The sequence below is a fragment of the Falco peregrinus genome, chromosome 1, assembly GCF_023634155.1.
Source record: "Falco peregrinus isolate bFalPer1 chromosome 1, bFalPer1.pri, whole genome shotgun sequence".
NCBI classification, from domain to species: Eukaryota; Metazoa; Chordata; class Aves; order Falconiformes; family Falconidae; genus Falco; species Falco peregrinus.
Window position 1 is genome coordinate 102,321,967 of NC_073721.1, and position 71,796 is coordinate 102,393,762.

A 71,796-nucleotide genomic window follows, 5' to 3' on the forward strand; every position below is an offset into this window, starting at 1 on the left:
CCCTCATCTCGGTGGCACCAAAGCCTTACCCAGCCTTGGATGTAAATTTAATCTTGTTGGGAGGTAATGGAGTGAGGAACTTGACACACCTTTTCCCTCTCTTTAGATGGGAGCCATATGGCTCCTGACTCTCACAACGTTCCTCAATCTGAAGATGAATGAGCATTAGCATATGTTCTCTGGAGTAATTAGAAATGTGCTCATAAACACAGTCTGACTCACTGAAGGTAGAATGTGTTACCAGGGGACCCACCTCCAGCAGCCGGGCAGGATCTTTGGAGAAAATTAAGGAAATAGGAGCTGAAAAACTATTTGGGGGTTGCCAAGCCTATTCCAAGTGTGACTTACACCACAGCATTTTAACTCTTTTTTTTCATATTCATGCAAGTTGGTTTGATGAGATGCAGGGAACTCTGTCTGTACTTTGTCACTATGAAAAACCTGTGCAGATTGCTTTTGCTGGAGGCAGTGACTGAAAAAGCCAAGCCGGTGCTAAAGAGGCAAGCATCCACCAGCAGTCCCAAATGCAGATAAAAGCGCGGCAGTTGCGTTCAGCATCAGCAAGGAGAGCACTGGGAAAAGGAAAGGAGGCTTTTTGTGTTAACCACATCAGCTTAAAGCTCTCTCAAGTTTGAATTAAAACATTTTAGGGTGTTTGAATTAAGACATTTTATGGTGTGGACAGAAGCAGCTGCTGCAGCTCATCTGAGGTGAGATAACTCACTGAGCCAGAGGAATTCAGTTATGTATCTAAGTCCTAAGAAATTCCAGTTGCTGCACTAAAGCGACATTTGAGGGACGTTTGAGAATTTCCCTGGAAAATATCTGAAGCCTGGATAGCCCTGGAAACAGAAGCAATCTCTAAGGCTGGAAGAAGAGCTTTTATACATCTCTTAAAAGAGCTGAATTTCATAAAGTCCCTCTACCAGTGATATAAAAGATATGATACTTCCTATGGATGTTCAAGGAACCCATCCTGGAAAGCTTTGTGAAAAAGGAAGGCGATTGCTGTTTTCCATCTCTCATGAGAGAAAGAAGTGACTGAGTGTGAAAGCATTCATGGAGGGAGAGCTTTTCAAAGCAAGAAACCTTCAGAGATGCTCCAAAATGAAAAGCCTGGAGCCCTACCACTTATGCTGGTTGTGCCTGACACATTCTTCTCTGTTTCAAAGAAGTCTTCCAAAACTAAAAGCAAACTTAAGGCTGGCTTTGGAGTTCTGCACTGCTTCTTTTTTTCCTGCTGTCCTGTAAGACAGGGTTTCGTGATGCGCTACCATTTTGCCTGGCCCTCAGCACAGAAAGTGAATCTTACTGAAAACCCATGGCTGGGAGAGCGGCTCCTCGAGGGCTGCCTGGGCTCAGGGGAACCCTATGGCCATGAAATACAGCAAAACCTGTCAGTGCTACCAAAGGAGGAAGAATTTGACAATTTATTCTGTGGACATCAGTGATATGGCCACTCTTGGAGCCAGGAATAGCAGTGGAGCTAGAAAGGGCAGTGCCCAGGGAAGGCAGCTCACCTGCTTCGGGAGAGCAATAAAAGCTGATTCTTATCATTTGTGAGAGTCATGGCCACCTTGCCCAGGCATATCCCTTCCCTTTCTCCACCAATTTATTTTAAAATTGTGCTGTGTCTGGCTCCTCGGTGCGATGGTGGTGTGTCCCAACTGTTCAACCTGAAAAGAAGCAGAACCAACCCCTTCCACTGTGCTTTAGCCTTCTGGTTTTGGCAGCAAGCTGCCAGCAGCCTTGAGATCCTCAGGTTCTGGTAACCAAGAAGAAACACCATAAAAAGAAAAAGAAGTCACATTTTATATAAAAGAATAATTTTTAGGAAACTGAACTCTAAAAGGCTAATTGAACACCATTGAAGTTGGTGCGAAAACTAATAATATCAAGGGTAGAAGGATTTCATCTTAGGAAATACAATATTGATAAGTGTACAGGGAATTTTCTAGGTTTCAAGATGAAAATTTCCAGTTAACGAGTATTACCAAACCGATATTCTTTAAGAGATTGAAGGTTTTTCTTGCTTAATGACTGGGAAGTTCTAGATAAGGTGTGTTGGCTTCTCTGAATTAGTGATACATTAACGGGAGAAAAAAGAAAGGAACAAACTCTTAAAACTAGGTTAACATCAGTAAAAAATACTCTCCAAAGTTCAAAAATATCTGTTTGAATTCAGTGTTTGGTCTGATGGTGTCTGCTACTTTCAGTTATTTTCTGTATATTTTGGACAGTAGAAATGGCTTTGGACATTTTTTAAAATGGTTTTTCTAAAGAATTTCCCAACATATCATAGGTCAAAAGGCAAACAGAAAAAAAAAAAAGCAAATTTGATATAAATAATTTATTGCAAATACTTTGCTTAGTGAATGATGAACCAGAATAACAGAACAGATTTAGGTCTGCCTCTCTAGGTCATGATATATTACTGTCTGCAGGTCCTTTCCCATTCTTCACCCATTCACATCTCCATAAAATGTCTTGAAAAGAAAGTGAGTAATAGCCCAAGTCCTAATGTCCAAGCACTGTCAAATGGATGGAGGAAAAAATGCGACAAATGTAAATGTAAATTCCACACTGCTCTGTAATAGTAGGGCATAATTTGCATAAATATTGTTTGCAAAGAGCAATTAGCACTTCATTTACATTCAGTGAAGTAGCAATTTGCACATTTTCAGGAAACAATTTCTTTACCCATATGTGCAAATTTTGTGCACTGCAATTGACACGCTAATAAAAAGATGTTAATAGACCAATTTTTTTTTACTTTATATCACAGTGTACTGAAATATTGATTCACTCTCCTGAAATATTGATTTGGTGGGCTATTTGTAAAACCAGAAAAATGCAGATTTGAATTTTTAAAACTTGCTTTTTTTAAAAAAAAAATCAGAATTAATTTCAGATGTCTGCAGTCTTCATGCTCTTTAAGTGGTATTTTAATGGGTATTTCTGCCAGAGAAATATAATAAACATTATTAAAAAACATTAGCAAATTCAGTTTCCTAATCTGCAATAAGAATGAGTATATTTGCATATCACAGTATAAAAATAATACAGTCCATTTTCTGGTGTCAATATAGCACTCAATTCTCCATTAAATGCTAATAAAGATATTTCATATTTATATAGCATTTTTTTAAGAATGCAGAAACTTCCTAATTAAGAGACAAATTTTACAATTTTTGGGACTACAGAGCATTTTCTTAAACAAATTGGTCTTACAGATGAGCTGGTCAGGGGAAGAACAGCTCCAGGAGATCAGCCAGCTACTGACAATGGACATTTCTGACCTTTGCAGCAGGAGAAATTCACGTTAAGTGATTTGTTCAGACCTCCTTCAGCACCGTCACTAGAAGTTCTGTTTGTTGTGTTTCCTTCGCTCTTTTGTCATTTCTACCATGTCACGTGCGTTTCGGGAGAGGCAGGGGTCGGGAATCCCACGGGAATTGGGTGCATTGCGGTTGGTAGCTATTGAAGGAGTGGAGAGAAATCTTTTGGGTAAGGCTATGGATTTTTGGGGTGTTGCATTTTTCCATTCTCAGTCTGAGTTTCCTAGAAAGGGTCATTTTTGGAGATTGTTCAGTTGCCCATTCTGAAGAGGGGCAGGCTTTAGGACATAGCAGCAGAGAAGGATGCAGACAGACACAAATTCCTCTGCCAAGCAGGCTGGGCACAGCCTGGCTCTGCAAGCCATGTAACAACGTGTCCTGGCTAGCAGAACTTGCATCTCTTAGCAGGAGACTCTCAAATGCATGTCTTAGCTAAATTTGCTCTAGTGATGGCAAGCTTAGAGTACAGACAGAGTCAAATGGGTCTGTCTGTCACTGTCTGTGTAGAGACAGCATTAGTGGGACATCCAAAGATCACAAAGCACTTCTGAAAATCTTGCTCATACTGTGCATTTTAGTAAAAGGCATTATGTATCAGTTGTTGATCAATCACAAGGAAAATGAATACCAAATATGACAAGAAACAGCAAAACCCCCACCAAATTCCCCTTTTACATGCTTATTAAAGTAATTGTTACAATAACGAGCTCGTATTCCCTGTCTTTTCATCTCTGCCACAGGATAAGGTATCACTATGGTTGCACCCAGGAGTGTGACATTCAGATCTATTTTGATATCTCATTATTGCTGTTGTTGTCTTTTTACTTTGCAAATCACAGACCTGTATTTCATCTCCTATGTCAAGTATTCGAAGCTCTGCTTTGATCAATGCAGAATGCATGTACCCCTGACACAAGGCGGGACCTCTGTTTGAACATACAAAGTAGTTAATTTTGAGCTCACATGCGGATCTCTGATTTGCTAATCATTATTTTACTCTCCCTTTATTTACTCTTTTTTCTTTTTTTTTTTTGGTTTGTTTATTTGTTTTTTTCCCTAGCATCCTACAGAATATTTGAGGCCCTTGGCAATAACTGATGCATAATATGGCTGCATCTCAGCTACGCAGCGACTTCTGGGGACCTCAGGATTTACCCAGGCTGTGAGTGTTATCTTCCCTGAACAGCCCTTTAAATACAAAGTCCATTATGTCATTTTATAATTGATCCTTGTACATTACAAACAAATAGCCTAATGAGAAGGGGAATAAATAGTTGAACTTTTAATGTTTCTAAAGCCTCAGCAGGACTGTCTTGTGCAAACCTCATAATGTTACAAGAGAGGCTAATGCTAAAAAAGCAATAATGACCTGGGACATTTTGGAGTCCTCTGATCTTCAGAAAGCCCATGGGTTTATTGTTTTAAAAACCAAACAGATCTATCCTATTTTCTGTTGATTACCAATAATCACTAAATCTAGTGACAGCAATTGATGCTTACCCAGCATAAGCCAGGGCCAGCCCGTGTGGGTTAGCTGGCAGGTACTTCTGGCTTGGATTGAAATAGGGAAACGGGGCTCTGCAAAACCACCTGGTTTATATGGATTAATCTGCTGAGTTGAAAACTGCACCAAGCCAGGAATATGGTGATCTGAGGCTCTTTTTTTTTTCTTTTTTTCTTTTCCCCCATTTCTTTCTCAGTAGCCTCGAAAGATGATGTACCAGGTCAGACCTCCTGCTGGCTATAATTAGGTTAGTAGCAGAGCCTTCAGCTGAGGAGCTGAGCTGGGGAACATTTGTCTCCATCTCACGTATAAGCAATGTGACTAATGAGGCCACAATACACTCTGGAGCTATTTGAGGGCCATGGTCATCTTATTTCCCTCTATATCTGTGTCTTCTCTTTTACTGGGGCTGGCACTCAGACTTCACAGCTGCTTGCCCAATGTGCAATTTGGTGGTGGAACTTTACTCAGACTGACGGTCTTCAGGATGCTGAATGCAGACTGTGACATGACTGTGTGGTGGAGAAGCCACAAGACCCTTGTCCTTTACCCTTAATCTATGGCTCAAGAATCAGTTTAAGTCCACTTCCTCCCATTACAGCTGCCTTGTCCCACCCGCAGGCAGCAGCAAAGACCCGTCTTAAGGTTTTGGATTCTTTTTTGCTCACTGCGTCATCAGAGGTAAACAGTCACCATCAAGTTCCTCCTGTCTCCAGGAATTAAGGATGTGCCTCTCTGTCCTGATTTATTCACTTTTGAGACAGAGTTTAATTTTGCAAACCATCTCTCTCCTCAGTCTTTGCATTTATTTTTGGCAGGAGCGGTTGCCTGCGGCATGAGCACTGAAGACTAGCTCCGTGTTAGTAGTTGTCAGGGAAAATGAAGAGGCTATTTCTCACATCAGGCTTTCACCCTGCATGACAAATGCTAGTTTGAGCAGATTAAAAATCAATGCATGGTGCAATATGTCACACATAAAACAACTACATGTTATTAATTGGCATGCTACCCATTACCTGCTCTTCGTACATGTCTATGTGAGTGGAACAGAAACTGGTGAAGACAGGTGAGTCAGAACCTCCTTTGGTATAAAGTAGTGCAGCAGCATTGGAACTAATTGAGATATGCTGATTTGTAGCACCCAGTTACTTGGACAAGGATTTGAGATAATTTTGGGGTTTTTTTTCCTGAAATGTAATTTATCACACATTTAATTAGAATGAACAACAGACATACTCTGTGACACGTCTTCCCCTGCAACCTAAACCCTTTTTAATCACAATAGCTCATTTAAAAGCATCATGCGGTATACAGAGGGATTTTTTTCTTCCTGCTTTTCAGCTGTCTTTGTGGTGGATCCGTGATTACTGACCTTGAGAATTTCCCAGGAAAATGACTCGTGTTAAGATAGAAATTAAAAATGTTTTTACAAAGAAAACCAAAACCAGCAAAGGCTGAAGTTCGTTTTCAAAGTCATATTAGGGCTGGGAAATGTTTGAGTGATCTTCAAGAAAAGACCACTGAGTACCATTTTCAAAAGGCCCAGAGTCAGAGCTGTGAGCGCTGAGCACCCCCTGCGCCAGGCTCTGAGTGCCAGACTCACTTCTGCAAAGTGTCAGTCACCAGTAAAGGCCTGAGAATAAACCAGTTTGGAGGTCTTCCCCAAAACTGCTACTAGATTTCTGCATGTAATAACAATCATGCCTGTTAAACACACCTTCCTGCAAGAGGTAGAAACAGAGAAGGGGATGGGGACAGCACAAGGAACTTTGCTGCCGTGTGGCTGGCGAGGCCACCCCCTTGCCCGCTGGTTCTGCCCTGTGCCTCTCATGCTATGGAGATGGCAGCGGCATTAGAAAGAGGAACAGAACAGCCATTTTATCAAGGGAAATAGTGCATCCCAGTCGTTGTCCAGGTGGAAAAAAAGCAGCTGAAATAGAGCAGAACACCGCAACAAACTGCAATATGCACACAAGGGACTTTTGGATGCTGAATGTCTGTAAGTACAGAAAGTACAAGCTCTGAAGTGTAGAGTTTTGAGCAGATCCAGCACTGCTCAGATGCACGGGAACTCAGTGACTGCTTGACTTCTGGATCTGGTGATATTGCAGTCTTTGGCAGTACACAGGTTAAGCTGCAGAGGTATGATATTGATGTAATATGTAATGACCCCATTTAATCTAAAGTGGGGCAGGGTTACATTTATCCTCAGGCTGAGTTTTGATTGCTCAGACTCCGTGGATTCCTAATTTGCTGATCTGTTTTCTGTCATCTTTTTTCCTCCCTTTCATTCCTTTTATTCTTGTAAGAAGTCTCCAACCCTCCCATGCTTATCTAACATCTCTTTGGTGCCAAAAGAAAATATATGTCCACTCCTGAAGCTTGTTTTTTCAATGCACTCTTCACCTGCGCAGAAACTGGGATCAGAGCCTTGCTAGTGTTTGTCCTACCTTTGTCATTACCTCTGTCCTCCTTAAAAGAGGACAGGGGAGGCAGGTGAGCAAATAATGTGCCACTTTGGGACCATGTTCCTGTTAGCTCTGATAGCTCTCACAGGCTGTAGGGTGCTGTGTGAAGTCTGACACTCAGACCTTAGGGTTAATGATGCTCTGAAAAGATCAAGCATCCTTTTCTTTTTTATAGTGGTTTTTTTTTTGTTTGTTTGTTTTGTTGGGTTTTTTTTTAATTTTTTTTCTTTTTTTTTTCCATAGACTTGCCTTATTCAGTTCAGAATGTGAATAGGTTTGAATGCATTTGTTTTCCTTTGGGTATCAAAATTCAGAGGTTATTCTAACTGGACACATTAATGACATTCAATTGCCTCCTGATAACTGCTCCATTGATGTCTGTCGGCATGGCACCTTCTATGCCCATAACCTCCTCGTAGACAAGGCAGCTTTCCTAGCGGAATGGAGATACTTAAAAAAAGATGCTTGCACACACACACACACACACACACAGACACACAAAAAGCAGCAAAATGTCAAGATGTTCCCAGATGAAATGCCCTGAGAGATTCATGATGCAGTGGTAGCTGTGAAGAAATGCAGATGTGACAGGTAGCTGACAGCTACGTACGTTGTCTATAATCCTTCTGAACTAGTGGCAGACACCTTTTTAAAGACAGCGATTAACACGAAAAACCTCTCCCAAAAAGCGATATTTGCAGAAACTATCATATGACGATATGTGGGATGCTTGGATTCTTTCTATTCATTTTATAGGATAAATACCATAGGTCAAGACTTGTAGAATAATAATAATGAATTAATATAATAATAAAAGAGAACAGAGGGTCTGAATAAAACAGACTCCAGAGCCTGGGGCAAATTGCATTTGCTAAACCATTTGGTAAAATGGGCTGAGGCAGCCATTTGAGCTCAAGTAAATCAGGGAAAAGTTGCCTTCGAGTGACTGAAGGGCTGGCTCAAAAGCAGCCATTTGGACAGGTTTTCTCTGCCTAGAATACAGACATATTGCTCCCTGGGCACCCTTCTGCAGAGACACCACTGTCACCCTGTGCCTCCTCTCCAGAGATAAACAGTGTATTACTGGTATCAAGATGGTAGACACCTTCTGGACATATAGCTGTTATTTTTCATGGACCACAGAAATTATATATCCAAGGTAAAATAAACATATAAATAAATAAAGTTGCTCACAAAAATGTTTTTGCCTGAATAATTAATTCCTCAGCAAATTTTCCCATAGTAAAACATGTCCTAATGAGCTATCAGGAGGAGAGGAAATTCATCACTTACCTCACAAATATCAACTTGAGAGCACTGCTCATGTCAGGTGGCATAATTAATGACGAGAGGGATCATGGAGTAGCACAGCCAAAACCACAGTCCCCATCAGTCATTCCACATCAGTCCAAGTCATACAGTGTTACTCGATCTACAGAGGATTAGCCAGGCAGCTAGAAGGAGATATGGGGCTGAAGGGAATACAGGCAAATATGGTACATCTGATCTTGATTTATCCAGGTTGGTTTTCTGCTTATCACTGTGGTGCTTATCACTGCACAGTTGATTGTGCAGCTTGTTCTAATTTTGTGGCTTTTTTTTTTTTCTCAGAAATAGAATTTACAGACTTTAGACTTCACCCTCCCTGATGCTGAGGAAGCCATCTTCAACCCCTTGCCCCAACACATGGTCCCCTTAGGGTTTCTTCTTTGCAGGAGATGGGAGTTCAGTCCCTGTGCAGAGAGCCTGGGGGGGTGCCCTGGAGCAGGCAAGCTCCCTCTGAGCTGCGGGCAGGAGGCCTGGAATGTTGTATTCAAGATGTTGATCATGGTGGGGCTGCAGTAGGAAAACATCTGAACTGTCCTCCTGGTGCTGGCACCACCGGAGCTGGGGCAATGGGCAGCCTCCTCTCATCACACATCCATCTCCTCGCTCTGCTGGGCATTGCAAGCACTACCCCACTGGCTTCCTCCACAGTGCAAATGGGACCAAGGACGAACCACACATCTGCTCCAGTGGTAACCCCCTCCTAAAGATGTCCACAGGAGCCAAGACACTGCAGGATGCTCTGGAGGAACAACTCTCCCTACTCAGATGGGAAAGCTGAAACAGTAAGCCAGCTGTCAGCTGGTGTAATGAGAAGCTGAAACAGCCATGGTGGGTTAGACCAAAGGGTCATCTCACTGGGGATCCTATCTCCAAGGAGAGCCAGCAGCAAATGCTTGGCTTTGGGAAGAATGGAGGATTCTGGCAAATGCAGGGTGACCATTCTGTGGCTCTACCTTCCCAGCAACTTGCTGTTCAGGGACATCCTGAGCTGAAGGTTACTGCCCCAGCTCTGTGTTTAGCAGCCCTTGATGTGCTTTTTTCCGATTAATTTATCTAATCTCTTTTTGAACTGGCATTCATTTCTGGCCTCTGCGGCGTCCTGTGATAAGTGGCGCAGAATAATTATGTGCTAAGTGAAATATGTGCATCTTTTCCTCTTTCTTAAAATTTTGCCTGACCTGTATATTTCATGTCCTCCATTCTCTGTGATATGACAAAGAATGAATTGTCACCTTGCCCTTCTCCCCCAGTTTCACCATCGTAAGGAAACTAAGCCTATTTATGCCTTCTTTCTGAAACACCATTGAATTTACTCCACTAAAACAGCTGTATATTTCAGAGACCAAGTTCCAGCCTAGTGTAAATTTTTGTGGGGTATTTTTTTTGGAATAGAAGAATATGACAAATTCAGGCAGCTGCCAGATGAGTGATGGTTGACAGGTCTGTTTTCTACCTCTTTGCTCACTCTGGCGTGTGGTTGCTCCATCTGACCAAACTGTGCTTCAGTAGCTGTCAGCCTCCTAAGTGCAGCTGTTTTACATGTCTGTTATCTTTGCAAATGCCTAACTGTATTTTTTGAAACTCTCTGATAAATGCTCGCTTGAGTTTGTTCATCAGCACAGACAACATTATATGCTCTACAAGTGACCCTCACATTTCACCTCTGCAATGACCCTCCCGCAACAGAGCCCTGTGCTTGCTGGTGGTAAGATCTGAGCATTGGGCTTGCCCAAGGCAAAATGCCCTTGGCATCTGCTGGCCCCTTCTGTGGGCTCCAGTGTAAGCAGTAACCGAGCTTTTATGTTGGGGCAGACCTCCCAAGTTAACTTCAGAAAAAATTATCTGGCAAATCTGATGTGTCATGTTTCAAAGAAAAGTGTTTTCCAGCTCAGTCCAGGTCTGATTTCCTTCCTGATAAAGGACAAAACCCTTTGGGAACGCAGCACTTCTTGGAAGGAAGGTTAAGATCCATAGACTTCCCTCTTTACTACCAGACTGAAATATCAGCAACATCTTTTCTGTTAGGAGTGCACGTCTATCCCCACAGGGTCAGGTCAGCACTCTATAATCTTGCAAAATAGAAATACAGTTTTTGATGATCAGAGTCACGTAAGGATCAGACAAATGGCCTGACACATTTCATATATGCTGACAAAAGTTTTTATTCAAGAAGCAGGACATACTATACTTTCCCTGTACTGATAGAGCAAGATTTCAAGATAGTATACATTACAAATGATTTACAATGAAGCTGAATTAATGTCTTCTTTGAGAATTCCCCCCTCCCAGCACCTGCCTCAGGACTGTATCTGTAATGTCTAAAAAGCACAGAAAAATAATTTTGTTGCCCAATGGAAACACAAGCCTGAAATCCCATGTGCATTGTATTTGGGGTTCCAGCTCCAAATCTGCTCCTCTAAATGCTGCCTGGGAAGTGGTGCAGTGCCTAAAATGAGCCCTGGGATTAAGAAGTGATCTGAGACCTGCAGTTGATCTCACACTGGCTAGGAAACTGGATTAGAAAATTACCTCAAACTGGAGATGAATTACAATGTCTTGTGTTGGAAAGAGGATTCATGTTTGATAGAAAAATGAAACTGGGATTGAAAGCCAACCCTAACCTGAGATCAGTTTAATTTGGATTTTTCTGCAGGGGGGAGCTGAGCACAAGTCACATTCCTCTCTGTGATGCTTTTTGCTTTCTTGCATCCTGGCCATGCAGTTTTGGGTTTTACAGCTGAGGGGATGTTCTGATGTCTTTTCAAGAGTAGTGCAGGGCAGGGGGCTGATCCCTGCAGTGCAGAGTGGGGTGGATGCTCACCCCATGGAATCTAGTGAGCGGCAACCAAGCCTGCCACGCATGTACCATCACTGTGCTGGTCCATTCTCAGCTTGATGTCCAGCTGGTCCTTAGGGTTATTTTCTTTCACACTTACTCTTTCTGACAGCCAGAGGAAAATACAGGTGGTCCCAACCCTGGGCAGCCCCTAACTGACATCAAAGTTTAATGAAAGTTATTCCACCTCCGGTGATTCCTTGCTGCCACTTGCAATATCTTGCTGTGGGGGTAACCAGCTGGGCTAGGAACAAAACCACTTGGTCTGCAGGTCCCCAGGTGGCTGTGCACCCTGTTTCTTATTGCCACCATGTCAAGTTAGGGCCAAAAGTTGCTGGGATCCAGCAGCCAGGATGAAGCCTTTTTTTTTTTTTTTTTTTTTTTCCAGTGGAGATGTGAGTGTCATGGGTGACATCAGTGTCCCCTGTCATTAGGGAGACTGAGAGCCGGTGGTACCCAGCCCTGCTGAGGAGGCACGGACTGATTTAAACCCCTGAGCGCCAGACTGTATCAGCGGCCAGATTTTCCCAAGGAGGGGTCCTCTACAACGTTTTTCCTCTCCACAACCGCCGCAAGCTCTGGAGCCATCAGTACGGGCAGCTCCGGCCGTGGCAGAGGCAGCAGCTGTGTCCGGAGGAGGCATTGCATTGCATTGCACTGCGCATCCTCCCTCCCCACCCCCTACTGCTGCAGGCTTCCTCCCTTCATCCCTTCACGCTCCCCCTCCTCCTGGCCCGCACCCCTCCCACCCCGCATCCCTCCCTCCAGCATCCCTCCCTCCTGCCTCCCTCCCTCCCGCATCCTTCCCTCCTGCCTCCTTCCCTCCTGCTTCCCTCCCTCCTGCCTCCCTCCCTCCTCCATCCCTCCCTCCTCCATCCCTCCCTTCAGCATCCCTCCCTCTGCCTGCGCAGAGCCGCGGACATGGTGCTCAGCAATTTCCTCTTCGCTCAGTGCATCTGCTACTTCCTGGCCTTCCTCTTCAGCTTCATCGTGGTGGTGCCACTCTCCGAGAATGGCAACGACTTCCACGGCCGGTGCCTGCTCTTCACTGAAGGCATGTGGCTCAACGCCAACCTGACGGTGGAGAGGCAGCGCTTCACCGTGCAGGAGTGGGGGCCTGAGGCCGCCTGCCGCTTCAGCATCTTCACCGGGCTCCTCTCCCTGCTGCTGGCCACAGTGCAGGCCTGGAGGACCCTCTTCTTCCTCTGCAAAGGGCATGAGGAGTAAGTATCCCTGGGGATGGCAGGGGGTGCCCATCCCTCCTGCAGGATGGGACAAGTGGGAGCAGCCTGGGGCTGAAGCACTGGGCTTTGCATCCTCCAGATGATCCTTCTCCCTACAGGGGTTTGGGGTGAGGTGGTATATTGCCTGCGTCTGTCTGCATGCACACCACACACACCCCACCTGTGTCCAGGGCCCTCTCCAGAGGATGCTCCCTTGCAGGGGGTTGGGGTGGGGGGCCAGGCTCACTGCAATGCACCCACTGCCCTTTGGCAGGCTGGGAGCAGCACCTGGCAGCTCAGCTGCAGTGGGCATGGAGGGTGCTGGGGGCCATGGGGCGATGCTGGAGGCTGGTGCTCGCAGGTTCCTCCTCCCCATGGTCCCACTACATGTCCCTGTGAAGGGGGACCTTCCACAGTTGTGCAAAACCAGATGTGTGTGTGTGTGTGTGAAAAACCTTGAAACAATATGGTTGTGTGCGGGATGGGGGTGGGTGGGGTGAAGAAGGGAACAGTTGGTGCCCCCCCTCTATTTTTATCCTGCTTTTGTGGTGGACATGGCAACTATTGCAGAGAGCAACTATTGCTTGGTTACAACAGGGGAGCAATGCTGGGCGCTCCCTGCAGCAGCCGCAGGGCTGCACTGGCAGTGGGTCACTGTGCTCAGACAAACCAAGGGGCATCAGACCCCAGCAGGTACGGTGAGAGGCTCGGTGGTCCAGGCAGCAGCCTGGGGGTGCTGTGCTCTGTGCTTTCCTCTCTGGTGGCCTGTCCTGCCACCCTGGGTAGGACCCCTGGCGCAGGTAACCCAGCCTGTGGGTGCTACAGGGCCAGGGCCCCCCAAACATCCAGCTGCATGGAGGCGGGAAGGCAGGAGCAGGCACTGGGGGCTGGCTAGACTAGGAAAGTCATTTTCCCGTGGATGAGGGACCATGCCAAGGGCAAATCACTCATGTCTGGGTCTATTTGGACTAGAGGTTTTTGAGTCGATGGCTGTTACTCACATCTGGGCTTATACAACACCCTGATGTTGGTGATACTGGGGGCTGGGTAGCAGTGTTTTCTCTCTCTGGCTCTTTGCAACCAGTCTCAAGCTGCCTATTGCTAAAACATGCTATAGTAAGTATAAACTAGAAACTCATTTCCATATTAAAACTTACAAGTTCTAAATATAACCACGTGCTTCTTAATACATTTGAATTCAGCTTCCTCAGGTGATCAGATACCTATAAAGGAATAGCTGAGTCTAGATGCTTTTTTTCAGTTTTGCAGTTCAGAACTAGTTAATTTTTGGAAGAAACCAGCAATAAAAATCCTGTAATAGCAAAATTTGGATTGGATATTTGGCCACCCTCCAAAAGTGGCCATTTAGTTCAAAACAGTTAGGCAGGCCCCTGAAAATTCTCCCTTTCGGAGCGTTTTCAGGGTCCTTTGGGCTGTTAGCAGCTGTATAGCGCCGTTCACAGCCGGCGTGGCTTAGCCCCAGCCAGTAACTCAGTATCACGCAGCTGCTGGCTCACTCACCCAGAGGGATGGGAAGGGAATTGGAAAGGGATGTAAAACTTGAGGGCTGAGATAAGAACAATTTAATAATTGAAACAAAATAAACCCAAAAGAACAATAATAATAAACCTCATAACGAAGGGAGAGAGGAGAGGAAAGAGAAGGGAGAAAAGAAAATGGGTGATGCACAGTACAACTGCTGACTCCCTGCTGACCAATGCCCAGCCAGTCCCCCAGAGAGACCAGAAGACCCTGGCCACGCCCCCAGTTTATATACCAAGCAGGACATCCCATGGTATGGGATATCCCTTTGGCTAGTTCAGGTCAGCTGTCCTGGCTGATACAGGATATGGTCCCAGCTGTATCCCTCCCAATTCCCTGTGCCCCTCCTGAAAAGTCCTTGACTTCATACAAACATCACCCAGTAACAACTAAAACCATCTATGTGCTATCAGCATTGTTCTCACACCAGATCCAAAGCATAGCACTACAACAGCTACTAAGAAGAAAATTAACTCCATCCCAGCTGAAACCAGGACGACAATTTTTCCAGGCAAGAAGGATGATGGGGACCAAAGATGGAGCAAGAGGGCATGATGAGATAACCGTGAAGCATCACAGGAGGGTAAAACAGGACAAGAGGGAAGCTGCTTGGAAACAGTAGCTTCCTAGTAAGAAGGAAGGTCTGATCTTTACCAGATCTTTCAGAAGCAGGCAGGACACACACCATTCTGGTTTTAGACAGCCATTTGTTAATGCTGAAAGGTAGAGGTACAATTCAGATACTTCACTACAAGGATTGCAAAGCCACTTCTACTCCGAGCTCGTACCAGCTCCTTCTGCTTTATGGGTGACCTTGGCACCTGGTGGAGGTGAGCTGATCTAGTCCTCCAAGTCCAGTGAAGCCAAAGGGCAAGAGTAGGATCCATCTTAATGTTGATCTACAAGTTAGGCATCCTGGCATCCAGCTCCCAGTATGGTCTGTAAGAGTGTTTCTGGAAGGTGGTTTATTTCACTTGTTTTCTGTCAGTGTTGGGATGGGATGGCTGTCACTTTGGAGGGAGCCTAGACAGCCCCGCTGAAGCCACAACAACTCAGGAACAAACATCTTAAGCCCACTGGTAATGACTTCCTCCTGATAACTGCTCCATTGATGTCTGTCGGCATGGCACCTTCTATGCCCATAACCTCCTCATAGGCAGAAGTCACATATATCTCACCATGTATAACCTGTAGAAATTAGGACTGTCCAGCCCAGAACCTTCCCAGGATTCAAACATGGACTCAGAAAGCCTCTTGGCTTTTCATTTAATGAACTACCAGGGAAAAGAAATGACTTTTTGTTCTCTGGGATGTGTAGACTCCTCTATCCCCAGCATAATGAGAGTGGCACTGATAGAAAATTCATCATATTCACCCTTATCACCTAACCTGAACGGGATGATCTGCCTCCTGGAGTTGCCAGTCTTTCTCCAACCTAGAGTATGTCTAGGTTTCAGATAATGGGACTTTCCAGGAGCCACCTAGAGCAGCTTCAACTAAAGGAAGGCTTGATCAGATGAATGCGGGAAGGATGAGAAAGTTTTCATTAGCTAGAATTAAGGGGGGGAGTTAAACAGTAAGGTTGGAAAATGAGTGGACAATTCTGTGGCCTTATGGGACTGCTGCAAGCATCCCACCCCATACCATGCCAAACACAGACTGTGCCTGGGGCTGGGCCTGGCTGGCACAATTAACAGGGCTGAGGTAAATTGGTGTTCAGTTGGCAGAGATAACATACTGACACCAGAGCCAGAGAAGTCCCAGGAGAAGCTGGCCTGCTCTGCAAATGGCCCATACAACGGAGATCTGTGTCCTGTGATGGCAGTTCTTTTTGTTACATTGCTTAAAATGATTATAGCTATCAGTACTGTGTTTTTATTTTTAGTTTCTCTGTCCTAGGCAATTTTTGTCCCAATTATCACTTCAGTCATAAAATAAGTTTTAAATCCAGTTACTATATAATTTGAGCTAATGACATTTATTTTAACAATGGTGATTTTCATCATTACAGCTAATGAAAGCCATGCTGTGTATGAACAATCACCACTTAATATTTATATTTAAAGCCCCATCCTTTTATGGTGAAAAAAAGTATCAAAATCAAAAGCGCTTACAAATGAAGGTAATGTGACTCAAAGTCATAATCCATAGTTTTTCAGTGTATTAGGTGTTCTTAATTAAAGCAGATGTGTTTCAAATGGAAACTGATCTTTGTGCCCAGTGTATGCTGCTTAGAGAGACTGCTGATGTTGTCTTTCAGCTGTTTATGAGTTACATTTTTCTTCCCTTTTATTGCAGCTCTTTCTTTTACGCCTTCCTGAATCTGCTGATCAGCGCCTTTGTGGTGTTTATCACATTTATTGCTAGCACTATAGTGAGCGTAGGATTTAACATGTGGTGTGATGCAATTACCGAAAAAGGAAGCATGCCAAATAGGTTAGTATTGAAGAATTCATTTTCTTCCTTTTTTCTTTAATTTTTCATGTATGCACAAATGGATAGTGGTATTGCAAACTGTAACTATTGCACACAAGGTGAGCAAGGGGGAGAAGGCATCTGTAATGTGGAAATCCAGATTTTTTCATCTGGAACAAAAAAAGCAAATCAAACTTTTTTTTGCATTTAGTAGCCCACAAAGAAAAATGTGTTCCCACAGTGTTTCAAGGTCTCTTTAATAAAGAGTCAAAGATCATACACAAGAAAAATCTGTTAGTTTTAAAATTTTTATTTCCAAAGGAGACCTAGATTTGGGAATGTTCTGAGTATGGTCTTTTGAGCAGGGCAGGGGTCTGGGGGTCAGGGCTTCTGGCTTGCTGCCCTGGCTCTGCCACTGACCCACTGTGTGACAACGGGCAAGTCACTTATCTTGCCTGTGCCATAACACACCATCATCCAGCACTGGTGTAAAGATTCTGGCCTCGCAGCGGTGCTGTGGATACCCTAAGAGCCACAGAATGGAAAGTACTTTGTAAGTGCAAAGTACAGATGGCTGGTACTTTCTCACAGCACACAAAATGTACAGCTCCTGAAATGGTCTACTGTATCCCATGATGCTTATGCTCCTTATAGGAAACATAGGTTGAGGTAGATCTTTTCTTATCAAGAAAGAACAGTGAAGAGCGAGGAAAAGGTGACATTTTATGTCATATGATATTGAATAATCGTACTACTTAAAGCATACATTTATGTTGCACATTGTCATATGTTGTAAAATGCCATAGTAAATGTTCTGTTTAGGGCTGCAACGATTAATCGAATTATTTGAATATTCGGTTAAAAATTCAATTATAAAAAACATCTAATCGAATATTCGGATAAGAACCCAAGATGACCGACACCACTGAAAAGGAGAGAGAAGAGGCTGCAGAAATCAACCAAGAGATAGAAAGACAACCTCAAAATCCTGGGATTTTTTTCACACCAGTAAAAGTCCAAGTTATTTGTAAAATCTGTAGGCAGCCTCTATCTTACCATCAGAGTATCGTCTCCTTGCTGGAGCATCCGAAACAAAAACACCCACAAAATCCCTTCTTCTGAGGCTTTTCCTGATGAAGTCAAAAGGTAATGGAGGCTCATACACTTTGTTTCATTGAGGGGTGAAGCAACCAACCTGGTGTGATGCCAGATGTATATATGTGGGAGGCTTGGTGGTAGTGGGAGAAGAGGGTTTTAAGGTTTTAAGTATACTGTTTTCATAGTAACTGTTAAAATTCCACTTACGGAACATTGGTGTTATCACTTACATAAATTATACATATATTTTTTAAAAGAAAGCAATTACATGCCTCTTTTAGCCTAGTTTTAGAGAAGATTGGCAAGCCACCTGGTTACTGCAATAACCTAAATATCTTTTGATAGAATATGCCATTGTGACTGAAACACACTTAAGATGCTGCTTCATTTTATATTTGGTTTGCGTCTTTGGGATTTCTGGAATAATTTTCTTTTTTCCCCTCCAAATGCCTTCCTTGGGTAGCTGTGAAGAATTACAGGATATAGATCTTGAACTGAACTTAGAAAACTCTGCTTTCTACGACCAGTTTGCTATTGCACAGGTAGGTCAGCCTAGACTGTGGTTCTATTCCATGTCATTTGCCATTTGCTCATTGATCTGGGATTGCTGGAGCTGAACTACTATTCCTCTGAAATCAATGGGAATGTTTCCATTGACTTTAGTAAGCGCTGAATCAGGATGATAGTGATGGGTACATTTGCATTTTAAATTCAAAATAGACGGTTTTGAATGTGGACATGTGCAAACCTGACGCTGCCACTGATCCTATTACTCGTGATGGAAAATTTATTTTTTTCCAAAAGATGACCTCTGCAGAAGTTGCAATACTCTGGTGTCCTTGAGCTCTTCATTGCTGTTCAGAATAATGTCTGACCTGCATCAGACCATGGGGCTATTAGCTTTGCCTTCCCTGAGTTTGCCTGAGGTCGCCTGAGGTGTATAAATATCAGACCATGGAAAATAATTAAAGATTACTGTCATTTAGATAGGGCTGTTTTCTGATGAATCTTTGAGAATGAGACCTCTAAGGCTGTCAGACCTTTCTGTTAAATATGCTAGCTCTAAGTCAATGAACACTGGTACCTGAGCACTGGTGCATGTTGAGCATGTAAAAGTTCTGCACTGAGGGTAGCCCCATCCATGCAGAGTTGCACCCATACTCATATGCTTCTTATGGTGTCCTGCATGGGGCGAGGCATTAGCTTGCCTGGGGCACTCCTTGAAAGTAACTGTGCATCTTGGACACAAGCTTTTATATGCCATAAAAGTGACCCCTTTATATGATGCTAGCCCAAGGCCAAGCTGTATTTTGTAGCGGATTTTGCCATTAGCTCCTAATCTGCCAGCTAGTGGGAGGGTAGCAGAAGTAAACCCATTATCAGTCTATGGCTTTGAATTCATGGCAGCTAAACGTCTGTGTCCACCTTGTGATCTCAGGGTGGACAGCTGATAATCTATATGCAAGAGAAGGCATTTCTCTAACAGGGAGCCATGCCTAAAGAGTCAAGGTCAATGCACATAACACTTCAGCTGGAGGAGAATTAACATATCACAGCATAGATGGATCAAGCCAAGCTGTTGGATACACCAATGCAAGACCCTCAGGATGTCCCTGGGCAGAGCTAGCCTGCAAGGTACAGCCACTAAGCTCTGCAAACATCCAAGCAGGAAGAGCCTGGGAGCATAACAGCCCCAGGGGAAAACCATTTGACTTCAAAAGCTGAACTTGGCAGTGTCAAAGTGAATCCTGATGGTGACTGTTTGAAGAAAGGACCAAACAGGGAACAAAATCCTGCAACATTGTCTTCTGATACCCAGGGTGAAGTAAGCAGAGTTGGCTGAAGGTACAAGAATGAGTCTGTCTATGGAAGGCAAATCAGTTTCTTTGAAACAGTAGAACGAAAACCCCGAGAATAGACTGGACTTACTGGCCAAAGCAAACATGTCCTTGTAAGTGCAATAATTTCTTACAGTAGGCTTTACTCAGAAGCAGTCTCTACCCGTTTTCCTCCGTTTGGATGCTTCCAACACATCAGAATGGGTCTGGGAGTTTCCCTGAATTTGGCTAAATGCAAGTAGATTTTTTTCATGTCAAATAGAAGACCACAGCAGTAGCAGATACCTGAATGCTTTTAAGATAATATTTAATTTATGAAGTGCTTAAGAAATGAATTCAAAGCTTCCAATCGTCTAGATATAGTCATATAAAGCCAAATTAATATCTCCTTCTATTGAAGGTTTGTAGAATAACTGAAATATTCTTTACTTGGTGAACTGAGATAATTGTAGGTATGGGCAGAAATACTGGAGAGAATTTCCAAAGTGTATAAGCTATATAGGAACATAAACTCCTTTCAGAAAATAGTGGTCGTTGCTTATCTAAATTGGCTATTAATGTGCACAGCTGTATTGCTGTCTGGAAGTGTTTAAATTGTTGTATTTTTTTAATTGAAAATTCAGTATGTCAAAACCGAAATACAGGGATTCAATTAATCTTTCTTTGCTAAAGGCATCATAGAATTAAAACAGAATTTCTGCCAGAAAGCCTTACTACAAATGAACCTCCTCTATGGCAGGGAGGCCAACATTCAAGTACTGGAACCAATCAAAGTGTAATTATTTCTACAGAGTCAGGCGAGAGAGACTAGTTTAGTGATGGGACTTACTGCAGATCTGATGCTTGAAGCCCCAGTCTCTCCTGCCAGGTATATAGGTGTCACCAGGCACCTGAGTGTGTTGTAGTGGGTTTCTCTTGCTCTCTGAGTTCATGCTAATGTGAACCAGTTAGCCCAGAATGTAAGGGTGCAATATAGAAGATTTTCTCAACAATATTTTGAATGGAAATACTTTAAAATTAACACTTCTGCAGGGCTAGTGGAAGGCCTGAAGGACCTGGGAAGAAAGTTTTAAAAAATATCTTTAAAAAAACTGCAACTCCAAAGTAACAAAAATAATATAATCCCAGGAATTTTGGGCTGGCCAGAATGTCAGAAACGGGAAGTTCAATGGATGCACCTAGATTACACAGATTTATTTTTTTCATTATTTTACTTCATACATTTTTGCTTCGGTTTTTCTAGTACATGAAAGAATTTTTTCCTTTTAAGCTACAAATAACTTGACAGAGTTGAAGAAACATGGGGCCAGGACCTCAATGGATGTAACTTGGTGTGACTCCATGGGTTTTGGTCCAGAAGAGATTTTGATATTCACCTGGACAGTTGACTTTGGATTTATAATATGGTACTGACCTCTTTATCATTTCTTTTTTTGTCTAGTTTGGTCTCTGGGCTGCCTGGCTGACTTGGCTGGGAATTACCATTCTGGCTTTCCTGAAGGTTTATCAGAACTACAGACAGGAGGACCTGCTAGATAGCCTGATCCATGAGAAGGAGCTGTTGCTAGGAAGATCCTCTTCACGAGCCTCTTTGCAAGATGAGAAAAGTGGTATGATCTAAAGTGTAAGCAAATTGTCAGGGCAGGATCTAGATTTTATTATTCAGTAGTGTGAGCTGAGGTTGAGTCAGGGTATTGAGTGTGTGAGGTTGTTTCTTTCCTTATAACAGATGTCCTTGCCAATCACCCACCTCCTCTGTGAGAAATTGCTGGCGGAAATACTTGCATTAGGATACAGAGAATGGATGGCCCCATGCTCCATTGGCACAGCAAACACTTTGTCCTGTGCAGGCACGATCTGTAACCTGCTCTTGCTAGCAGAGCTGCGGGCTACCCCTGGCTTTCAGGGTAGGGACCTTTTTGGAGGGCTGAGCTAGCAAGACCAGGCTACAGAGTCCAGGCTATTTCTTAAAAATATTCTACAACAACAGTTGTAACTGAGGCTGTGTCCAGTCCCTCTTCTCCCCCTCTCGTCTCTTTTGCCTGTAAAGCTGCACCTATTCTCACTTTATTCTGGGTAATTGCAGCGCTGGTCCAGGTACAGACTCCCACTGTCTCTGCTTTTGCTATGTATGGACACAGTGCTGACAAACCTGTTGCTCCTGCTCTGATTTTGAGTTCATTTAGAACATAGAGACCCATGTTCCAGACTTGATATTTAATGGTGATTAGTGTTAATGAATTTCACGAAGCCACTGTATTAGTACCGTATCTGTCAAAAACTGTGTATCATTTCAAAGGATGGTGGAGAATTTCCGTGGTTTTGTTTCTTCTTAGATTGTGGCATGACCAACATTTTTTATGACTCCTGAAGTGCAGTGTAGCTAGCAATTGCTGAAGCTTGCATACTAAAAAATGACGCTGAATAGATAGTGATAATGATTGTGCATTTATAAATGTAACTTGGTCCCTAACATTGTATGCTATTCTGAGTATTAGAATTTACTTGTGATATTGATTTCATATAAGGTATGCAAAATTACTGTGAACATTTGCATTGTAGCTATTTGTACATATTTATAAACATAGCAGGGAGCTTGAACAGCTGAGTTGTTTTATAGGTAGATCAGTGCTGAATGGGTCTGTTCTCCCCACTTACGGGCAGGAGTTCCAGGGCTGATGAGTTTTGCTGTGAAAAGGGAGAACTGTTATCTACACAAAGCTCACGAGTTGACTTCGTTGTTGCTTTCAATTTTGCTTGGCCAGCGCTTCAACAAATAAGGTGGATAGTTGAGTCAAGAAGTAGATCTGGTAATTAAGAAGATTCACTCAGATGAGTGTGGGTTTGCATGGCGGAGAAGTGGAGTTGTACTAGTATTAGGCAGTTATCCCCAGTTACACATTACACAGGAGATCCTGATTCAGCAGAAAACTTAAGCAAGCAGTTAAGTTTAGGCTGAGGAAGATTTTTTGTGAGTACACTGGCACTGCCTGGGGCAGCTGTGTTGGAGTTGAGACAGCAATTATTGCAACACGAGTGCAAACAGAGCTGTGTTACCTGGTAAATAGGAAGGAGGGGAGAGAAGACAGCAGGCTTCTATCCCATCAGAGCTCCAGCCTGGGACTAGCACAACCATGCAGATTTACTGTTTTCTTCTGGAGAATATCTGATGTTTAAAGTTAAGTACCAGCTTAAGCATTTGGTTAAAACAGAATTTAAAGTCGTAACAAATCCCTTTTAGGGCACAAAATCTAATATTACATTCCCTAGCCAAATTGCTCTCATAGGTTTAGGGTAAAATCCCTCTGTGGGCTTTAAGCAGTGAACCAGCCCTGGGAACATCACTTCCAGCCCCAGCTGGCCACAGCTGTCTGCAGAGAGATCGTGTTTTTCAGCAACATTTCTGCCCACAAGGGAATGCAATACCTTTGCAAGTTTTGCAGCGGTGGCTTTTTTGTAGTTGATAATCGACATCAGAGGAGCAGTTCCTGAAAAGGGAACTGGAGACCAGGTTAGTTAATACCAGTTTAAAATTCAGAGATAGGACTGTTGTAGCGCTTTTGTTTTTATTCATTTGGTCTAATAAGAGATGCACTCTTGCAGGTACCTAAGTCCTTTGCAGGCATGACCTTCCCCTTCTTGCCCTGAAGAAGAGCTTGGGTCCTGAAAGTCAGCCTGTTTCCTATGTTTGCCTAACTGTTTCTCCAGCTGTAAAAGATACTACTTCTCCTTCCAGTCTCACTTTGAATTTGAGATTCAGCAGTGATATCTCTTCCCACAAATTACTTCAGTGCATGCCTTACTCCTCACATGGACCCATGCTGTTGCTTTGTATAATATATTTTATGTATGTGCCAAGTCAGGCTTAGGCTGAAGTAACATGTAGGTTGGGACCATTGTTCCTGGTCTTGCCTAGGGTTTCGAAGAACCAGAAGGTAGCAAATATCTCTTCCTCATCCCTGCTCGGAGACACCAGGGCTCAAGCCTTCTCTCTGGTTCTGAGAAGGAAGAAGATACTGCCCATCAGTGAGGCTGTCCAGAGCTCATGCTCTCTTTTACCTCTCTTTTCTCGTGTCTCAGGGTCTTTTCCTCCTTTCCACTTCCATGAAGAGCAGCAAACACTGGTCCTGGGGTTTCTATTCTTGTAGAAAAAGTGCTAACTTTCGTGGCTAGTATTTTCACTAGCATTTGTCACCCAAACACTATCTTCACTGTTCTGTAGATCAATAGACAAAAAGTGGGATCTTTAAAGCACCTGGGGCAGCCAGGATCCCATCTTGAAGTCAATAGGAACAAAATACATCACTTCAGCCTTTGGAAAGTCCAGCCCAACACAAGTACACATACAGACTGACCTGCTAACTTTGGCATCGAGGTTTAGCTTCTCTAATTCACTTACCTGGGTGAATTCTTCTAACCCCAGTTGCATCACAGCATCCATGGATGCAAGCATTTTGGCTGTTGGAGTTGGCATTTGAACTGAAAACAGGCTGAGGCTCTTCTCTGAGTCCTACATGCATCTCAGTCTGTTTTCCCCAGCTTTCCTCACTTGACCAGGTGGGGTGAGGCTGGCACCCAACTTGCAAGCACCAGTGATGCTTAAAAGCAAGGCTAGTTTTGAAGGAAGCTCCTGAACAGGTGAGAAGGCAGAGCACATGGTGAGAAGCTCTCTGGCTTTTTGAGGGGAGGAGGGGTCTTGTGCATGCCCAGTTACTGGACCCACCTTTTTCGTTTGCATATAGCTTTCTGCAACCTCTTCTCCTAAAGCTTGGACACTCAGGCCAACCTGGTGATGCGAGACAGAAAATGTGTTAGAATAGTGGTGTTATTTGTACACACAGACATACATACCTACCTATGCTCTCTCTCACACACGTCTCTCTTCTGTATTTTCTGACTTCTGCTTTTAGTCATCCACTGCCAGCCAGCACAGAGTGTCTTCAGTAGGAGTTTCTCTGAGTCAAATGTTGCATTTCTGTGATATTTCAATGCCTTCTTCAATTTGCCATCTCCAAAAGCAGGCCTCTGGGAACACTCTCGCAAGAACTGTATTCAAAGAACTAGAACCTTGTGTAGCATTTCTACTTGTATTGATTTATTTTCACACAGTGGCAGGGGAAAAAGCTTGGTGGCCTTCGCCCATGCAAACCCTCCTGCTGCTGCCCATCGCAAAGCTGTGAGCCACTCTGGTGGAGAACATAGGATGCAGTTGTTTACTTGCTGTGTTCCCTGCGATGCTAAAACCACAACCAAAAGGCTTTTGTTTTGGCCTGTAAAAATTCCTGGTAATGCAGGGACAGCCTTACTTGGTTGGATGCAACTGGATGATGCTTTCCGAGGCACTGGGTTGTTGTCACACAATTACTCTGCTATATCAAATATATGTTCCCCACGTCCTGGCTACCATCTGTGGTTAATTTCCCTGCCAATTCCCTGTCAGCAGTCCACACTGGGTTAGAAAAATCTAAGCTAACAAGTATCACCTGAGCTTTTAGAGCAATGCTGTTGGTTATTATTTTTATAAAGGAGAAACAATTGAAGCCATTGTTTGGAATATAATTTCCTCATGAAGGCACAAATGCTTATATCTTCTTATCCCAGTAATTTGTGAGGTTTCTTTCACCTGGGAACTTACAGTATTGCAAAAATAAGAGCGTGATGATTTCCTTTAAAACCTGAAGGACACGTATGCTATGGCAGTGTTTCTATGGTCCCTTAGAAAACTGGTTGCTATAATAACCAGTGACAGATGCTCGAGTATACAGACCTTGTCATGAAAGCATTTAGTATCAGGCAGGTGGGGTATGTGTGTCTATACAACGTACACAGATATATGCCAGAAATAATTCCACTGCTCTTTGATATGGATGAATGGTCTTCTCTTAGCAGGTGGTTTGGCCTGGAGTAGTTATTAATTTGCCTTAACTTTCTACACTGCCTTTTTCTTACTTAGTATTAGGATCTGTGCGAGGATACAGAGGTTATGATAGCCAGAAGTGGATGTGGATGTGATGTGAGTGGAGTAGGAAAGCACCGGCCAGTGCAAAGCCTCCAAAGGGCAGAGATGGGTTTCTGATGCAGGTTTGCAGATGTTCTAACTCCTCCCATATCGGTGGGTAATGTCCTGATGTTGGCTTGTACTAGTCCTGTTACGAACAGGGAGCCACACTTCCCTCCAAGGCCTTTCCTCACTGATGTGGAACACTGCTGATTTAACCTATGTAGTATTCAGGATGGAAGCAGAGCTGCAGAGAAGAGGACCACATGCTTTGTAGTTATGTTACATGAGCAAGGAGTACTTTTCCTCTGATTCAGGAATTCTGCACCATGGACTCCTAAATGACCAATGAACCTGGAATGAACATAGTCTTATTAAATCCTGTAAAAACAGTATTGCAGGCAAAAAGCAGAACATATTTCGATAGGACTATCAATCCTTCAGTTGCCAAACCATACTCTTCTGCAACACAGTACAATATTCTGGCTCAAAACAACCATCATGTCCTTTTGTATGAAGCCATTTATTTGCTGTTAGAAAAGATGCAGTGACAAAGAGGAAAAAAAGATGTGTTTATAACAGTTACTTAGTAGTGGAAGTTTAGATGGGAGAATTAATTTTAAAACATTGTCTTAACGGTTGAAGAAATTCAAGCAGATCTTAGGTGTAGCAAGTTAGTGTGTAGTTCTTGAGGGACAGAAGGGCTAAGCTGATTTATGGTGTCTGAGAATCCAACCAAACTAACCTTCTATATTTAAAGTAACCTGAACACTTACCTTAAGAAAACATGTGCACATGCTCTGTTTCTTCTACACCCCCACTGTGAACAGTGGGTTAGAAAGCCCCAGGCTGTGTTATTCTCTGAAATGGAGGGCTAGACTAGACAAACTGTTTCCTAGTTTGAGGGCTTTGGGTTTTCTTAGTGCAATGGCTATTGCATGTGAAATGCATGACTGGTTGAGAGAGGACACTTAGGATTCTCCTGGACACCTGAAGGTTCTCATCAGTGAGATAAGAAGCCACGTTTCACCTTTATTTGTCCTCCAGAATCTTTTAGTCTTTGTTGCATAATTGGTCCGATCTCAATTTTTAGCACCTCATGCAGCTTAGCCCTTAGGTTGATGGTTCGTCCATCTCCTGAGAAATGGGGGATGTGCACAGGAGTGTCTTTAGGCAGATCTGGGTGCAGAATGCAGGGTCCCTTTGCTAGGGAAGTGTGAGCCACAGGCTGTTGTATAGGCTTTTTGAGGAAAACTGGGTTTCTGCACAACTTTAAATCACAGATCGATCTATGTGATGGGTGTCAGAAAATACAATATCAAATGTGCAAATTCAGAATGAATGTCAGCTGCAAAATATTTGTTACAAGAAAGTACATAGAAACTTGGTGTTTGGGTGTATATGGCTTTTATCATCTCCCTTCTCCAAAGCCCCCATTTCAAACATATTGCATGTAAAATCACTTTTACTATTTAAATAATAAATGTAACAAAAATCCAGATGATCATTCATACTGGCAAGACTTAAGAGTATTTTGTGACAAACCAGTCTAGATTTTGACAAAATTTTTGTCTTTACTTCTTAATCAATGGCCTGGGTGTGAACATCCTTGAGCTAATGGGAATCCTGTCTGTATCCAGAGCCTGAACTTATGTCCCAGACCATTTCCTTTGCTGATGGAAATAGCCCATTTTTATCTCATTGGTATGTTTGCTTTGGAGACCACAAATGCCGCGTCCTTATGCTTAGGCAATCTGGGAAGAAAGGCAGGTTTTTGCCTGGCTAGTTTCCACACCTGCATGCAGGGAGAAAATGCTCATATAACTTCATGAGCACTGAAATTGTTTCAAAACTGTTTCTGTCCATGATCCTAATGCCTTGAAGTGCATGTTTCTGTCCTTGTCCTCCATAAGAAAGAGGAAAACTAACCTAAGCTGTATTTTAGTATTCAGAGATGCACACTTTAAAATTTTTTATATATTTTTTTTTTGAGATGACAAAATTACACTCAATTGATGAAGCTAACAACTGCACTTTGATGTACTCCTGATGTAGAAGGGAAAAACACAACTGCACTCTATCAAAAAAACTTAACATTTGTTTCTGAGAGGTCAGGCAGCAATGTTCCTAATGTATAGCAAGTACTGCATATTTCAGTGCAGGCACATAAATGTCTTTCCATTCTGTTGTTGGAATGAGTATTTAATAGCAATGCTTTCTCTTTAGTTTTTTTTGTCTATGCCAAAGAGTGTATTGAACTGCTATTGCAAGCATAGATGAATCTATTCATCCGAGTCCTTAAACTTTTCTACCTCTCATAGCTACTATAACTGCCTGAACTGTTACTGCACACAACAGTGGAAAGGACTGAATCCATGTGAGAGTCTAAATCCTATTCGCATGGATAACTAAAGGATTTAGGATTTAATGCTTACTGGTTTCCTGCCAGCTCCTCGTTAAAAAGTGGGCACAGGCACCCAAGAAGGGCTGTGTGAATAGCCCTCTTGATTGGTCAAATAATGATTTTATTTTGGTTTGGTTTTCTTAATACTTTTTTTTTTCTCTCCAAAGACATGGAAGGTTATATGTTATGTGAAAAGTTGCATTTCATAGGGGTGGCAGAACGCGGTGAACTACTTAAAATGCCTGTAGTGGTCCTTCTGCAGCCCTCTCCACTGGCAGCTAACTGCAAGGCACAGGTTTGATCTCCCCCTCTGCCTTTGGAGACACAAGCCTCCATCTACATGGCAAGTGTTGTTACCATGGAGTTATCCTGGATCCCTTTCAAATCCTCTTGTTGGAGCTCTTCTACTTGGCTCCAAATTCCTAAATAACAATGTTTTAGCCTGGCGGCTCTGGTGTTTATCAAAGAGATGAAGTACTTGGCAGCAAGAGCTGCTCACTGAAATAGCTGGGATTATTTGTAGATGCTGGAAACCCAGTCTGAGAACTTTTTGTTCCCCTTTTCCACTTGACTATGTTGTAAAGAGAGGGTTGAGACCAGCCCAGAGGTGGGAATGAAGATCCATTGTTACTGTTGACGTCTTGGGTGATTTGTCACAGAATTGAGTAGACAGTCCTGTGACAAAACTACTCTTTTTTTTTTCTCTCTCTCCAAAGAAAAAAAAAAAGAAAAAAGAAAAAAAGAAAAGAAAAAAAAAAGACAAAACTACCTCCTTACTTTCCCCTTTGTGCCCCAGAGCTGAGCAAGTTTGACTCCGGTTTGTATACAGTTTCTGAAGGGTATTACGAATGTGAGAAACATTGCAGCTCCTATGGCAAAATTTACCTTTTGTCAAAAAATAAGAAAGAATGACATAGATTTTCCCTGTTCTCACTTGGGCTGTCTGGGGTACGACGTCAAAGCCTTCCCTTTACATCATCCAGGCCTGATTCCAGTGACATGTTGCTCTAGGAGGTTCCCAAGGCTGGTGCCAGCAGTCCCTTAAGGGACCTGGTGAAGTTAGATGAGTACTAGGTTAAATCATAGATTTTAAGGCAAGGAAATGTTTGAAAATCTTCTTGTCATGGTATCCCACATAAGAGAGTCCAGAGCTCTTCACAGCCTCACTACTGCAGCAGCAGGAATTAGTTTTCCCTGTTAACACCGTGTGGTCTCATGGTTTGTGTCTGCAGTACAGCCCATCTTCCCGCAGCACGTTGGGTCTTGATTGCGTCCGTTAACCTGTTCCATTGTCTCTGCTGCTGATACAGTTTTAACATTGTTAAACCGCTGTTCAACATTTGACTTCAAAAGGTGCTAACAGTGTCCTTATTAAACCATAGTTTTCTGGAGTTGCAAGCAGTCCTTTTGCTAAATGATGCTAAGAAAATGCTAAACAGCATCCTTCCAGGGGGATGACTGCTGCATCAGGCCAGTGCAGATGGATGGTATCAGAGCAATTCTGGTCAAATACTCTCGGAATAAAACTAGTGCTGGTTTTCAGCCCAAGCCACACAATTGAGAAATCAATATATTGTGATCTGAAGTACACTCCTAAGAGGTTTTTGAAGGTTTATAAACAAAACAACAACAAAAAAACCCCCAACAGTTTCACTGACATCTCCTTTCCTTGGGTCCTTTCATCTCCAAAAACATTCCTCAAACTTCACAGAGGGTTTTATTGCCATTGAGCTGATCAGGCCTCATTTCTCACATCTCTTCCTGCTGGGGACAAAGGCTGCTGAGGGAGACAGGGGGGTGCTGTAAATCAGAACAGAAATAGGTGGTGAGGAGAACTGCGAGTGCATTTCCTAGGAGGGATTTCGGCTTTCAGGCTGCGATGTGAGGGATCCAGCATGGCAGTGCCCATGCTGGCAGTGCTGACACCATTTTCACCCTTTGCTTGGCCCGCTCAGCCACCACCTGCTCATCTGGCTTCATGCACAGCAAAGCATCTCCTTGAAGTATGTGCTGCCCTAAACTCAGCTTCTGGAGAGGGCCACCTGTGTCAGCCGTGCAGATATCCGTGTAAAGGTGCTGGCATGGCCACCAGGTTTGGAGGGGCTGCTTTGGAAACCTCTTCTTTCCAGGTTGGCAGATCCAGATACCCTACAGCTGGCCCTTTGCTTTGTGCAGCTCGTGGCTCATGTGGGGAAGGAAGGATTGTTCCCAAATCTCTGTCGACTTGCCATTTTTGAAAGTAGCTCGTAAACACCCATAGTTTTAAAAGGTCTGGGGGGGTTTATGTGGTACCACCTGCAAAGATCTGAAGCAGATTTGCATACAAGTCAGAGCAGAGCCTGAAAGCATTTCAGCCTCTCTAAAATATATGTCCTGTGACTTACGTGTTCACGAGCTACTGTCTTTTCTTACAGCCTCGTAGGAAAAGCTTTATAAGAGTCTCGATTAACTCCTGTGTCATGCTGCTAAAGAGGTCCCCGCATAATGGTATTTGGGGGCAAAACTGAACACTTAAATAATTTGTTTAACCACTGAAAGCAGTAGAGGGGCAGATCCTTTGCTGGTGTATATAGCTTAGCTTTATGAGCCATGCTGGAATCATGCCAGTCCACACAAGCTTAGGGTAGAGCCTGGTCTGTTCTGGATATTATTTCTTTTGATTTGTACGGTCTTTTGCAGTGTAATGACTACTGATTTGGAACTTTATTTGCATGCATTTGACAGAAACAGGATTGAGTGAAGTTTATTATTGTTTTGATACAGTCTCAAAAAGGAAGCTTTTTACTAGCATTTTAATATAGCCCTTTGTAAACACCTAGAAATAAAAATTCTGAGTCCAATCCTTCTGCTAATGGAGTGACTGACAAAGTTTTCTTTGGCTTTAGTAGGAGCTGGACTGGGTTCAGTATAAACGATACACTATAGTGTTACTGATAATGTGTTTTATATATTGATGCTTTTTGCTGGACAGTGCATTGGCTTTTTATGATTTGGTGACATATACAAATAAATTATTTGGAAAGTCAATATTCTGTGACTGGTTTTTGAAGGTGAATTTAAATCATTACAATGTAAGAAAAAATTTGTTCTCAAGGTCAGTGGTAACACCTTAGTTTGTGAACTCATTCCCCAGCATCTCCACGCCACAACCTGTATAGTCAAGGACATGGCCAACACTCCTAAGCTGCCTGAGCCCTTTTGGTATCATCTTCCAGCAGTGAACCCTAATGCCATAGGAGGCTAGGAGAAGATGCTCCCATGCCAGCCTGCAGCTGAAAGGCAGCTTGTTACCAAATGTAAAAGGGAACCACAGTCTGCATGGGCAGGCTCATTTTCTAAATGCCGGCTGGTTAATTTTCTTCATGTAACGTCAGCCTTTCTTTTCAGAGGTGGGCCTAAAGGCTCCCAACAGCTATCCTGGAGTAAGGAATTAATAAGAAACAAGTCCATGCTATTATCTTAGAGGTTCCCGAGTTACTCCTTGAGGGCAGTTGGTAATACCCTTTTCCTAAGCACACTCTGCCAGCTCTTCTGCTTGCTTCAAAGTGGAAAAAGGCAGAAATAACTAAAATTGCTGCTAAGGGCTTCTGCTACTCCATTAACTTGTTTGCAGACGTGGCAGGGCTGGAGACATGAAGTAGGGAATGGGGCTAGAAGCAGTCTTTGGGGCTGCTTTTTACTAGTGCTAATGCTGAGTGCATTAAAAGGTTAATGTAAAAAAAATCTAATGTCATCTCACTGTGTCCTTTACTATCTCCTCTAATCGTATGGGTATGGATGTGCCTGCTAGTGCAATCAGGTGCCTTTGATGTGGTGAGCCTGCCTGAAGAGGTGTTGGCAGCTGCCCTCTGTTCACGCTGCAGGAATGTACTGAACACTGACAAAACAACACTTACCCCGTACTGTTGTGGTCTGCTGATTTCTGTTGTGCATTACTTTCATACTCATTGCATAAGTGATATTAGGCAGCACTTCTACCCTTAGGCCCTGTCACTAGCCCATCTGCATGCACAGGCCTCCTTTGACTCTCTTCTGGCCCTTTGACTCCTGTCAGCACTGCTCCTGGGAAGCCCACCTCCTCACTGTCTGCTTCAAGAACTGCTGCAAGAGTCCTGTCCTCCACCACTCCCTCTTTTAGCCCTTTAAAGCTAATATATTACATTTCCAAGCTGGATTAAATAATTGCTTGGAACTGGTTGGCTGCAGGATTCTTGATTTCTAAAGCAATTCCCCAAACTGACACCAGTTTTCAGGTGAGCATCTCTAGCATTTGTAAGAAATCCTGTACTCCCTCTCCTCTTTTACCTCTTTATGGGCAATTCTCAGGAGTTGTACTGAAGGGAAATATTACCCAGCACAGTCAGCAAGGGAATTATCACCCAACATGACTGATTTTCCCTGACTTTAGGACTCCTGTTAGCTCTTCCAAACTCACAGAGGTGTTGCAGCTAGAGAAACGGCATTAAACAAGAACAAGGAGAAATCCCACCCAGCTCTCAGCAGTAAGGGTAGATCTGTGATGGATAAAGAATGGAATGAAGAGGCAGAGTGGGAAAAAAGTGTGTGTGTGTGTAAGCGGGATGGATGAATGGGGAAAGAGCTTGAGTGAGAAGGCTCTAGAACAGGTAAGTCCCCAGGAGCTGGGACTTTTTCACCTATTCACAGCCTTGTTACTGACCTGCTTCATTCACTCACACAGGTGCACTGTCTTTCTCAGCTTCAGTTTCTTCACCTGCACAATGCCACCACTCTCCCAGGAATGGAGTTTAGCTTTTATTTATGGCAAAGGTTCTGGCTTTGTAGCAAATTTGTTTTGGATTTCTGCAGCCTGCCCCATGTCTGACTGACCACAGTAAACAATCCTGACCTGGGAGGCCTTGCAAGGCCATGGGGAGACCTCAATAGACAACTCAAGTGCTGCTTTTGCCCATGTCCCAAACTGTCCCAAACAGAGCCTAGGCAGAAGCCAAGAATAACTGTTCCTCTGCCTCATGTCCCTGGCAGCCCAGACGCGATAGCCGTTCCCACTCACACTGATAAAGCTGGGCCCCAGCAAGGAGAACATGGCCATTTTCCATTTAAAGCAGACCCAGTGGAAAGGGGGTCCCATGCCCACCTACTGGGGAGCCGTGCAGGATGGTGAGCACACATATGGATTTCACACTGCCTCTGCATCTTCCCTCACAGTCCTAAGAGGAGTTCCTGTTTTACCTTAAACCTTTGACTTGCTTTAAAGTTACTGAAACCAGGCTGCTAACCTATAGATTGTTTCAACTCTATTGTTCTTGCTCTTGAGATTGCTCTGTTCTTGTCAGCTTGGGTTTTGCTTTCTTGTTGCAAAGTGCCATGACATGCAGTGAGGGAACTGTCCCTTCAAAAAAGGCTCCTGTTTTGAAGGGACTAGTTGCTACATGCTGGGAAGACGTGTCAGTCCAGAGCCAAAAAAGAAATGGCACTGATTTGCCCAAGATTTTCAACAAGAACATCAAAAAGATCACAAATATTAATCTGTGTTTGCAAAAATGTAAACAAGTTGCAATGTCCCCCTTGGCCCATGCAGGTACCAATCTAAACCTTTTCATCAGAGATTCACCAGCATATGGGGTTTAAACCTTTCTTATTTATTACCTAAACAGCAGGGCTGAGATGGGGGAGGGGGAAGGGAAGCAGTCGTGAAACTTACCCTCTGAGCTGGGGTACCCAAGTGGTTTGCACAGAGCCCCTGAGCTAAACAATCCTCCTGCAGCAGCCTCTGCTTCCCAGACCAGTGGTGTGTCAAATACAATTGCTGTGGCCTTTGACATCTTAAGAGGGGCATGAGAATAGCCACTGAAGTTACTTCTTTCTATCTTGGACTGCAATTTTTTTTGAGTTGTTTTCAATCAAGTTGCTGCCCACTGTCCTCTTGTGAGAAGGCTGCATGCTGTGTTTGTGTTTATGTCCGCCAAGTCCTTGGTCTGTTTGGAAAAAGGTTGTTGGGGCAGAGGTATGGAGGTATGACCTTTTTTTTTTTTTTTTTTTTTTTTCCAAATATCTTAAAAATAAAGCACCATTTTTCTTTTGGTGGATTGCAATGTCAGGGGAATTCAAGGCCTTGCAGGCATCTCTTCCATCTTCTCTTCAGCGTTTTCTTTCCTCCCCCCCCTTTTTCTTTTCTTTTCTTTTCTTTTCTTCAGCTGTTATGGGTTCTGATGTCAATTTTATCATACCAAATAAATCCAAACACACATCAAGTGCTGCCTGGCAAGAATCTAAGGCCTAAAAAGCTGGTTGTGCTGGTTTTATATAGGAAGAAAACACAGCTGAAGCTCATAAACTTGCACTCAGTTGTTCTCCTCCCAGACTCTCAAAGCACCATTCCACATGGATTGCATGATCTCCATTAAAGGGATTCCCTTCAGGGAGGTACATGCTATGGTGGGACAATGGAGAGAAAAAGGAGCTTTGCCTCCCACAGCTTGATGAACAGTCCATATTACCACTACATAAGGCCTTGAACACCCAAGCATAAAGGCGTAACCTCTGACTGAATACAACTATCATGAATCTTGTAAGCTCAGCTTGTGAGGTTTATGGACTGAATCAAACCCAGAGGATTAAACTGCTAATTTGGTAATTACCCTGGGATTCAATGCTGCTATTTATCATGTTAGGCAAATAAACTATGTACTGTTTAATTGAGTTTTCCTGTTCTTCTTCACACCTGGGAATCAAGTGAAACATCAAGAAACAGCTTTTGCCTATGGAGCAATAAAATGTATGATGGGAAACAAGAAAGCCACTTGCGGGGATTTTAGTAACAATAGTTTCAGGTGTATAAATATAGCAGCTCGCCAAGCCTTTGGCCACCAGAGCAGTGTTTGTTCAACAGCTCAGCTTTATTTTAAATTTTGTAGAACAGGTCTTAGGAGACTTGAGGAGAAAGATGGTTTGGTATTTAGAGCCTTGACTTGAGACTCAGGAGACTTTTATTCAGAGCTTGCTGCTGTCTGCATAGGTCAATGTATTTCTTGACTTCAGCTCTTTGTATCAGCAGTTTGTAAGCTCTTTGAGGTACAAAATTCAGATACTTGTTTGCTGTTCAGGATGATGGAGCATGAGTTTGGTGGGACCTCAAGGCACTAACATTATTGCCCACTAATGTGAAAAAAAGAAAAAAGAAAGGAGAACAAGTGGCTGCTGGACAGTGCACAACAGGGGTGGTTTTCTTGCTCTTCGAGGTGGATGCTCACATGTTCCATGTGTGTGGCTGGAGTAGACTGGGAGCTCTGCACAGCCATGTGCTGGTCAGCAGTGCTCTGAGATGTCTGACAGGCTGGAGGATATTGCTACTGCCTCATAAACCAGCTCCAGCATTTCTGAGCAATATGTCTTATCTGAAGAAAGAAGATAACAATCCGGGATTTAAATTCCTCCAGGACTTTGACATCTTGCTTCATGCTGATGTAGTAGAGACTCACAGCAAGGATCAGCACTGCACAGAATGAGAGCCACAGGAGCACAGGCAATCCAGATGATGACCTGTCATCTACTGAACGGTGATGAGGAGAAAAAAGAAAGCAGCATTATTTTAGTATCATCTTAAACACTTCCTAAATTTGACCCCCCGCTGATGCCTTTGTCCCACTTTTCTGGGAACAGCGGGGTACACAAGGCTCTGGTTGTGCGTACTTCTGTAGGCATCAGTTCAGTGATAGTGAGTCACACCTCCTGATGGAGGGTGTTGAGTATAAAAGATCTCATCTAATGGAGCATTTAAAGAGTTTAATTATATACAATAAGAACAGGATTACCATAGCTAATGCGTGATCTGAAGTTTCCCTCCAGCAATTATTTTTTATACCTTTATGCTAAATGTTAAGTTAAATACTAGGAGAATATTAAGCTACCTCATCTAATTATTTAATGCTTACAAATGTTCCATAAAAGAGAGGAGATCTAGATTTCTGTCCTTTTCCCTGCTAGTGCAGCTTGTTTGAGGCTCCTGTTAATTACAGTAAGAACCAAAACATGGCTCTATTAACGGAGAGGCATATTGAGAAAGCTCTGGTAGTTTTAACCTCTCTCTAAGTGCTAGGTGTGCTAATTACACTGGAACATCCTCTGCACTGGGTCTTAAGGAGGAGGGCACTGTAAACAGTTTTCTTGCCTTTAAAATATAGTTCACGTATGTTTAAAGTGCCATAGGTCAGGCACACAGTACACGCGTGGAGATCAATGGGCTACATTTAGTTTGCCGACGTCCGTGCCCCAGCCCTTGCATGCATGTATCCCACCATGGGTACTGGGGATCCAGTCTGATTCAGATCTGGCTGCTCTGTTTGACTGCATGGCCATTGCACAGTCAGTATTATTTTACAAAGCACTTTGCGTATTAAACATGCAGTATAAAGCCAAATTCATGCCTGAATAAAAATCCGTAGTGTGCAGCTATTTTCCTGCCATACGCACATAATCAATAAGGAGATAAAAATGTGGTGTGCATTATTATGGGTAAAGGGCCAACATTAGCTGTAACATATTTAAATTAGCTTCTACTATGAGCCCTGGAATACACAGCAGTCAATTAAACTGTCATACAGATGTACAGGGAGGAAGGTAAAAGTCATAAAACCAAGCAAGAAACACATAATAATGTATCAAAAAGTGTATGGGGAGAAGGTAAAATGTTAATAGGCAGTCATTTTATAGCTAACCAGAAACGAAATCAATGTCCCATAATAGATCCGAGTGAATTATTTGCAGCAAATAATTTATTCATTTGAATTTAGCCCTTCTTTCTGTTTGCAAATTATCCATGAGCAGACTTCAATTTTTATAAACTTGTTTATTTGGCATTATTCTAGGAATGGTTTATATGAAGGTATTTAGCCAGGGAATTATTCACCATTTTCTGCTTTTGCAGAGATTTGTGACTTGGAAGTTGGTATTTCCCTTGCGTGATCTCTCACACCACATGATGCAGTTCTCACCTGGGTGATGACTTGCCATTCAAAGCCTGGGGCCTGCCTGATGAGCATACCTGCTAATGGTGAGACTTTGGCGGGGGAGCTAAACTGCTTTCCACATCAGCCCTTTTCTATCAAGTACTTATAACCTTTTTCAGTCTTGCCAAAGTTACTTTCCATGTGAAATTTGTGGGTGATCTCAGATGAAAATGTGGCTTTTCCTTGTATCCTGTCAATTACAGAATATGTTCAGTCCAGGAACAGAATAAGAGATAATGTGGAAGAATAATCCCACCCACAAAAGAGTGATGAGCTATTGCTCACAGTAGCTTCAGCACATCACTATAATTATGTGCTTAAAGGTAAACTTGCTTTTTTCTAGATTACAAATAGAAAATTAATGCTTAAATCTGTTAGTTGCATTGCTTGTTGGAACAGCACGCTCAGCCCTAGCCATATGCCCAGTCTAAGCAAAAGGCAGCTCATCTGAGAAAAGCACTGGGTTGGGATGCAGGACATTATGGTTCAGTTCCTGTCTTGGACACACATTTCCACTGTCACCTGGGGGATATTCGGGCTTTCCTTTTCCAGCTGGCTCTTTCCTGCCTATACGACCTTGTTCCTGCCTGTAGTACCTCGTTCCTAGCACAATAACTGCCTTAGCTGATGTTGCCATTGGCATGAGCCTACAAACCTCTTCCTGGGCAACAGCAACAGCCAGGGGATATGGGGACCTTTGCTTGGGAGGCCCTTTGGCTGCCCAATGCTATGGCTCTGCGTGTGTGTATACATACATGTATGTATATATGTATTGCTCTTCCCTTATTGCACTGCATGCAGCAGGGGCTGGATGTGGGCCAGGGCCTCTAGAAATGATCACCATCATAAGGACATCCAGATACACATATTTGCTTGAGGTTCTGTCAGGCTGCCTGGCCTCAAACATCCTTGCAAACAAAAAAGGAAAAAACAGACTATTTTTATTATTTCTATCCTGCTGCCAGCATATAAATGAATTGTCTGTTCCCCACACATGAAAGTCAGCAGGCAGAACTATTGTTTCGCTTGGGGTGCTTTCCCTGCATATCATAGTGAAAAACCTGTACCTATTTTATTGCCATAAAATATATTAATTATATTTAAATTAAAAATAGCTTCAGGGATTTCATTTTTGCTTCCACTATTTGTTTTACTAGATGTCTTGCTTAAAATACTGCACAGACCTCATCAACACCTTGCGCTTCATATGCTGAGAAGAAAAAGCAACAGTGTATGAAATGTTTGGTGTACAGAGGCTGTATTTGCACAGTGTATCCCTGCAGCCACAAAGCAAACTCAGGTTAGTGCCACGGATGGCTCACGGTTATAATGTGGATCTTCAACTTACCCACTACGTAGTCACAGCAGGCAATGGCTAGAAAACAGAATGAACATTTTCTTAGAAGTGTGGAAAGGTCTTTTTGCAGCAGATGAATAAGAAAGGAAGCACCAAGCAGTGTCTCTGAAATTGTTGCCTTGTAAATGCTGGACCACTTCTTACACTGCTTTTGGCTGTACAGATTTATGTCAGATGATGATCTACCCACTCTGTGCAAACATGCAGGTGTAGGTGCACTTCAGGAAAGTGAGAAAAACTGTTGTATGGGGGGGTCAGAGACAGAGATTACTGCTGTTGCAGGGAGGTGAGGAGTCAGCTCTTACAGAAAAGCCCTCTCTATTCCACAGCATTTCTAGAAAGACCAACAGACTGAGAGAAGTATGAAAGTTAAGAAAGCAAAACCCACTGTCAGATGCAACTTTCATCCAACGATATCCTGGAACTGCCTCTGCTTGGCAGCTGGGGCCCAGACACAACCCAGGACAAAAAGTCCAGAGAATGGAAAACTTTGAGTGATGCACCCAGCCTTCCCCTTACCCACCTTTATGTTAATGACATTGTGTGGGTGAAGAGCAAATCATCTAAATCATAGGCTGTTTGCAACACAGAATACGAATTACAGGGTGGGATATTTCTCATGTCTTCTCATGTCCTCATGGAAAAGAGCCAGAGTCTTCTCTGTCCTTGCAGCTCCCTGGAGCTCAAGCATGGCAGTGCTGAACCGAGAGCCAGCGGGTGATGAACCTGGTCCCCCCCGGCTGGACTGGCTGCGGGACGGCCCGTGCAGGATTAAGTCTGGGACACGGACTCTGTCAGGGAGCTGAAGGAGGTATTCACTCTTATCAAAAGCTTGCTCTTGAGCAGCTAGATGAGCTTTGACGAGTTTAGAGCTGACTCACTGAGTCTTGCCAGGAGTTCAGTTTTGATGGGAAAGCCCAGGCCATGTCAACAACCTTATCAAGAAACAGTTTTTCCCTTCTGCATTAGGAGGCACCACAAATAATGTATTGCAAAACCTCTGAGAGGTCTGTTTACAGACACATCAGCAGACACCAAGCCTTGTTTTCAGCTGAGTAGCAGCCCAAACAGGTGGCTGACCCAGAAATTTTACCATTCTGTCACCTGCATTTTTACTGACAGACATATCAAAACAATACAATTGTAGTTCCCTACCACTAAATACATTTTTTCTTAGCAGGGTCAGTTTGTGAAAATCAGAATGAAACAACAGTTCTTTCTTGGTTACAGGTTTTATATAGCATGTGCAGAACTGCAAACTGGACCCTTCTGCTAGACTTGTGCTTAAGGTCACTCCCACCTGACCTACCTGCAAACGTATTTTGGCTCAGGAGTGAAAGACCAGAGGCTGCATTAGCTGTACCATTCCTTGGGTGCCCTGTTAGCAGAAATGGTTATGTCCTGGCTGCTTTTAACCCCAGCGGGCCAGCTGGGCTCAGACCTTCACTATTGTATCCAGTGGCATGCATGCTGCTTGGAAGCATGAAAGGGCTGGCTCTCTCCCCGCCATTACATCCTAGTTACCCGGAATGACATAAGTGTGTTTAAATTTGGTCTGAGATCCTTTTCTCTTCTGGGGTGGACCTGAGGTTCAGCCAAACCCATGGTCTACAATGATCCCTGACTGAGGAGTTCGCTGTGAGGACAGCCCTGAGGCTGTTCTAACGGATGCAGGAGCCCGTCTCCTCCCAGGGCAGGCAAGCAAATGGACCAGATGCAACCCTGCAGTGCACAGAGCAAAACTTGTATGTCCTCCCCTCTGTGCTGAGCTCAAAATCCCAAATAACGCTGTCAGAGGGGGCAGCTGATGTGGACAGACAGGGTGCATGTTAGAAGCTAGAAAGGTCATAACAAAAGGCTTAATAGCTTGAGCGTACCATGTTCAGTGACTTCTGGCTCACGAAATCGAACCCTTCTCTCTGCTTTCCGCTTTTCCCCCACGGCTTGGTCCACAGGTGGCCTTTTTCTCAGTATTGAAGGAGGATAGCTACTGTCATCTGTCTAAAGAGTTAATCACAAAACACAAAACACAGGGCCGTTCAAACTGGAGTAATGCATCTGGGTGAAGCTTTGAGCTTTTGAGGTTATGTTACCATGTCCCTCAAAGGACATGGTGTGAAACACATCTGTTCGGACATTTATAGTCAGACCGTTGTAATATTTATAGCAAGACAATATGGATATTCCTTCATTGTCATAGATCTTTGGTACTCTAAAGCTGTCTTCTTAGGAAAAAGGCTGGTTAAAGTAACAGACAGCAAAGTGTTCAGAAAGGATTTCTCTGAATTGCAGTGAACAGTTACTGAAGGTGGCTGCTCATCAGCCCTGGGGTAAACAGGCATAAATGTGATATGAAATATATGAACCATATCATTGGGAGCACCTTTGAAGTGCTCTTCTAAGCTAAGCAGCCCCATTCTGAATGCGGTGTTGCCATTTTGACAACCGAGGCTATGCAGCAGTATGGGGTTTGGACATTATCCTGATGGGTACAAAAAGGCAATTTGTTTGCACTTCTATATTGCAATTATGTTGTTCTCCTGGTTTTTGCTTGGAAGCCACATGCACTCTCTGGTAACAGAATCAGATTGCTGTGGATTCTGCTAAATGGTAAGAAACATAGCTGCAATAATAAAAAATGGTAAGTCCCTCTCCTGCATAGGAATGCTCCCACAGTCAACTCCCCAAAGTGAATCCAAGGCATCTCAGTTCAGAAGCCCCCACTGCCCTCTGGAAGTGGAAAGCAGGTGGCAAATCTACTTTTCAAAGACCTCAGTGGGTGGCAGAGATTCTCCACATTTTATGTTTACTTTAAGATTGAAATAATCTCTACCTTTTTCTCCCCCTTCCCCCTGTTCCTTAGCAAGGTAAGGGATATTGTTTCACAGATGGTTTTTCTCCTTCTGGTCACTGTCCTCACTCTTTTTTTTTTTCCTTTCTGTGTCATTTCCCCACTCAGTGATAGCATGCTTCTTCCTACATGTTATTCTTCCTGCTTTAATCTTCCTGCTCCTCAGTGCCTGCTATTTTTGCCCATTTGTAGACTCAGATACACTTGCTGCACACTTTTCTCTTCCAATGCTTTCCCTGCACTCACCATTTCATTCCCCTCCCCCCCCCCCCCCCCTCCCCACTCCTGGGGCTGCAGAAGCAGGATTAAGTCCCATTAGCTACAGTCTGGGAGTGTCAGACCTCAGAGCACAGAGGAGATGTGGGTTTCCCTACACGTCACACTGGATAATCTCAGAAAGGCACATGAACATAGCCAGCAGGAACTGCCATGGAGTGAAGAACATCTTCAGCTTTGACATGTTCCCCTGAGGGATTTATAAACCAGATTTTGGCTTAACTAGTCACTGGTAAGGATGCTTTCTCTGATCTTGGGATAATACAAGAACCCATACCACCTCTGTCTCCTGACCAGGGACAGTGTGTGTTGGAGCTTTGTGTGCTTTATTCAGCAGCTCAGAAGCTGTAAGACCCATCTGGGGTATGGGAGATGTGGATCCAACTTCTTTTTAAGTCCAAAGGAATATGAACCCACATCTCTTATCCACATGCCCTCATCATCAAGGCTATGGTGCACACATAGGAGCAGGGAATCTCAGTCTCTGCCACTGAAGCTGTCTTGTTTGGCCTTGAATAATTAAATATTCATTGAGCTAAAGAAAGAAAGAATGAAAGAAAGACTTTACAGCCTGGTGTTTGGGTGCTCCCTTGGGGGTGGGAGAAGTCTGCTCTTGTCCTTGCTCCAATGAATACTTAATATGAAATACTTAAATATTCATTGGAGCAGTCACTGGGAACAGGACCTCTCATCTACCAGGTGACTGCCCTAATCACTGTGCTACAGCCACACACACACACACACACACACACACACACACACTCTCTTACTTTCTGGCATAATGAATATTTAACTAGTCTGTGTAAAATGAAACAGGTTTGGGGAGGGACAGCCCAGTTCAGGCTACTGGTGGTTATAGCTTTAGTTAGGAGAGCTCCTCCCATGTCACAACCAAAGAAACTGAACTTCAAATATTTAAAGAGATTTATAACTCCTAGTGTGGCTTTGGTCCGTATGAACTTTTCCAAACACTTAACAGCAACATCACACCAGAAAAGAAAAACATTAAACAACTATCTGGTTGGGTAACACCTAGCCAAGGGAGACCTTAAAAGGGAAGTGGTATTTACAATATTTACTAGACTTTAATAACTTAAGGAAATCAAGCAGAGTGCCAGATGATGCATGCTGCCCTCAGACAGAAACCTGGTGTTAACATACTGTGACAAGAGGTGGAAACCTACCAAAGTGCTAGCTGGGAAATTATATACCCTTAAAAACAACCCATTTGTGAAAAGCTCTGGGCGTTAGACACAAGGACTCTATCACCCATGAAGAGATTACTTACCGGCAACTCCTCTGCACTAGGATCAGAAGGTGGGGCTGGACATGTTTGGGACATGTACTCTGGATGCCAACATGAAGCCTCCCACACAAAGCTTCGGTTGGAAAGCCACTCGCTTGACAAAATGAGAAGGACTAGGGGAAAGCGTCTGGAGATCCCTCTGCAGCAAGGACCAGGCAGGCAGTGCCACTGAGCAGATGGGAGCAGCAGCAAATGATAGAGGAGTGGAAGGAAGAATTTCCACCCTTCATACCAGTGTTGGCTTGGGAAGGATGACGTGACTTGAAATGTACTCCGTAACCAAAAATAGCACATAGTGCTAATACTGAATGTGCAGCTGGAAAGCAGGGCTTTCCTGACAACTGGAAAGGGCCTGAATGGAGCAAATCACAGATAAACACCTATATATTTACGTGTGTAACGTGAACTCGAGGCTGTTCTTTTAATAATGATTGCTGCATTTCTGTGATCACATGGATCTCCCTTCCAGAAGCCATTCCCAATCTCAAAAATCCTTCCAGTGGGATTGCTTTTAATCCTTCCCCCATTCAAAATATGTGGGTAAAGCCATCAGGAAATGATATAGATGTAGTGGGATCACATACATCTCCCTCCAGTACAGTTATGGCCTCACTTTATATGTTTTACAAATTAGATCCATTATTATAGTAATAAAGTGGGGTTTTAACATTAGACATTTCTACAGATATTATAATAAGATTATTGATAGGAAGAGAGATGATTTACTGTTCAAGAGGCTTTAACAGCCCCTTGTCAAATGCTGAAGGCTGGTCATCATCAAATATACCATTTCCAGTCAGAAACACCTGCCATGACAGCTGAAATATTGTGCTTTACTGTCTCTACGAGCACAAGCTTGAGGTTTTTTTGTTGTTTTTTTCCTGGAGCTATTTATTTGCTGTGACATGTCTAAAGCACTCCAGTTCTGTGTTATTTTCCAGGTGGTTGGATGGATTCTCTCATGGCATGCTCAGACTGGCCCCCGTTTTGCACCTACCCAGTGGAGCGAGGGTTGCAAGATGCTTACATTGGCACTAGGAACCAGGGGGCACAGCAGCTTTGTGGGCTTCACTGTTTTGGTCTTTCTTTCAGGGGTTTGGGTATTGGGTGAGTAGATGGGATGGATTGGGATTGTCCCCCAGATCCAGATCCAGAAACCCCAGAGAAAACTGGGCCAACACATCAGAGGAGGCATCCATCGCTGATGTGGGGGTCAGCAATGCCTTGAGCCTAGCTGCCCTCCTCCAGCTCAGCCCCTGCAGGGGTCTGCAGTGCTTACAGGGGCTGTGGTCCTCAAGCCCTTCCCTTTCCAGCAGTGAAAGCACTGTCAACATGGAGAAGAACAGATTTTTCTGGCCTGGGGATCTTCACTGAGTGCACCATATCTAAACACCAGTAACCTTACCTTCTCTTTCCTGTACATGGAGGTGATGGAGGGCTTTTCCTCATGCTGCAACCAGCTCACAGCTGCAGGGCTTGTGAAATGCTCTCAAAATCCCCTCTCTGGTGTGTCCTGCAAGTGTTGCACAGCAGTTATTTTGGGATATCTAAGCTGAGCTTTTGGTGGCGAAGAGTAATTCTTCAAAATTTTGTTCACAGTAGATCCTAGACAGGAAGGTGACAAAGTCTTCCAAACCATGGTCCCTAGCTTCTCCTCTGGTTCCTTCTTCCTCCTGCTGTGATAATAACTTGCTACTAATTAATGTAGGAGTGAATTTATGTGCCTACATTGGCCAGCTACACTGATCAAGGTGGGAAGAGGGAAGTCAATCTCTACACTTCATCTAGCTTTGACTTTCTCGTGTGAATTGTGTCATTTATTTCTACTAGTGTCATCCAGCAAGGCACATAAGAAGCTTGTGCAGCCCCTTATTCCTGCCAAGAACAACATCGAGCTCGTGAGCTTTTAGACATGAGTGAAAAAACTTGTTCCTATGTTTTTACTGAATCTTGTTGTATTGAAAAAAAACCTCACATTTTTCTAAACAATTAGGCAGAAACCTTTTGCTATTTTCTTTAAAAAAAAAAACACTGCAAAAATGTCAAAGGGTTTTGATGTTTTCAAGAAGTGGACATATGGAGATAACATTTATCATTTTTGATACCAGAAACCATTTCTTTTCAATTCTAGATTCCGCTTAAATGTAAACAATTTTTTATGTTCATTTGATTAAAAAATAATTGGGCTGTTTATAAATGTTTTCATGAAAGATTGCTATCCAAATGCTAGGAATGCTAATTTCATTGTCACTTTTATCCCACAATGTGTTAATTATATTGATAGTAATGGTTGTAAATGCTTGAATAATTAGTAGTTACCTGGGCACTCAAGTTTCAGTAGATAAAGATGTCAGTAGTTCAAATCTCATAACATGGACAGATCCATTCCTACTAAGTGCTTTTGATTGCAGTTTAACAACCTAAAATTGGATATACATTAGGAATAAAACACAGTTTAATGCATGAAGTGAAAGATTCCAGGAAAATAACTTCACTAACCTCTGAAATCACTGGTAATAAATAATAGTTACAATAGCGGGATAATTTCTGCTTTGGAAGCTGGAAGAATTTCCTTTAACATTGCCCTTCTTTTTAAGGTAATTTTTCATCTAAGCTTTGATCTCATTTCATGCAACATATGTCAGAAGCAAAGCTGGACAAAGAATTCATAAATGAATTATTTAGCTGATGAGTGTTACCTCTATTTCTTCAGCTAATTGTTCACAAATGGATAGTGACTTTTGTGAATGAATTCATTATTCAGATTTATTCAGTGGATAATTGCTGGGAGTAATTCTTTGTAGATTGCTTGGAAGCATTTCGCTATGAACTTCTAATAGTAAAAATCTAGCCAGGCTTTCAATACAAGACAGACTGAAAATAACTGTAACTACTGACGGAGTCCTTAACCACGAACAATATACTGCAGTCTTAATGAGCAATGCCAGCATTTTCAGGAAGAACTCAGCTACTTCCCATGGTACATCTCAACGATCTGTGTAGCGCTGACTTTGAATGGTGCGCATTGTATATGCAAATAGTTTTTACAAGAAAAGGCTTTCTTAAGTGTTTGCTCAGCAGAAGAACAAAACAAGCCTGAACAAAACATGATTGACTTCTCAGTGAATAAATACGAACAGTCCACACAAAGGAACTAACTGCACAGCCAGTATTTTCCTGCAATACCCCAATGGAAGATGTCTAGGAAATAAACATAACATGATAAAACAATTTTACACACAGAGGATAGCTGTGTAACCATATGAACTCTTTTTCCATTTCCTTCTGTGGGAATAAATATTTCAGACAAGCAAAGTACTTTGTAAATGATGCCTTTGTGGGAATTCGCCTGGCCTGGTTCAATTATTCTGAAACCTAGCAATTTTCTCCTATCATTGAATCTGGTTTTATTGCAAATAGGGTCATAGAAATAGTCACTCATTGCGATAATGGACTTCGTTTATCTTAACTATTAACACTTCCAGTAGGTTTACACACACGTATATATTCAATATTTATGGATATGCACAGTGCATATATATTAATAATGAAGTAACTTTATCTCCAACAATCTGAAAACAAAATCACGTAATACCATACAGTGCGGGGTGCAGTGGTAACTGGAAGCAGCATATCAGGATAACAGAACAGAAAAGGAATAAATAAATTAGAAGGGAGTCTTCCATATCTTCTTCAACTTCCAGAGTGTCAATTGAGCCTTTGTTCAATATTCCACCTTTCACAATTCTGTGTGCTCTTGATTAATAATTTAGAGGTGCACCTTTTGGCAGCAAAGTAAGTTTTGCATTTGCCAAGAGTGATTTTCCACCAGTCAGGGAATACATCAGGAAATAAAAAGGCAAATTGCCCCACAGTGTATAATTAGCAGTGTGCTTTCTTCCTTTTTCTGCCTCTGGAGAAACAGATTTACTGCTGAAAGGTGTAGGACACCCATGAGGTGCTGTATGGCACCGTTTCTGCTCCTCAGACCTTCTAGGAAGAAAAACACTTTATAAATCCCAACACTAAGACAAAACTCATCCCTTTGGACTCTGTGTTTCCACGTGTATTCCATGGCCAGAAGGGTCATGATTGATGTCTTGTCTGGTGGCCACTCCAAAATGGGGTGTTTTTGTGGAGTTGGGGAAAAAGGATCAACAACGAACATAATGGAGACAGAGCAATGAATGGGAAGATGGCCTGATAACACTTGGCATGTGCAACCAGCTAGGCTGAAAGCAATCAGTTTTCCTTCCCGTATAGTCATTAATTCCTGTAACACCCAGGGATCTGTGTACTCCAGAGTGTTTGTTCCCACGGAAGGGCAGTGCGGTCAGCGCAACGTGCAACCGACAGTCCCTGTGGTGCTCTGTGGAGGACCCACAAGGTTATACCCCCAGTGAGACCTTTTCTTCACCCTTTAGATATTACCACCCTGCACTGGAAGTTTTCATGATCGCACAGATCTATGAGCTCCCCTTTGATACCAGCAGGCAGACCTGGGGCCACCCATTCACCCAGGAACTGCGGGCCTGGATCTTTAGCCCTTTGCTAAGAATAGATTAAGCATCTGGTCAAGTACAACAGGATTCATTTCTGAAGGCAGAGCCCTGGCTCTGTTAATGGATGAAGCAGGTCCTTCTGTGTGATGATTGTCTTCCTGGGGCCAATGCACTGGTTTCAAATCCACAGTGGGCAGGGGTTGGTGCTGGTTTTGAACGGAACTCTTTTCTAAGGCAAAGACACAAGCACTAAGCAGAATGTGTCATCGGGTTTTGTGCTATGGTGAGAACATCCCCACTGCAAGGCACGGCGGTTTCTGCTCTGTTGGGACTGGTTAGAAATGATTTAACTTTGTTGAAGAACCTGTTCTCAATTCATCCCTGGCATGAATCCATTGACTTACAAAAGGCATGGATCTGTCCCCATTTCTTAAAATTGCCTCTCTTATTCATGCGTCTTTCCGGGTAGACATTACAAATAACCGCAGAATACTTGCGACGATCTATAGTAAACAGAGAGAGGATTTCTGGCTGCTGAAATAAACTTTCTAAATAATTACAGAATGATTCCACATCCATTTCATAATTAGACTCCTGAGATTGCAGCCAAGCTATTATTTGTGATTCAACATGCATTTTTATTTTGGAAATGTCCCATAAGCCACTAGGTTTGTTCCACCTGAGGTTTTCTAATTTGTTATGTTCATCCTGCCACTGGGATCTTAAATGTAAAGCATGTATTGATCGAAGAAGAGTTACCAAGTAACCAAATGCTAATATCTGCAGTTGGCTCACTGATTCCACCTCAGCCAGCCCTTTTCATGTGGGTCGTAGGAGATGGACAGGGATGGAGTGGGTGAGGTCATTCTGAATCAGCTTTTACCACAGACTTTCTGTATTTGAGGAACAAAGAGGAGTGGAACTGGAATCCCCGCTTAAAGCATCTGGGCTGCTGTTGATGGCAGGGCTGTCACCAGCCATGACATGAATGAGAAGGATGAACCCACTGCCAGCAGGAGGATGGCTGAGCTGGTGTAAAACAGAAAGGGAAGCAAAAAAAAACATGAAAAGAAAACCCCTTAGAAATAGTGAAAGTGCAATTATCTTTAGGGGTTCTGTCTTAGCAGTAATCGCTTTGTGCTCTCTGTTGTGTTGATCGGGGCTTTCTGTAACAATTCCCCATTTTCCAGGGTGAGTTTTTGCCTGATGAGAATTCAGGATGACTGCAGGCTATAGCCTGAAAAGGGGATTAGCTGTCTTGTCTAAATCCCAGATATCAAAAAGCTCCTGTTGAATTCCATGAGCCTCTGTCCTTAATGGATTTTAGAAACCTGGTAGCCATTACTGCCAAGCTGGTCCTGAGAAGGGCAGCAAGTGGGACTGGCAACAATGGGAAGGAAAGAAGCCAAGGGAATCGTAAAGCACCTAGATGCAGGAATTGCTACATAAGATGATTTGAAGGCACTGATGTAAATGCTCTTGAGCTCTGTTTGCAGTGTCACCTTGGAAAGGGATTAGATTAGATTAATGACATGAAAGAAGAACAGAGAAATGGAGAAAAGAGCAGATCGAAGCATAGGGAAAGCCCAAATGAGTACAATATGCGTGAATTGGAAAGAGTTTGGATGATGGAGAATATAAAATGCAAGTGGCAAATCCCTCTGTCATTGGCAGCCACTTTATATTGAAGTTAAGTCTATTAATGGTGATATTTGTTTTGGATTTAATTCCTTGTAATTAGTATGTAAGTCTCTTTCCTCCACCTCTCCAAGCCCTGGAGGCTAGTGTTCTCAGAATAAAACAAGTAGGTTTAACAAAGAGTAATTGGTACAATTTCCAAAACTGGCCAAGTGCTTCTGGAGCCTATATTCAATTTCATCTCAATTTAAGCTGAGGCGAGGAAACTAAGCAAGGGAAAATTCAGGCAGCACTTCAAAGGACGCTTGTGGACATGAGGATATACAGATAAGTCAGGTTGAAAGCCAGTTATGTTTTGCACAGCAAGCTGGAGATGGAAGTTGTGTTTTTGTTCCAGAGCAGAACATCCTTTGGCGTGCCTGCAGGAGCGTTTCAGGGTCCTGCTCACACCAAGATGAGCAGAACTGGCTTTTACTGGAGGGTGTGGAACTGGGGTCCAGCTCTGATCCCTGGCAGGTTTGGATCAGATCCTTAAAACGTGATGCCTTTAGGAGGCAGCTTCTAACAAGCTGCCTTGTAACAGTTACAGCCCTCTCCTCTGCCCTTCTGTCTCCTTCATTCTTAGTGGAAATTTGGTCCAGGACGAGGAAACCTGATTAATATATGTTGGTCAGAATCATCTCTGCTTCATCAAATGCACTTTTTCTGATGCGAAGGGTTTTCATCAGCATGTTTTTCATCATCTCAAATGTATGAGCCTTTCAATCAGTCTCCTCAATGAAACAATGGGAATTACATTGCCTTTTCTTTTAAAGCTAGACAAATGCAAAGGTAAGGGATAATCTTCACAGGACAGCAATGGAAATGGTGAATTAATGGCATCTGAAGGGAGAACTGAAACTGAGCTCTTGGTCTATCATACGATTCTGGCTACATGGCTGATTTCTGACAGAGGCAAAACTTCTGGGTACAGAAAGCTGGTTCAGTATCTTGCATTCTCTCTTTTATGCATTACGCCCACTCCAGCAAGTGGGAAAAATTTCTGGGAGAAATATTGAGTCTGTAGTGTTCTTATGCTCTTTACCTCATGTTAGTATTTCTCCCTGTGTATGGGGGAGCTTGAAAATATCAGAACCCTTCTGCAGCATACTGGGCCAAAAGGCTCTTTCCAGCTCTAAAATGAAGGTGATGGAAGGGTGATGCCACCACTCCTTCCTGGAAGACCTCTTCTGCTTCTGTGACTCCCTTGAAGCTGTAGAAACACCTTTGCCTGACACTTCTGGCTTTAGCAAGATTTTTCACTTGCTGCATGGATAGTGCCAGAGCAGGGAAATAGTGTCAGCTTCTTCCATGGACATATCTGACAGTCCAAATCAAAAAATTATCAGCAAGGGATGCTATAAGACTTCTTTACAGAAAAGTTGCCTTCTGTTTGACTGACATATTTTCTTTACAAGTCTTTTTTTTTTTTTTTTTTTTTTGTACAACATTTCTAGAAGAAAGTAAAAGGACACCTGGTTGTTCCCTACGCCACAATCAAGGATGCCACTGATTCCAGTGAAGAGTTCTGCATGTGCAACCCAGGCAGGATTTCGCCTCTGCTACTCACATCTATGTGACCTATACATTTCCATTAAATGAACAAAACTTATCTCTGTTAGGGCACTTTGGGTCAAGCTGCCTTTCTACTTACACCCCTGAAAGAATATTGCAGTGAATGGAAATTTGTTAGTGCATGTGCAATGGCATTTGCTCTTTGGTTAAATGAAGTTAGATGAAACACAAAGACTGGGGCAAAGTACAGTTGATCCTAAAACACAAGTATCAAATTTTTTGTCTGACAAGAGCAATAATTTCTATTTTTCTCTGGTTAAAGTAATGTTACCGTGAGGGGCGCAGCTTGACTGTAAGGTTGGCACTCTGCTCTCTTGAGCTATGGCTTTGCTGGCTTCTGCCAAAAGGACAAGCAATTTCATCTGTCATTCCCACTGCCTAGTCTGCTATCACTAGCTTATTACAGCTGGTGACTTTTCATCATTTTGGCACCCCTGATGCAATGAAAGACACCATAATCTGAATAATACACTCTGCTTGCAGTACACAATTAACGAAAATATCTGCCTGCTTCACACTTTCTTTCATTAAATGGATTTTCCTCACATTCACCCGTTTCGGCAAAGTGACACCTGGTTCCCATTTCTAAGCCCAGTAGCCAGCCTGCTCCTCACCTGCTCCTCCAGCCTCGGCTCCTTCGGGCTGTGCTGGGTGACTTTACATGACATTTGTCATGGTGGCAGCAAATGCTGCAGATCTGGCTGCAGCCTGCTACCAGAGAGTGACAGGTGATCCAGGTGTTGGGTGCCTCTCCTGTTTTAGATAGGCAGGTGTCTCAAGAAAGACGTGCTTTCTTGAAGCCTTCTAATTTTCCTTGGTGCAAAACATGTCCCTTGGCTAAAGCACATACAAAAAGCACATCTGGGAATAGAGGAGAGGATTTCCTCAAACTAAACCAGAGGAAGGTGGCTCCACCACTCTTTCATGCTTTTCAGGAGGATCTGGTGTGAACCAGCATCAGTGTTGGAGAAGAAGATGAAGAAAGTGCCAGGCTAATCAAGGCTGGTGGGCTTATGTGGCCATGAAACTATGTTCTGTGCTCCCTGTCGCTGCTTCAGAATCCTTTGCCTTTACTGAATAGGAATCAAATACCTGTAAGGCAGTAAAATGGCACCGCTTCCTTTTTTTCTGGGGATGCACAACATAAATAAGCAATATAGAAGATGAAAAGGAATTTGGAGAATTTGGAGCAGGTGGCACTGGTAGTTGTCACCTTCACTTGTCAGTTCAGAGTTGGATTTTGGGGCAGCATGTAGTGGTGGAAATAGGCTGGCCTGGGCAAGGAGAAGCTAGCGCTCAGTGTACCAAGCAGCTTTCAGACCTTCAAGCCATCTGCTTACACAGGAGTTTTTTACTAAACCAATGCTGGAGATGTCTTGGGGGTGAATCCCCCCGAAACCTGGCTCTGCCCAACAGTCCATACAGTAGTAGCTCTTCCCCTTGGCATGTGCAAGCAAACCCCTACTATCTGAAATCTTCGCTTTACTTGGTCCCCAAGAAGTAAAGTAGCTGCTCCAGGAAGCTTATATAGAACTTTGTACATTCAGATACTTGTCAAAACCTTTTATTGCAGAATATTCCTGTCTGAATAATGACCCATTCATTCTAGGTGCTTTACATGAGCAAAATGGAGGTTAATTTATGGCTTTGGGAATGGCATTAGGAAGGGAACATAGAGCTTTCCTGATACACACAGCATTATGCAGATCAGATGTCCTTTCTGGAGGTAAAGTGGGTTGTTTGGGACCTGAAATGTTGTCTGCCTTGTTCTCAACATTGATGGCAAAATAGGCTTTAGAGGAACAGGTTGTCCTATTGCTCTTATACTGATTCAATTCGAAAATGACTGCTAAAAGATTTCATTGCAGCTCCCAATAATGGTTATTCTTGGTCATAAGTAATATGCTCATTGTCATAAGGCTTGTTTAAGACCAGGGCTGTATGAAAGCTACAGTATAGAGTCTGTTCCTGCCATGAAGTCTGTATAAACTGCAGGAGCAATGACAGTTTACACCAGACTAAAGATTTGGCCCACAGCTTCCAGACAGGCTAAATATACAATATAAGGGAAAAGAAGCCAAGAAGCCACAGCGTTTTGACAGAAGCAGGTTAAGCAGTTTTATGATAGAGGCTCTCTCCACACTGGCCTATGCAGGTAAGAACACAAAACCTTTTTTAGACGTACCTGGTGGTCATGATGAAAAACGTAGACAGCATCTCATACTGACATCCCTAGCTTGGGAGGCCTGCTCAGAAAAGTCCTTCATCAGAGCAGCAGCTGTCTCCTTCCCCCGAGCAAATTCCTTTAAGGCTGTCAAAGATGCTGTAATCAGACTAGGTCATCAAAACCTGTCCTCCTGAGGACTGGAAATAAGATCCAGAGATGAGCATTCAGCTACATGGGCAAGGTCTAAAACACTAAAGTTTCCATTGAAATTAAATGAAGGGACTGTAATTGCTGTGAAAGAAAAGCAAAGCAATCACTGGGAGAGCCTGAAAGCTTTCAAACTACCTCCTGAAATGATGCTGGCTGTAAAGCAGGGATCTATGTAGCACATAACAGAATCTGATAACAGAGCAAAGCTTTTACCAGGAAACCGACTTAGATAACTGCTGGAGCATTTGCCTCTGTGGCTCCTGGAGCTAAGGCAAATATTAATCGAGATTTCACCACACAGTTGAGTAGTTTTATTACCAGGTTAAACAAAAAAAAGGTTAATAAAGTAATAAAAATGGATTCTTTGTCTTCTTGATTTCAAAACATGAAGCTGTGGTCAATATGTTTAATAATTTGTAAATAGAGTGGAACAAAGCACAAGAGCCGTGGTGACCACTGAGAGGGGACTGCTTTGCATTTGCACCCCCTCTTGTACTTGTGCTTCCATCAGCATTTTTTCAGTTTCCATAAATCGTTTGTCAGTAAAAAAGAGAAAATGGACTGAGTTCCTCTCTGGTGCAATTTTTACTGCTGTTACTGGAGTTACTTCTGGGATAAATTTGGCCTTGGATTTGACAAAACCCAATCTTGGACAAAATTAAAGGGTATCAGTGTATTTGATTTTAGCTGTATTTAATGTACATAGTTTACAGTGTCTCTGGTTTTAGGTGGCTGATCCTTGCTTGAGGAATAGTATTAGAGGAAATAGATCAAAATGTGTCCTTAATGCTTCTCCAGTGTTCCAGCATTACGCAAGCTACTGCTTCCCAGCTCTTTCCTATTGCTCAAATTTTAATAAAGGAAACCATCACAGTGCGTGGTGTGAATGTTTGCATAACTACAGCAAAAATGAGGAACAAGCACCCTCTCTCCTAGGCAGGAATAGCTGGGGAAAATCACTGACACATGATGTCCTGACGGTCTAGCCAGCCCTTTGGTACCATTGGGCTTACAGCTGCCCAGGAGGAGCCGGCAGTGCCCTGGCTGCTGCGGTGGGCACCGGCGAGGGGAGGAGAGGGCATGCCAGGCTGCCCACGCTGCAAACAGCAGCCCATACTTGAGGGGAGGAATCTCTGGGAGGGGGAAAGAAAGAAAATGAAGGTAATATGCTCCACTGAGCTTCTGGGAAAAGATGGTTGAAGGAGAGGTTGCTGAAGCACAGAAGAGGTGGAGGTGTGGCGTGGGGATCTCTAAAGCACTTGGGGAGACCCCGGAGCAGTAAGGCACAGGCAAAGCTGGTGCACGCAAGGAGAGGGCAGCAGTCCCAGGAGGTAGATCATTAGTGATATTGAGGAATCTGTTTCCTATTTCTGATTGTTGTGTTTATCAAAGTCTCCAAGACAGTTCACCCAACTGGCTCTGTGCTGCTTTTTCCACCTGTCAGAAGGGGAAACTGAGGCACCAGGTTGCAAAGTGACTCACCCAAGGCCACTCAGCAAGCCAGCAGCAGAGCTGAGTACCGGGGTCAACTGACTGCTCATCCCACCTCATACAATATGACCCACTACGCCAGACAGATGACCGCTCTGAGATGCTTCAACCAAAGGTTTCTGCATTCTGTGAAGCTCACAGCTATCTGGGGGGGTATGTCAAGATTAATCAAGCTAAAAACTGTGGGAAATGCTGCTATAAATACTTTAACATCAAGGAGCAACCCCGTGAAAGTTTTGCAATGAGGCAGAGTGGAGTATGGAGCAAGCAGGGCAGAGGAATATTGCAATATATATAAAGCCACGTACTTGCCTGCACCCTCTTGAAGAGCAACACCCACCGAAGGCACTGTGCCTGAGCGAGCCGCAGGGCTTCCTCAGCTGTTTGTCCTGGTGAAGGATATTTAACAGCTCAGTCAACTGGCTGAAGCTCAGCTGGAAAACCACAGTGCCAAAAGCCCAGGAGGCAGAGCCAGTGCAATAAACACAAGGCTGCCTTGAGTTTTTTTCCACGTCTAATTATATATATGTTCAGAATTCCTGGGACTCAATTAGAACCTTAACATTGCTTTTCCTTCCTCAAAGGCTTTGTGCCTGAGCTAAGCAACTAAGAACAAAACAACAAGTGTCTACTCCACAGCTCGTGTGCCACATTATTCCCGTATCGAATCTGGCAGCTCCCAGCCTTCCCAACACTATAATTAGAGCATCTCGCAGCCATCGAAATAGCGCTGACCCTTGCCACAGCACTGACCTGTCTGCTTTGCAGCTTTCATCTGTCACGCATGACAGCTCCTTGCCCACACAAAGAAGCGCACAGAGGGGATGGAGGTTTTGGATTTCAGCCGTGCCTAGCCTAGAACTGGGGTCCACACATCGCCCCGGCTCCTGCACACCCTGCCCTGTGTTATAGGAGGCTGCCCATGCTCCAGCTTGCTGCTGGAATGGGAGAGCTGGTTGAAATGGGGAGCTGGAGGAAGGACACACTTTACTTTGGCATCCCTTCACCCAGGCTGCTTCTTGAATTAGTGCACGGAACTTGGCTCTTCTGTCCACATTTCATTCGGGTTTGATATATACGAACATTCAGGCAGGCTGTGGCTGACTGTACAGGCTGCTGATTTAGGGAGAGCCGAGACCCCAGGATAAATTAACACAGCCTGGTTTCTTTGTTTCTTTCAATCTGTGCTGTTTGTCTGGGCTTCCACCTCCAGAAACCCCTCCCTGAGGGCCAGGGAGCCCCCATCACCTCCCAGGCTCCCTGCAAGGAGGGGGGGGGGTGGGGATTGAAAGGGAGGAGCAGAGGGTTTCCCTGCCAGCAAGGATTGCCCTGTTGTGGGTTGATGGGCTAAATTTACCCTCAGTCTGCTTTGAACAGCTGGGTGGATTCAAACCGCTTTCAGTATTTTGCTGAGTTTCACTTAGAATTTATACTCCTTATTCACCCTCTTTATCACCCTCCTTAGGGGTGAGGAAGCAGCCAGGGGAGGTGTAGGCAGTCAGAGAGAGCAGTTATCCCATCCTAAAAACTCTAAAACAGGTGAGCTAATCGCCCCCTGAAGGCTTTCTCCAGGGAGCCACGGTGGCTACTTTGGATCAGACATCTGATTTTATGTGGCTGAGAAGACACATGGATTGGGTCCCCTCCTGAGTGGGGCCAGAGTCTGTGGTTTCATCACTGGGTGCACATCAGATTCAGCTGCCTTGGGGTTTCAAGTGCTCTGACACCAAGACTTTTGTCCTATTCCCCACCATTCTTCTCACACATGGACTATTGTGCAGTAAATGCAGCATCCCTTGCCTCCCTCTTCTGCTCCCTCCTGGGCTCACCAATCTAAACTGGAAAAGCTGCAAAAGGTCCAGCTTCATTCCAGCTCCTCTTTGTGTCAGCCAACTGGCAAAAGTCGACAGCAAATCCATGCTCATCTGGATGGAGCAAAAGCATGAGTGCTTTCACCCTGCCCAGGATTTCCTCCACCCCAGAAAAGAGTCTCTCTCACTAAGTGCAAAGTCAGGCAGGATTCAGCTGCTCTGACTTTTGCTGCCCCGCAGACACCCCCCCTTCAGTACATCACCCCAGGCTCCCACTACAGTCAAGTGAGACGAAGAAATGTTTTTAGGGGCAATTCATCCACTCTAATTTAAATGTCTATATCAGACATAGATGAGCCCTATCCTGTAGGTGCCTGTTCCTCTCCATATAGCATGAAGTTCTGATGCAGATGCTCTGCCCAGCCAGCTCCATCACACCTACCCTATGCTCAGGCAGACATTTTTTTTTTTCCCTGAAGGTCAGAATGACATTTTAATATGTATTGCTGGGATGCATGGGAGGGGTAGATCTCTTCAGGGTGACCTTGCACTGCATGCAAATTCTCTATGGTGAGTTTGTTTAGCTGCAAGGGGGGAAAGGCAAGGAGAGTTTGCTAAAGTACAAACTAACCCCTGTATCAAAGCCTCGGTGCAGAACTGCACAGCTGAACTGCATGTGTCCTGCACCAGCACCTCTTTACAGCTGTCTCTGCCTGTAACTGTGTTTCAGAGAGTTCATTTTAAATGTTAACCAAGCCTCTTTCCCTTCTTCTGAAGTCTCTCTTTGTTTATCAGAAAATCACTTACATTTTCTTTTACTTTATGGGAGGTTTGCATTTCCATGTATGTCAGCAGTGTACAGAACAGGCATCCATGTGGGTGAAGTGGAATTTTGATTTATTAGAGGACAGTGCATTATCAGTAAATTCAAGAGACTAAATCTGCCACCGAGAGGACTTCTTTTGTTTCCATCATCAAGGCAGACATTATATCCTGTCAAACATCCCAAGGGGTGCTTTTGCTCCAGGCACCAGAGGTAGTAACTCTGCTCAGCAATTCATTGTATACCAAAGTCTTCGTCTTACAAAGCCTTCAACTCTTGTTCAAATGCAGGACACAAGTGAAGGGGAATAAAATTAGGAATTAATCCTTAGTCTGACCAGTCCTGTGATAGCCCTGTTTTTTCATTGCAGGCTGTGAGGTTCTTCATCTGAACTTTTTCTCCTGGTATGATCCCACGGCTGAGGGTGGTGTTGCACAATGACATTTTCAGGTTTGCATGCAGCGCACAGCGTTACAAACATCAGGTGGCAAAGTCCCATTACTACTGTGACTGTTTCATCACCTTCCAGTCCTCAGAATAGCTATAACGCTTGTTATTAAAAGACAAATGGATCCTCCTTTTCACCTTTATCCCCTTGCCTGGTGGGTTATGCTATGGAGAGGTGGCCTCTCACTCCTGGGCACCCTGGCACTGCTCCTCGTCCATGCCCTTGCACAGAGGAGACCACGGTCACATCCTTCCGCGCCAATGTCTCTGCTTCATTGACATCACTGCTACCTACAGCACTAACACCATGCAGGTCACTTGTTGCTGGCTTAAATACGTTCAGTTCTGGTGGCATTTGTGGAGAGCCACCAGTTCACCTCTGCAGCTCATCTGCTCCTTCACTGGGAGTGTTCATTTGCTGAAAGTCTCCTTTGTTTCAGTGAAGCCAGTGAGACCTTAGTACAGGAAATTGCCTCAGATAACAGCATTTTACAGCATGCAGTTTTGGACTGTGCTGGTGACATTGCTGTGACACCAGCCTATGGCAAATCAAGCCATGCTCCAAGGGTAGTTTTTAACCAGAGCGCTCAGCCTGGAGAGGAGCCTGCCTCAAACTGGGGTGTTATCCCTCCTGCTTCTTCAAAAACCCCTGTAGCCCTTCTGCTCTTTACAGAGGTCTGGTGACCAGCTGCAACATTTACTGACTGATTTTTGACCCTCTTTCAGGCTTCACAGGCCAATACTGACCTACTATTGGGACATCTGAATAAAACTCACAGAAGCTTGTACAGGGCACGTTTGGTGCCAGCTGAGTAAAGAAATATACTGTTGAGTGAGTTCCACAAAGCAGGGGGAGATGCACTGAACAGCCAGCTATTTATGAATAAATATATCTATTCAGACGGGGAATCACATAAAACAATGGGCTGGCAGTGGCTGGTAATTTAAAATGCAGCAGGCAGACTGTTGCTCGCATTAGTAACCTACGAGACACGTTGCTTAAATAGCACAATCAGCCCCAACCAGCTCCTTGGGAATTACTGAACCATTTGTGGCCTGCTTTATTCTGAGAGAAACTTGCTCTTAAGACTTTATTGTATCTGTTTTCTTTATTTACATAAACTCGATAACTTTAAGTGACTATGGTTTCCTTTAAACCATATGCTTTTCATTTACAGAAAGCCACATATAGTCAACTCCTAATATTACTTACTTTGGGGTCCTGGTAGGGTAGTAGTATTTAACAGTCCAGTACTACATAATTTGTTTCATTATTTTTGTCATTTCTTTTCATCTCTGATATGCAACAGATTCTTCTCCCCACTAAACTTGGAGCTAAACTGTATGCGTTCCCCATGTATTGATTGTGCCTTATCCTAATCATTTGGTGCTTATATCATCCTCTTAATTTTGCGAATACCATCTGTTGTACCACAGATACTTTAATGATGAGCTGTGTTTATATGGTGAACTTTTTTCTAACAAAGAGCTATATGGAAAATGGAGGTTAGATCATATGCTTGAAGCAAGAGGAGGATTTTTGAGAATCAATTCAGTAGATCCTCATCTGGCCTCAGCTACAAATGGAAGCAGCTCTGTCAAATGCAATGAAAGGTGCTAATTGAGACCAACTTGTCCAAACATGAACTTGAGTACAATCATAAAGCAGAATAATCACACAACTGAAAAAAGTGTAACAAAAAAGCATAATTTCCTTCTTTGTAGCTAAAGAAGACGTTGTCTGTTAAAGGATACTACTAACCTATTCTTAAAGCGGCTTGCCCAGATTTTCCATTTCTATTCCAGACCGGAATAAATATGATCTCAGGAAGACTAGGAGGAAGGAAAACTGGCTTTTAAATACACAGCTAAAATGTGACCTGGAATAGCAGGAGTAGCTGGCCCCTGATGGCCGGGGGGGAGGACGGTGGTCTGCTGGAGCAGCCAGCCACGGCGCCTTTGGTTTAGCATGGGCATAAGGAACAAACCAAGCAGCTGTTACCCAGGAAGGAAATTATCAAGTAGCTTGAGGTTTTGTGGGGTGTGGCCTAGGTCTTTTTTATATTTTTTGTAAGTGGTTCAGGACTTTTCTGATATATTCACCAACCAATGGGATAGAAGGCACAGGGGAGTGGTTTTTCATCTTAACTGTATCGGCTGCCTTTGCCACCAGGAGCTGCCTCCTTCATCCAGTCCTTCCTCTCAAACCTCAAGCTACTTCCATACCATGCCTGCCCTCCCTCCTGGGATCACTGTCAGTGATGTTGGTCCTGCTCAGCCTTTCTTTCCATTGACCCTTCACTCACCCCATTTCCACCAACTGTACCATACTTGTGCAAGTGACTTAGCTGAGCTCAATAATAAGCAACAACAACCAGGCAGAGGACCACCCAGGTGAAATGAAAATGAAATAAAAGGCTGCTTTGGTTCTTATTTTCAAACTTTTAGTGACTTTTTTTCCCTAGTGCCTTTTGACCAGACAGGATATAGTAGTTTATTCTCATGGTAGGATCCTTTAGCTTCCACAGCTCCTCCACAGAAGAAACCACAGTGCCATTTTACTTTGATTTTTAATTATTCAGATGAGAAATAATGCTCTTAAATGCCAAAGATCAGGATGAAACCTAATGTGTAACTGTGATGGGGAAAATATTCCCGATATCCTGCTGAGCCCATATAGTAATTTCTATGTTTGGGTCTGATTGTAAATGTCTGATTCAGTGTCAGGGAGAGACAAGGTAGTGAGGGAACAAGAGAAAAGACATTACAAAAGAAATTCCTCCTTCCTCCCCCTTGCCTCTCCTCTAAGTGGTGAGCTTCTTGCATGCAATCCTTCAGGAGCAACTGTAGTGATTACTGGAATGGAGATTTCTGTTCCACTGAGGCGTTGTTTCAGAAAGTCCTGCTGCTGCATCTGAGCAGTCCCTGTGACGATGCCAGGAGACACAATGCCGTGGCACCTCCTGTTCATGGTCACAGCTCCGTCCCAGTCCACAGGAGTAACTGAAACAGATGCTAATTTTACTGCTTCTTCTCCATTCAATTTCATTTCACCCTTGCTCATGAGAGTGAGAAGGTTTAAGATCATTCGTTATGCCAAACTGCATGTGAGCTCCAAGCAGCTTTTTGGAGAGGGCTTGGCCAGTACAATGTCTTTGTGGTCCAGGAATTTTCACACTGGCTCTTACATTCCAGACAAGGCTGCTGTAAATGATGATTCCTCAATTTCACTTTCCTCAGTAAACGGATGTTTAGATGTTTAATTAGGAAGCAAACCATATAATCAACATTCTGCAGATATAGCTGCACAGTGTAATCAATCTTGTTCAGCTTCTTTCCATGCTGCTGGAGTACCAGCAACTGCTGAATTTATCAACAGTGTTGTGGCTCGAGTGGCAATTTGCCCAAGGATTTCTCAATTAATAAATATGAAGCAGCAGGCAGCCCAAGCACTGCACGGGCTATGCTGCATATCTAACACAGTGGTTTCACTCTATTTTTGTCAGGAAACAAGCTCCAAAGAAATCAGGCAGAAACACAAGTAGCAATAATAACAAACTGCATTTACCTTTTTGTGTTTGGATTTTTTTTTTGGCACTATTTCCTTTTCAGATTCCCACAAAGTGTTTGTCTGAGCAGTGTAAGTTACCCCAGCCGGCATTTAAGGCTATTGCATTCTTGGTGAATGGTCCAGGGCCGACCTGCCAGGCAGGCCGAGGTGGGGGAAGCAGGACAAGGATGTGCAGCACACACGAGACGTGCAGCAGAAATAAGGAGGTGCCCCTGACACAGCTCGCAGTCCCACAGCTCTTAGACTAAGTGGTAAAAAGAGGTAAGGCTGGGTCAAAGCAGATGTTGGCTGGCAGCAGGATCCTTGGGAGGGCAGTGAACTGGAGAAAGCAGGAACAGAGGAGTATTTCTACTTGCTTAAGGTGTCTTCTCCTGGTGCTTCCCATGCAAGCACGGGAGGAAAGTGTTGAATTCAGAGGGTGAATTGAACTGTCTTCTGAATAAATCTCTTCTGCACTGGCAGTACAGGCAGCCAAGGAATACTGGCCTTCAGCACGTGCCTGTAGCAGGTCTCTGTGAGCTCCTGGCCAGAGGGTTCAAACTTGCAATCTGTGAGTGTCCAGGTATTTTCCAGTGACAGTGCAGACCCTCTGACAGTGGGACAGTCTGGTTTCTCATGCTGAAGGCCACTGGATCACTGATGCCTCCTCTGCCTGGGTCCTGCTAAGGACTAAAGCTGCAAAAGATGTGTTATTTGCATATTCAGCCCCATCCCTTTTGCTTGCAGCGGTAGACTGCCAGAAGTATCTGACCAAGACAGCTGGTTTGGAACACAATTTCTGTTTGGTCTGTCCCAAACCTACTCCTAGTCCCAGGCCAGGGAGGCTGCTGCAGAGAAGCCCCCTCTCCCCTGCTAGAGTTAACGAGGAGCTGCACATCTGTCAAAACCATGCATCAGGAGTGCCTTCAGAGACGCTTTCTTGCTATTTTGGTTTTGGCAGCCCTCAGTCCCTTCGTGCCACAATCATTTGAACTACTGACACACTAATCCTTTTTGACACTTCCACTGCTTTACTGCATTCAAGCTGCAATGAAACATGAAGTGCCTGCCAGGCTTCCACGACAGCCTGTTCAGAAGAAGTGTTTGCTCCCTGTCCTGGAGGCAGAGCTACTGTATCCCTGTGTGGGAATGTCTCTGCATCTGGGCTTCATGCAGCCGTGACAAACCAGAGCAAGCACTGAGAGGACAAACTGGGACAACCTCCTGTGGCTCTTAGTCGCCCAAGACACTTTTGGTGCAGGAGAACTGATGGCAGTAGGTGAAGCAAAAGCCTCAGACAAGCCATGCAACTCTGGCAGCTGAGCAAGTAACAGCACATTGGCAGGTCCAGAGTAACTGCTGGTGTGCGCTCTCACTGATCATGGCAACTGGGAGATAACTCACCTTATCTGATGCTGCTCTGAGAGATCTACACTAAGTCACCCTATTATCCATTTTTTGCACATTAGGAACACTTAAGCAGACTGTTACCAGAACATGGTAACTAATGGCTTTTTAGATGCCATTAAATTGACATGTGTCAGTGTAGTTCTGGACTACAGAAAGATTAAATAAGTTCGCAAACTCTATGGAAGAAAATGTTGGAGACTGACTTTAAAAGCAGGCAAACTGCACACTGAAAGGTGTGCATTGAAATAGATGCCCAGGGCAATGTCTGAGCATTCACAATGACATGGCTGTTCCAACCAGATGACGTAATAAGCCAATAATTTTTTTTTTGGCTTGGGCTCAGAAATGGAGATTTAGAGGTTGATAGATTTTTTTAAGCCCAGAAAGATCCATATTATTTGATTACCTCTGTAACACTGACCCACACCGAGCAAAATACGTACTGTTTGACGGAAACATGATTTCCCAAATGGTGTCTGAACATCATTTGCAACAGAAAATAATTGAAAATTCCCAAGGCCCAATTCCCCATTGCTATGTAATTACTGATGTCTATGTAATACACTATTGATTTGCCCATTTTTTCCTCCTCTCATTTTGCACAGGTGCTAATGACTTACAAAACATAAAATATTGGAGAAACCACCCCAAAGCCTTAACAAGAGTAAAGCACAGTTCAAAGGTCTTTAATTCCCTTATCTCCGTATTTATGTGTGGTATACATTCCTCAGCAGCCACGTGGAAGTGAATAAGACCTGACTCTGGAAATGTTCCACATTTAAGGCCTTTTACTTGCAAATGTAACCCCACAGCCTTCTTGCTGCTTTATGCACTATTTGCTGTCGTCAGTTTTCCTGCTGGTTTTGTGGACAGTGGCAGAAGCATTGAACAACTGGCTGCTGTTCCGGAGATCCGGAATGCAGCGCAGCGATTCTTTTCGACCGCACAGCCCTTTTAAGGATCCCAGTGGTCCTGTCAATCAATGTTTACTTTTAATGAGCCCAATTAGGTATATCTCTCCAGTGCAGGATTATGAGGATTTGAAAAGGGTCAATTTGTAATGGTTCTTGTGGCAGTCGCTGCTACCTGCAACGTTAATGAAGATTTATTAAATTAACAACACATGGTTTTTCAGTAATCCAGAATTCACACACACAGTTAATTAGGGTTGGATTCTATACATGCACCAGCTTGGTGAGCTGCTTATGTCTTATGTGTGCAGAATTGATTAGCTGTAGTCCCGGAATATTCATCCAGAACTTTTCTGTCCTATTTATAATCTCATTTGTTCTTCATAAGATCTTTTAAAAACTTTGTGGAGTGCTGCCTGTATTTAAACCACAGACCACCACAGAATGTCTTTTTACTCAGAATATTGTAGAGTCCTCAGAGAGTAGGTAAAGTTGCTGCAGAAAGATTTTGGGGCCTGAATGGGAAATTGATTTCTTTTTTTAACATTTCTTTTCCCCGCTCAAGCCTCAAATTAATACATAAGACAATAGTCAACTACTTTAACAAAATCACTCAGGCATTAAGAGAAGAAATGTCACCATAATATTTCCAGAAGGAATATTCATGTAACCAGCCAGCCCATTAATTACATCTTTTGCTCATGTTTTATAACCTTAAACAATATAGCTCAATCAAACAGACTTCAGTATTTTTACAATATTTGAGGTTAGCTTCAAGGGAAACGTTCAGGCCAGATGTGTGATCTGGACTAGATATCTAGTAAATATTTGATAACTAAGAATCTGCCTTCATTCAGCAAGGAGAATTCAGAACACCTGATGCAATGCATTTGGACTTTTTATCTCCAACTGCAAATGGATGGGAGGTTGTCTGGTTCTGCTAAGATGCAGTAGGTGTCCAGGTATTTTGGAAGCTTTGGGAACAATTCTCCAATTTATTAGAAATTTTACTTCTGTCCTTGGCAAGCTACTGTCTCCATTCAGCCAGGGTTGGCTTAGGGATGCGTACATGGATTTAATCTGGCTTGGGTGGCTGTAGCAGTATGGGCTCTACTAATAGCATACCTGCTGGAAAGGAGACTCTTCCAACATTTATCCACCTAAGGTATTTCCATGCTTCTCGCATTACTGGCATTACAACCAAGCATAAATCTTAATGCATTTTCCACCTGGAGCTCTGGGTAGGTTTTCAGTAAATAAAACACCCCACTCCTGAAATTATAGTTATAATTGTCTGATTTAGAAAATATAAACTTGTCTGTGGATTGAATGCACTGCTAGGTACACACTGTCAATCTCCTTTACCCTCCGTGCTCCTTCCTATTAAAAAAGGGCATAATAAAACCTCTTTACCTGGCTGCTATATGGACAAATACATGAAAGATCACAAGGCTTCTCAGTTACTGTTAGAATGGATGCCATACAAATAATTGAGACAGACACCGGGCTACTCTGCCGTGCCACTTTATGCAAACCACAAGGACAGCGCTTGGCTGGGGGTTAAGGCAGCTGTGGTGTCCCATTAGATGGGTCCTCTGCTGCCTTTCGTTTACAGGACCGAGGAGCCATACTCCTGTTTCAGGTCTGACTTGCTGAACCTGCTCCCTGCCCCCTGTGCCTCCCTCCCTGATGCTTAGTTTAGATAATTGCTTCACATCTGAAACCAAATGGTCTCGGAAGAGTGAAGCGGCAGGGTGGCAACATTGCAAGCACAACACTGTATGACTCCGGGAAGAAAAGGAAGAGACTTTTTAAAACAGTGGTGAAAATTGCTGACAACACTGAAATTTCCTCTGTTCCCCAAAGATTTCACACAAGTGGGAATGCTAGCTGGGCAGAAAGAGATCATCAGTCTTTGACTAAAATCACTGGCGATGTTCTTGCTGCTCCAGCCCTGCATGTCATCAGAAGTATAGCAAATCCCATATCCCCTCTCCTCCCCTTAACACCTGAGCATTTTGCTAACCCTGCTCCCCAAGGATGGTTTGGTGGACCAGACATCCACCATGAATGTGGCACTGGGCTGAGTGCTGGCTCCCACAGAGACCTCATGCTGAAGCCTGGAGAAGCCATGTCCATCTACAACCACAAGTGTATTCAGGCACTTAACTTCTGCTTGAGAAAGTAAGTCCCACTGATGTCACTTTGCTGACGGTGTTTTATTCGTTATTCCCAGGAATTAGCTATCAGGGGTAAGGCTTTAAACAGTTGCGGTGAATATGAAACTTCATTGCTTGGTGCTTAATCTTCTAATGGGAATAATAATATTGTCACGCTTCACTGGACTGCTGTAAGACATGCACATTAAAGATTATGAGACGCTCACATGCTATTGTTGTAAGAGCCATGAACACACTGAGGGAGAGAGATGAAGTGATACCAGTGTGAGCAAGAGAACAAAGACATAGCCTTGACTGATTGTTTTTTTGTCTTGCAATAATATACACAATCAGTGCCAATCAAATAATGAAGACTGTGAAAGCTGCCATGGAGTTGCTTTGCACTGCAGTTCTGATATGAGAGATTGATCCAAAGCTGGATCCTTTGATTAACAGATAAAGGTCTAGGCTCCGTGTTCAAGATCCCGTGCTGCTTCCAGCCTCCTGTGTGGCTGTCCTCAGGTCACTCAGGCTTCCCTGTGCCTGCAAGGTCTCGTAAGTGATCAGTGAGGGTGATAATACCGGAGGTCTTAGTCAAGTATTGCATAATAAATTCTACGAGGGGTCACAATCCTATCTACAGATGGTTTGTTGATGCTTGTTTTGTGATATCAGAGTCAGATAACACAGAGCAGTGTGAACTGTGACTCAGCTGAGCCTGTGAGAGGTTTTGGCTGACGTGCCTTCGTGTCGGTCAGAGATAAACAAGATTTGTCACTAGCAAGTGATGTCCTCCTACCCCCGGTTCACTCAGCAGTGTGTGCCACCCCAGGACAGAGGCTGACCCACAACCCAGTCACAACTTGGGCATCGCTTGAGCCAGAGAAGCTCATGAGAAGGTTTTGTTGGGTATTTTTTTGTGCTGTTTAATGCACATGCTCAGGCATACGAGGGACTGAGCTTTGTACTGCTGAGGGAAGGAATCATGGACCTGCCATACCCCTTCTGCACGCCCTGCCAGTGTGGGGCCAGTGGCTGGGGCTGTGCCTTCTCTGTCCCTGCCAGTGTCCAACGAGGCTGCTCCCCATGCAGGGAGAGTGCCTTGGGGACATGCCTCTGCACTGCTGTGTGCGGCTGTGTATGTGCTCCAAGACCACTTATTACCTGGAGAGGAGAACTGCAGGTATAGGACCCACTGTCCCACTGTGTGCACTGGGAGTGTTTCCAGCATGCAGGAGGAACAGCAGCTCTCGGCTGCAGATGCATGGGGTGGGGGGGACGCATAGGGACACATTGTCCTCGAGTCACCCTCCAAACATGGGATCTGACAAGCTTGCTATATCGCTATCCCTGGAAGTGTTTAAAAAACATGTAGATGCAGTGCTTAGAGACATGGTTTAGTGGTGGACTTGACAGTCCTGGGTTCATGATTGGACTCGATGACTGTAAAGCTCTTTTCCAGCCTAAATGGTTCTATGATTCTTCCTACTCAGACAGAGAACCAGGATGCCAGAAACATGGGAGACAAAAAATTACTCTCATTGCTTATTAGCTACAATTAAACTGCTATCAAATGCCTGTGCAAGAGGGAGTCTTTGTGCGAACTGTAGTTTTTGTTTTTATAGAGGAAAGCAGGCAAACAAACCTGGCCTGTTCAGTGATTGGAAACTGTATTGCTTTGGAGCAGCCTCATCTCCCCTTGCTGGTGTGCGGTGGTTATTGCAGCCCTCCCTGTCCTGGTTTCTGTGCTCAGGCTTTGCGCTGCATTCCAGCTGCAGGTTTGCAGGATTTCCCAAGAAATAATTACATTTTCTGTGTGCGTGCTTATGAAGCTAGAATGGAGCTTGCTTCTTTCGATGAAGTTCAGCTCAATAAATGGATTTTGTTCTTTTCTGAAAGACCTTCATTCATACCTAGCGTAGTATTCAGACTTACTGCCAAGTGGCTCCAGCATAACTGTAGTTGCTGGGAGCAAAAGGGAAATATTTAATTAAAAGAAATAAAATAAAACAAAAAAACCCACAAACAAAACACTTGAACCAAAGTAGACTTGCAAAAATGTTGATTTAGTTGCATAGAAAGGTCTTTGCCTGTGTGGTCAAGGATTGCATGAGTTATGGTCCTCACCTGGGAGGCAGGAAGGAGTGTGAGGAGCGGAGCAAGTCCGAAGCCACCCAGGCTGATCCTGATGAGGCAATTTTGTGTTGCTGTCACCGAGAGTCCCCAGGCACTAGGCTGTGCGCCAGGAGGTACAGGCAAGCCTGGAGTTCACTCTGAACTGCTCTAAGGCCAGCAGCTGGAGGCAGCAAGGGATGTCAGAGGTAAGGGCAGGGAGAGGGGGTCATGGATCGCAGCTCCCTGCAGTGTAACAGCGTTAAGTGCCAGAGAGCAGGACGTGCTACCTAAACTAGCAGCAACGCTGGCACAAAAGCAAATGGGCTAAGAATATGCTCAACTTGGAAATGGCAAGATTTCTGGCTGTCAGAAAAAGTGGAACAGCTTGGTAATAAAAACAGATCTGTACAAAGCCAGACTGGGTTTGTACTAGTCAATGAAGGATCATATGTGATGTGGGAACCAGATGTGATAATTCAGGTGGTAATTTTCAAGCCTGTGTTCCTAAGAGGGTGGTAAAACATTGGAACAAAGAGGTTGCAGAGTCTCTATCCTTAGAGATGTTCAAAACCTGACTGTCAATGGCCCTGAGCAACCTGTTGTCACTGGCTGTGCTTGAAGCAGGGGCGTTGGACAGGATGGTCTTCACAGGTGTCTTCTGACCTAAGCCATTCTGTGGTTCTGTGGGGTAAATACAGTGACAGTGAAGCAGGTCTCCAGGTCCTTTTCTTCTATGTTTAGTTTTGGGTTTGTTCTTTATGGCCAAATATACTTCTATTCCCCTCCTGCAATGACCCCCAAGCTACACATCATCTGCGTCTTACACTTGCAGGAATAAGTGAGATGTGAATGGGACCAAGGGGGGACTTTTGTTCTGAAGCTAAAGATCAGCCAGGATTAATGGTCTTTTTTAACAAACCTCAGCAGTGTTGTGCTGTCTAGGACAGAGAGGTGCAAGTCCTCCCCCAAAAACACAGAGGAAGAGCTAACTTTAAAATTTATCTGCAGCAAAGGACAGTACACTCAGGAATACCTGTGGGTCAGTTATTTATTCTGATGGACTAAATTTTGCTTCACTCCTGTTTCACCTGTGATCTTCTTTTACTCATTGTAGAGGTTTTTTTTTTGTTCACAGAGGGAGAAGCCTTCCTGTTGCTTATTCCCACATACTTCTGCTGAGGGTTGTTTTGAGAATGGGAGAGACTCACCCTTTCCAAAAACATCTCTCCCATGGACTGCCTGCTCAGGGTCATGGAGATGCGGGAAGTCAGAGCCATGCCAGGATGCTGAGCTGAATGATGGCCGGCACGATCAGCACAGCGCATGGGTCCTCTCGCACATCCACAGATCCCAGAGCCTGTTCAGAGCCGCATCCATAGCTGTCAACATACGAGGGTTGGAACCTTTACATGTAGTCGGTTTTTTTCCTATTTATCTTTGAAAATTAATTTCCTCACCTTTAAATTATTTCTTGGCACAAGATCCATGCTTCTGGCTCTACTGGTTAAAGAGCCATGGCTGGATTTACTGCCCCCTCTGACTTTAACCTCCTGTTCAAGGCTACAGTGATTGAACACTGGCTTGCAAACCCAGCTCCTATATTTTTTATACCATATAACTTGCTGGTATTTCCCTAATGGCCTGGGAACTTGCATCATTTTTTCCAGTGAAATAACCACACATTTATACATTTCTCTTGAGAGACAGCATGATCTGACATTGCATTTAACCCACAGCAAGATATTTAGTTTGTTGAATGGGTACTAAGAGGGGACAAAAATATGCAGCACAGTTCGTAATAGACAATCATTTACCAAGTAAAATGCTGCTCATTGGAAATACAGCAGGATTGGAACAATGGCATTTTCAGTCCCTTCTTTCTTCTTTTCTGGTGCATAACCTTTTTCTGCAATTTATACAAATAAACTTGATATACCAGCTAAACCTTATAATTAACAGATCAGTGTGAGGCAGGACTGATAAATAAAGATTGTTTCTGTGCTGTTTGGGGAATGAAGAGAATGGCAGAGTTAAAACATGCCTGTGCAGTGAGGAAAGGCACGATCACAATGGATAAAAGCAGCCGTGTTAGCTTTGCCTCATTTCACTGGATTCAGGATAACAACCAAGATTTCAGCTTACGCTGATCAACTGAGTACACACTCGCAGTATTTACAGACATCTGAAAATCTGTGCCCTGTGGTTTCTTAGGTCAGTCAGACATGTGGCTACCAGGGCTGCAGTCACACCTTCCCCTGCAGCACCTTCCCATCCTTTCTGGGACCAACGTCCCAGAAGCTGTCGAGCTTCACAGACTCCTCATGGGAAGTGTAGCCCGAGTTAACCGCAGTGGGAGTTACTCAGCATCATGCAGAATTAAGGCTCCCAAGCGTGATCCAAAAGCCACTGAAATCACCAGAGTATTTCCGTTCATGTCAGTGGAACAGGTTGCTCTTGGATTGAAATCTTCCACTAATGTAATTATTCTCTACTAAGGGAGGAAAATGGAAAAGTGAAGATGACATTTTGTGCATCAAGGTCACACATGCCAGCCAGCTCTCAGCATCTTAAATGGCACTGTACTGAGGTTTTATTGTTTTCAGACATAAACATACGTGAAGTGCATCCCACCACTGCCTCCCTCCTGCCACTGAGTGTGTGTTTTCTTCAAGAGCTGAGAGAAGATGCTCTGTACCTCAGGCAGAGGGGCCACCAGGGCACATGGGGGAACAGCATCACATCTGACCTGAGCAGTATGAGGGACAGGGGACAGAAATTGGGAGGACTTTGCTGGGTTGACCCCGTGACAGCTTGCAAACACCAGAATGGTTCCAGTGACCCTGCTCTGACCATACATGGTCCCCACAGCCAGGACTGTCACCCTCACAACCTCCTGGTTCTTATACCAATCCAGCAGAAGACATTTTTGCAATCACAAAATATTGCTTTCTTTGTTAAATGATGGTTTCCTTATTTTTAGGAAGTGAATTATCCATGTTCTGATTGGAAGCATCAGAAAATCTATACCACTGTCTAGCTTTGTGTTTGTGCTCTGGATGAAATTATAGATCAGTTTATGTCAGGTTAATTCAAAGAAATTTGGATAGAATGGTTCTTGAAAAACAAATAAAACATATAACCCCACTTGTGTAATTCAAAACTTTCTATCTAGGGAAGTTTTGGATAGAAAGTTAAGCTCCCTCTATAACTTTCCAGGAGAAAGTCTTGTCTGACTATGCTAAACTCTGCCTACTTAATGATTAGAAGAATCATTGTGTTCCTAAAAAGTCAATCCTCTCTGCTCTCCTCCACCCTAATTACGGATGGAAATCAAGGTGAATCTTTCCATTAACTTCCATGATCTTTGGATCAAACACTGAAATATGATCATGAGAGTCAGGCATTGATAATGAATGGGGGCACCGTGAGGTTATCTCTGGCCCAGGTATCCTAATACAGGATAAAATGAGGGTAATGAGGCACAGAGCTGACACTTCCCTGGCAGTGAATTTGTTTGCAGCAGTTGCAAATACAATGAAGCCAGGCATGGCAGGATTGAGCTTGGAAATGCTTGTGTTATGGTCTTAAGGAAGATTTGTACCTTGAAGAAAATGGCTTCTGTAATCAAACAGCAGCCTGTTAATTGTATCACATTATCACTCGATAATGGAGTGATTTAAAAGTGTGACTACAGCAAACAAGAATTTCTGTTTTGCACCAGACCACTTAAAAAGCCCTGCCTTTATGTAGGGCATCAGGACTTTTCTGTGTCATATTCTATTTCCGTTTCTTATTAAGAGCAAAATTGATTTGATGTGCCAGGGGCTTTCCATTTGCATTTCAATTACAGATTTCAGTGGCTTCCTAGGCTTTTCAGGCTTTTAAAGGACTAGTATTTCCTGTAAAATATTCCGAAGAAAAAAATTTAGGGGCTGAGGTAGAATAAAGTTCATTAAAAATAAAGCTTATCACAAGGACTGCCAGCTCCACAGTTAAATTCATTGGTGGTTGTTTGTGTTTCAATTATTTATTAAATAAATGAAGAAAAAGTCATTACTAAGAGCTGAAAAATACTATATGTGAACAAATTACTTGTATGATTTTACATGTTCCAAAGTCTTCATTCACCTCAAATTAACAGTGAGACAATGAAATCCCTGGAGGATGTGTGAAAAAAA

General features: G+C 43.6%; 2 protein-coding genes across 2 annotated transcripts; one reads left to right on the forward strand and one right to left on the reverse strand.

Moving 5' to 3' along the window:
• Positions 1 to 12,231: 12,231 nt before the first annotated feature.
• Positions 12,232 to 31,013, forward strand: TMEM179 (transmembrane protein 179). Its single transcript, XM_005232175.3, has 4 exons — positions 12,232 to 12,698; positions 16,539 to 16,676; positions 18,217 to 18,295; positions 21,033 to 31,013. The coding sequence occupies exons 1-4, from the start codon at positions 12,397 to 12,399 to the stop codon at positions 21,210 to 21,212; spliced, it is 699 nt and encodes a 232-aa protein (XP_005232232.1). The 5' UTR covers positions 12,232 to 12,396; the 3' UTR covers positions 21,213 to 31,013.
• Positions 31,014 to 34,711: 3,698 nt separating this feature from the next.
• On the reverse strand, positions 34,712 to 44,380 carry C1H14orf180 (chromosome 1 C14orf180 homolog). The gene is made up of 4 exons (XM_027779371.2): positions 44,176 to 44,380; positions 40,215 to 40,338; positions 38,329 to 38,355; positions 34,712 to 35,524 (listed from the first exon to the last, which is right to left on the reverse strand). The coding sequence occupies exons 1-4, from the start codon at positions 44,191 to 44,193 to the stop codon at positions 35,322 to 35,324; spliced, it is 372 nt and encodes a 123-aa protein (XP_027635172.1). The 5' UTR covers positions 44,194 to 44,380; the 3' UTR covers positions 34,712 to 35,321.
• Positions 44,381 to 71,796: the final 27,416 nt, after the last annotated feature.

Coding starts and splice junctions, on each gene's coding strand:
- TMEM179 (XM_005232175.3), top strand. CDS start 12,397: ATGGTGCTCAGCAATTTCCTCTTCGCTCAGTGCATCTGCTACTTCCTG. Junction 12,699..16,538: donor CTCTGCAAAGGGCATGAGGA/GTAAGTATCCCT, acceptor CTTTTATTGCAG/CTCTTTCTTTTACGCCTTCC. Junction 18,296..21,032: donor ACCAGTTTGCTATTGCACAG/GTAGGTCAGCCT, acceptor TTTTTTGTCTAG/TTTGGTCTCTGGGCTGCCTG.
- C1H14orf180 (XM_027779371.2), bottom strand. Junction 38,356..40,214: donor GCCAGAAGTCACTGAACATG/GTACGCTCAAGC, acceptor TCTGTTTTCTAG/CCATTGCCTGCTGTGACTAC. Junction 35,525..38,328: donor CTGCTGTGACTACGTAGTGG/GTAAGTTGAAGA, acceptor ATCACCGTTCAG/TAGATGACAGGTCATCATCT.